Source organism: Dendrobates tinctorius, unplaced genomic scaffold (assembly GCF_039654945.1).
Source record: "Dendrobates tinctorius isolate UK_male_01 unplaced genomic scaffold, ASM3965494v1 ptg000024l, whole genome shotgun sequence".
NCBI lineage: Eukaryota > Metazoa > Chordata > Amphibia > Anura > Dendrobatidae > Dendrobates > Dendrobates tinctorius.
Genome location: NW_027361692.1, coordinates 22,146,445 through 22,218,533, shown reverse-complemented (window position 1 = coordinate 22,218,533; position 72,089 = coordinate 22,146,445). Strand labels below are relative to the sequence as shown.

Below are 72,089 nucleotides of genomic sequence, written 5' to 3'. Positions count from 1 at the left end.
GTGGTGGCAAGCCTTGTAAGGGAAAACTTGATCTGTATGTGACAGTGTCCAAACTCCACGTCCCCAAATTATGTCTTTTTATTTAAAGGTTTATTGTGAGTCAAAGCCCTTGCCCCACATTCTATTAGGCAACATACTGAATGAGGATGAGTCAGTAACTGTTGGGAGACTTTCAGGTGAGAGGGTGGGAATCTTTTTTCCTCTTTTCTTTAAATTCAAATCTATTAACCTAGGGCAGAAGAGGCAAATAATTTTCCCGTGGGGCCACATGAGAGACTCTGACTGTTGTGGAGGGCCGAACCAATAGGCTGAAATTAATTCTACTCAATATTAATATCAATATATTATCATTATTATATTATTGATAATTATATTAATATTAATTGTATCACTTAATATTGAGCAGAATTAAGTATGCTGACATCCCTCTATATATCCTTTGAACCCGAGCACAGCCCCTTTTGTATATCGTATGATCCCCCTAACAGCCTCTTATATGCGGCATGAGCCCCACAAGCCTCCCCCATATGCGACATGAGCCCCACACCTTCCATCCCCATATGCAGCACGAACTCCACATGATCCTCCCCCATATGCGGCATGCGCCCCACATCAGCCTCCCCCATATGCTGAATGAGCCATAAACAGCCTCCCCGTATGCAGCATGAGACCCACACAGCCTCCCTATACACAGCTTGAACCCCATAGCCTCCCGATATAAAGCATGAGCCCCACACAGTCTTCCTATATACAATGCACGAGCCCCACACAGCCTCCCTATATACACACTGCATGAGCCCCACACAGCCTCCCTATATACACTGCATGAGGCACCCATAGCCTCCCCAAGTGCAGCATGACGCCCCCATAGCCTCCCCATGTGCAGCATCAAGCCCCTATAGCCTCCCCCATGGGCAGCATGACGCTCCCATAGCCTCCCCAAGTGCAGCATAACGCCTCCATAGCCTTCCCATGTGCAGCATGATGCCATGACGCCCCCATAGCCTTCTCATGTGCAGCATGTCGCCCCATAGCCTCCCCACGTTCAGCATGTCACCCCCATAGCCAGCACCATATGCAGCATGTCACCCCCATATGCAGCACCATGTCATCCCCATATGCAGCACCACGTGCAGCATGTCTCCCCCATATGCAGTACCATGACCACCCAAAAACATCCCATACACATGAAGAAAGAACACCACATACTCACCTCAGTCCCATTCCCCGGGGTTCTGCTTCTCTCCCTGCCTCCGATGCGCTGACTCTCCTTGAAATGACATCATTGTGTCAGCTGTTTCAGATGCTGATTGGTGGATGCACTGGCCGGAGGCCCCTCCTCCACCAAAGAAATCAGCACAGATGGAGACAGCGGGCATGGTGCAGACCATGGGCCTCTGGTTTCCAACCCTACGACTGTCTCAGTTCGCGGGCCGGAATGAGACAGCCAAAAGGCCGGATGTGGCCTGTGGGCTGCCCTTTGCCTAGGTCTGACCTAAGGCAAAGATATAAATAATAAGTCATGACCTCACCCAGCATTCCTGACTTTCAACCATAAAAGACCAGTGAGTGGACAGCAAGTTTCCAGAGCTGAACTAACTGCCTCATACGCTATGTGGGCACATTTTTGAGACACAATACACATTACACCTACTGTATAGGAACTTTTAAGACATCCCACTGTAAATCCACAGTCATTAAAGGGGTTGTCCATTCTTTAACTACAAGTCTGCAGTAACTCTATTTGACGGCGGACTTGTGAATTCTCACGTTGCGCGCACTAATGGCTAATCAATGTCGGGAATGGCGGTTATGTGACTGCATCCGCAAGTATGTATGTGACATGCATACTCCTGGCCAAATTCCAACCAGACTGTTTTCGGCCTCAACATCTGAATCCAGCATAAGCAGAATGGTATCGTATGATGAACAAGGTCATGTCCAATGAGGATGAGATCGGCTGGCAGACGCAATTTATGGCCAACATCTCTCACACTTCAGAGAAATACTGCAAAGCATTTTTATTGTATGAGGTTTTCCTGGATTTCTATAAATTTAGTCAAGAATAATGCCACGTTCACACTACCAGTATTTGTTAAGTATTTTCTCTCAGTATTTGTAAGCCAAAACCAGGAGTGGGTGATAAATACAGAAGTGGTGACATGTTTCTATTATACTTTTCCTCTGATTGTTCATCTTCTGGTTTTGGCTTACAAATTCTGAGGTAAAACACAGATCAAATACTGAATGTGTGAATGTGGCCTGAAGATTGGGTTTAACATTTAAAAATAAATTGTGTTCCCCTCCTAACGCCTATACTGTACGTTTGAAAAGCGCAGGGCCTGCGTTAGAGGCAGGCAGACTATAGGCAGCTGCCTAGGGCCCCCACTCCCCTAGGGGCCACCAGCCAGTGGCATATGGCTAATAGCACACCACACAGCCGCTATAGGGCCCGTGAGTAAGAGGAAACCGTCGCAGCACCCCCCTCCCTGCATTCAACTTATCAGCATCATAGACGCCGATACAGTTGAAAGAAAGCAGTTATGGAGGAAAGATCATCAGCTGAACTCCTTCTCCCATTCCCCCTCTGCTTCTGACTCAGCGGGTGAGCGACGACGTCACTTCATTGTGCGCCACACTGTGCTATCAGTGGAGCCGATGAGATGCACTGCAGAAGCCAGAGAGGTGGGGGAACGGGAAGAGGTAAGTCTTGTGTGTGTCTGCATTATACGGTGTGTGTAATACTGCTGGAATGTGGGGCTGCATTATAGTGTGTGTGTGTATATATGCGTTATACTGTGTTATACCGAATTACACTGTGTGGGGGGATTGGGGGCGACATTATACTGTTTGTGTGTGTGAGATTGGGGGCTGCATTATACTGTTTGTGGAGAAGGGGATTGGTAGCTACATTATACTGTGTGTTTGTGAGGGAGGGGGTTGCATTATACTGTGTGGGGGGTTGGGGGCAGCATTATACTCTGTGGGGGGGTTGGGGGCAGCATTATACTGTGGCGAGGGGGCTGCATTATACTTTGTGTTTGGGGGGATGGGGGCTGCATTATACTGTGTGTTGGGGTGGAGGCTGTATTATACGGTTTGAGAGGGAGTTGGGGCTGCATTATATTGTGTGTGGAGGCTGCATTTATACTGTGTGTGGGGGGAGGGGGTTGCATTATACTATGTGTGTGAGGGAGGGGGTTGGGGCTGCATTATACTGTGTGGGGGGAATTGGAGAGTTACGTCAGCGGCATTTGCCGCCGCAATTCCAGCAGCGGCGGGGTCCGCCATCGCCCCCACTCACCAGCCCACACCTCGCCATGCTGCGCCCTCCTCCCGCAGGGTTCCGCCTGCCTCCTCATTGCTCCTGTCCTCCCGGCTCATTGCAGTCCTGCGCAGGCGCCTTAGGCCGCGGGCGTGCGCTCTGCAGGATTCTTAACCCAGCAGCGCCTGCCCAGAGGCTCTGGCCGCCCAATCTCCTGGCAGCACGAGGTATATCAGGCGTCTCCACCTTCTTGGAGATGCCTGATTATCGTGTGTTCCTCCAGCGTTAATCCTGGCCGAGTTGTAGGGGGTTTCCCTACAACTTCCATCCTGTACCCCTTGTTACGTCCAGTGCTTTGTTCTCTATCCCGTGCCTTGCCCTGTCCTGTGCTCCTGGTTCGTCCTGTGCCCCGTGCTCTGTCCTGTGTTCCTGGTCCGTCCTGTGCCCGGTGCTGTCCTGTGCTTCTGGTCTGTCCTGTGCCCCGTGCTCAGTCCTGTGCTCCTGGTCTGTCCTGTGCTCCTGGTATGTCCTGTGCCCCGTGCTCTGTCCTGTGTTCCTGGTTCGTCCTGTGTCCCGTGCCCTTGTCCTGCCCTGTGCTCCTGGTTACGTCCTGTGCACCTTGCTCCGTCCTGTGCCCCTGGTCCGTCTTGTGCTCTTCGCTCCGTCCTGTATCTAGTTTCCTGTATCCTGTTTCCCGTGCTCTGTCCTGTTTCCATAGCCCAGTACCTGTTCCCTGAGCCTTTTACTCCACCGGTTGTCCGATATACTGTACTCTGGGCTCCGTGTTATACTCCTTGTCCTGTCAGAAGCTCTCTCCGGTCCCTTGAGCCGCCCCTCTTGGATCCAGTTGTCGCGGTATCTGTCTTCCGAGGGTCTGCCCTTAACGGTCCCTGTATAGGGGTCGACTCCACCTGGCGCGCTCGCCCTCGGGAGCTCCAGTTCTGCGATCCAGAGGGTCCACTCTCGGACTTTGTCTCCCCTGGCCGTCACAACATAATCAGGCCATGGACCCTGCTGATGCCTCGGCGGCTACGCAGAAAGAATTGCTCTTTCTGTGGGAGAACCAGACTAGAATAATGTCCTTCATGAAATCCATGGACACCCGGCTTTCTGCTCTACAAACTGCCGACCCAGGGAACGTTCCTCTGCTAGCTGGGCTCCAGCAGGAGCTCGCACAGCAGCGTGATGCCCAGTCCCACATCCTGAGTTACATGGCGCCCGTGGATGATCGACTCCTTTCTCTTCAGTCCTCTACTGCCGCTTCGGCCCTGCCTCGGGACTCTGTATCTCACCCGCCGCCACACTAGGGAAAGCCTCCTAGGTATAGCGGCGACTCCAAATTATGTCTGGGGTTTTTGAATCACTGCCATTTACACTTTGAGCTCCTGCCCCAGCAATACCCCTCTGATCGAGCCAAAGTGGCATTTATTGTGCCCCACCTTGAGGGGGAGGCTTTAGCTTGGGTGAATCCCCTGTGGGAGAGGGATGATCCAGTGGTATCTAGCATACAGAATTTCCTGGATACTTTCCACAGGGTATTTGATGAGCCTGGACGCTTGGCCTCCACTACTGAGGCTCTTTTTAATCTCCGTCAGGGATCCCTCACTGTGGGACAGTACGCCATCCGCTTCCGGACACTGTCCTCTGAGATAGCGTGGAATGAGGCTTTGGTTGGGGCCTTTTGGAGGGGGCTCTCGGGCAAAATAAAAGATGAGCTTGCCGGCCGGGACACCCCTACCACCCTGGAGGATCTCATATCCCTGGCCACCCGTATAGATTTACGGTTTCAAGAACGCTCCTGTGAGTCAGTTAGGGAGAGGAGACCCTTTAGGTTATATCAAGCGCCCATTCCCCGCTCCCCCGCGCTTCCTAGTAATTCCGCTCCTGAGCCCATGCAGGTGGACCGAATAAAATTGTCTGAACAACGGCGGAGGGAGAGAATGACGCAGGGGTTATGCCTTTACTGCGGCTGAGCCAATCATTTCTTGCGCACTTGCCCAGAGAGACCAGGAAACGCCTCCACCTAGGCCAGGTAAGAGAGGCCTCCCTAGGTGACACTGATTCTTCTCTGCCCCTTACCATTTCGGCTCTAATTGTTCTAGGTCAGGAGCGTAATTCTGTGGAGGCGTATGTGGACTTGGTGCGGCTGGTAACTTCATCCAGCTCAAGGAAGTGGACCAGTTCCGGATTCCGGTGGTTACTCCTGAAAATCCGAGCACGATCGCCTCTGTGGATTGCAAACCGCTACCTGAACCCATCACCATGGTTACTGTCGAAGTGGAGTTACAAGTTGGAGCACTTCACCGGGAAAGAATCGCTTTTTACGTCCTGCCTAATTTGTCCCACGCCGTGCTCCTTGGCCTACCCTGGCTATGGTCACGAGCCAGTTCTGGACTGGCGCTCAGGGGAGATCCAACGCTGGGGACACTCCTGCTATGAACACTGTCTGTTGTCGGTGGCTCGTCCTAGACCACTACAAGCTCCTGCTGATCTTCCTGGGCTTCCCACGGCTTATCAATTGTACGCCGATGTCTTCAGCAAGAAGGAGGCAGAGACCTTGCCCCGCATCGGTCCTACGATTGCCCAATCGAGTTTATTCCGGGAGCTACCCCCCCAGAGGAAGGACTTATCCACTGTCTCCAGCAGAAACCTCGACCATGTCAGAGTACATCCGGGAGAACTTGGCCAGGGGTTTCATTCGGAAATTGTCTTCTCCTGCTGGTGCGGGGTTTTTCTTCGTCCAGAAGAAAGATGGATCCCTTCGGCCATGTATTGACTACCAAGGCTTCAACAGTATCACAGTCAAGAATAGGTATCCTCTTCCACTAATCCCTGAACTCTTTGACCGTTTGATGGGGCCCGGATCTTTACCAAGTTGGATCTACGGGGGGCCTATAACTTGAACCGAATCCGTGCCGAGTGGAAGACAGCCTTCAATACTCGGGATGGCCATTATGAATATTTGATCATGCCTTTTGGACTCTACAATGCCCAGGCGGTGTTCCAGGAGTTCGTTAATGAGATCTTCCGGGACCTGCAGTACTCATGTGTCGTCATATATTTAGATGACATCCTCGACTTTTCATCTGATTTATGCTCCCATAGGAAGAATGTTCGACTGGTCCTGCAACGCCTATGGGAAAATCGACTCTATGCTAAAACAGAAAAATGCCTGCTTGAGCAAACTTTGTTGCCCTTCTTAGGGTATATTATCACGGACTCCGGGGTGAAGATGGATCCCGTGAAATTATCTGCTGTACTCAAATGGCCACGTCCGGTCAGAGTAAAAGCCATCCAACGGTTCCTGGGCTTCACAAATTATTATAGGCAGTTCATCCCTCACTTCTCCTCGGTGACCAAGCCCATCTCTGCCCTGACCCGGAAAGGGACAAAAGCGAATGTTAGGCCTTCAGAGGCTGAAGACGCCTTTCTTGCCCTGAAACGGTCCTTTGCTACAGCCCCGATCTTACACCGGCCAATAGTTAGTAGGCCCTTCGTCCTAGAGGTGGATGCATCCTCCACCGGAGCAGGGGCGGTCCTTTCCCAACGGACGTCTTCAGGTCACTTGGTTCCTTGTGGGTTCTTTTCTAAATCATTTTCTCCCGCAGAATGCAACTATTCAACTGGAGATCGGGAATTACTGGCAATTAAGATGGCTCTGGAGAAGTGGCGGTATCTTCTGGAGGGGGCGGTCCATCCATTTATAATCTTTACGGACCACAAGAATTTGGCTTATCTTCAGTCAGCGCAAAGACTCAATTCCAGGCAAGCCAGGTGGTCGCTGTCTTTTTCCCGCTTTGACTTCAAACTTCATTTTCGGCCTGGGAACAGGAATACCAAAGCGGACGCCCTTTCCAAGTCTTTGCAATCGCCTGAGACAAAGGAGGTTCCTTCACATATCATCGAGCCTGCCAAAGTCATCACCGTGGCACCCGTGACTCTTTCCCCTATCCCACCAGGCAAAACCTTCGTCCCACAGAGTAAAAAATTGGAAGTGCTACGCTGGGGGCACTCCTCCAAAATTGCAGGACACGTCTGGGTCAAGAAAACCCTCAGCCTCCTCTCTCGCTACTACTGGTGGCCTTCCCAACGTCAAGATGTGACAGATTTTGTAGCCTCCTGTACGACCTGTGCTCAGAACAAGGTACCAAGGATTCTACCTTCCGGCCTGCTCCACCCTCTGCCTCCTCCTGAGGCCTCTTGGCGACAAATCGCTAAGGATTTTGTTACTGATTTACCTCGCTCTTCCGGGTGTACTACTATCCTAGTAGTGGTCGATCGCTTCTCCAAAATGACGCATTTTGTCCCGTTGCCCGGCTTATCTACGGCACCTGAGTTGGCCAAGGTCTTCATCCACCAGATCTTAAGACTGCATGGACTCCCTCAATGAATTGTGTCCGATCGAGGAGTCCAGTTTACCTCCCGATTCTGGAGAGCACTCAGTAAACTCATGGGTATATCTCTGGATTTCTCCTCCGCCTATCATCCTCAGACCAACGGGCAAGTGGAACGGATTAATCAAGTATTGACATCCTACCTGCGTCACTTTTACTTTTCTAACACCCATCAAGACAACTGGGTTTCCCTCCTTCTGTGGGCAGAGTTCGCCCATAACTATTATCCTAATGAATCCACCACCAAAACACCGTTCTTTGTGGTTTCTGGCCAGAATCCTGGTGTTCCGCTGTCTATCTCCACGTCTTCTGGTGTTCCCGCAGCAGATGCCCTCCCCTTGGAATTTTCTCAGGTCTCGAGGGAGATTAAGAGACATGCAGAGAAGAGACGGAGGGACCTTCCACCATACCATCCTGGCGACAAAGTCTGGCTTTCGACCAAGCATATCCGCCTGAAAATGCCTTCTTACAAGCTGGGTTCCCGGTACATCGGTCCCTTTGAGGCTCTTGGACGCATTAACAGCGTGGCTTATAAATTGAGGTTGCCGGCTTCACTCAGGGTCCCTAACGCCTTCCATGTCTCGCTCCTTAACCCCTTCACCCCCAAGGGTGGTTTGCACGTTCATGACCGGGCCAATTTTTACAATTCTGACCACTGTACCTTTATGAGGTCATAACTCTGGAACGCTTCCATGGATCCTGGTGATTCTGACACTGTTTTCTCGTGACATATTGTACTTCATGTTAGTGGTAAAATTTCATTCAAATAACTTGCGTTTATTTGTGAGAAAAATGGAAATTTGGCGAAAATTTTGAAAATTTCGCAATTTTCCAACTTTTAATTTTTATGCCCTTAAATCACAGAGATACAGCACACAAAAAACTTGATAACTAACATTTCCCACATGTTTACTTTACATCAGCACAATTTTGGAACCAAAATTTTTTTTTGTTAGGAAGTTATAAGGGTTAAAAGTTGACCAGCGATTTCTCATTTTTACAACACCATTTTATTTTTAGGACCATATCACATTTGAGGTCACTTTGAGGGGTATATATGATAGAAAATACCCAAAAGTGACACCATTCTAAAAACTGCACCCCTTAAGGTGCTCAAAACCACATTCAAGAAGTTTATTAACCCTTTAGGTGCGTCACAGGAATTTTTTTGAATATTTAAAAAAAATGAACATCTAACTTTGTTTCACAAAAAAAATACTTCAGGTTCAATTGTTTTTATTTTACAAAGGGTAACAGGAGAAATTGGACTGCAAAAGTTATTGTGCAATTTGTCCTGAGTACGTTGATACCTGATATGTGGGGGGGAACGACTGTTTCGGCGCATGGCAGAGCTCAGAATGTAAGGAGCGCCGTTTGACTTTTTCAATGCAAAATTGGCTGGAATTCAGATCGGACGCCATGTCACGTTTGGAGAGTCCCTGATGTACCTAAACAGTGGAAACCCCCTACAAGTGACCCCATTTTGGAAACTAGACCCCCCCAAGGAACTTATCTAGATATGTGGTGAGAACTTTGAACCCACAAGGGCTTTCCAGAAGTTTATAACGTACAGTGGTACAATTAAAAAATCATATTTTTTCCACAAAAATGATCTTTTCACCCCAATTTTTATTTTCCCAAGGGTAACAGGACCCTAAAAGTTATTGTGCAATTTGTCCTGAGTACGCTGATACCCCACATGTGGGGGTAAGCCACTATTTGGGCGCATGGCAGAGCTCGGAAGGGAAGCAGCGTCATTTGACGTTTTTGGCTGGAATTGAGATCGGACATCATGTCGCGATTGGAAAACCCCTAATGTACCAAAACAGTGGAAACCCCCCCACAAATGACACCATTTTGGAAACTAGACCCCCTAAGGAACTTATCTAGATGTGTGGTGAGAACTTTGAACCCCCAAGGGCTTCACAGAAGTTTATAACATACAGCCGTACAATTAAAAAATCATATTTTTTCCACAAAAATGATCTTTTCACCCTCAATTCTTATTTTTCCAAGGGTAACAGGACCCTAAAAGTTATTGTGCAATTTGTCCTGAGTACACTGATACCCCACATGTGGGAGTAAACCACTATTTGGGCGCATGGCAGAGCTCGGAAGGGAAGCAGCGCCATTTGACGTTTTTGGCTGGAATTGAGATCGGACACCATGTCGCGATTGGAAAACCCCTGATGTACCTAAACAGTGGAAACCCCCCACAAATGACACCATTTTGTAAACTAGACCCCCCAAGGAACTTATCTAGATGTGTGGTGAGCACTTTGAACCCCCCAGTGCTTCACAGAAGTTTATAACGCCCGGGCGTGAAAATAAAAAATTCGTATTTTTTCCACAAACATGATCTTTTAGTCACCATTTTTTTATTTTCCCAAGGGTACCAGGAGAAATTGGACCCCAAAAGTTGTTGTCCAATTTGTCCTGAGTATGCTGATACCCCATATGTGGGAGAAAACTACTGTATGGGCACACGTCGGGGCTCGGAAGGGAAGTAGTGACGTTTTGGAATGCAGACTTTGATGGAATGGTCTGCGGGTGTCATGTTGCCTTTGAAGAGCCCCTGATGTACCTAAACAGTGGAAACCCCCCACAAATGACCCCATTTTGAAAACTAGACCCCCTAAGGAACTTATCTAGATGTGAGGTGAGCACTTTGAACCCCCAAAGGCTTCACAGAAGTTTATAATGCCCGGGCATGAAAATAAAAAAATCGTATTTTTTCCACAATTATGATCAATTAGTTGCCAATTTTTTTATTTTCCCAAGGGTAACAGGAGAAATTGAACCCCAAAAGTTGTTGTCCAATTTGTCCTGAGTACGCTGACACCCCATATGTGGGAGAAAACTACTGTATGGACACATGTCAGGGCTCGGAAGGGAAGTAGTGACATTTTGGAATGCAGACTTTGATGGAATGGTCTGCGGGTGTCATGTTGCCTTTGGAGAGCCCCTAATGTACCTAAACAGTGGAAACCCCCACAAATGACCCCATTTTGGAAACGAGACACCCTAAGGAACTTATCTAGATGTGTGGTGAGCACTTTGAACCCCCAAGGGCTTCACAGAAGTTTATAATGCCCGGGCATGAAAATAAAAAAATCGTATTTTTTCCACAAACATGATCAATTAGTCCCCAATTTTTTTATTTTCCCAAGGGTAACAGGAGAAATTGGACCCCAAAAGTTGTTGTCCAATTTGTCATGAGTACGCTGACACCCCATATGTGGGAGAAAACTACTGTATGGACACACGTTGGGGCTCGGAAGGGAAGCAGTGACATTTTGGAATGCAGACTTTGATGGAATGGTCTGCGGGTGTTATGTGCGTTTGGAGAGCCCCTAATGTACCTAAACTATTGAAACTCCCCACAAGTGACCCCATTTTCGACACTAGGCCCCCCACGGAACTTTGAACCCCCAAGTGCTTCACAGAAGTTTATAACGCTTGGGCGTGAAAATAAAAAAATAATTTTTTTCCACAAAAATGATATTTTTGCCCCCAATTTTTTATTTCCCTAAGGGTAACAGGAGAAATTGGACCCCAAAAATTGTTTTGCAATTTGACCTGAGTAGGCTGATACCCTACATGTGGGGGTAAAACACTGTTTGGGCGCATGGCAGAGCTTGGAAGGGAAGGAGCACCATTTGACTTTTTCAACTCAGAATTGGCTGGAATTGAGATCAGACGCCATGTTGCATTTGGAGAGCCCCTGATGTGCCCAAACAGTGGAAACCCCCAATTCTAACTCCAACCCGAACCCCAACACACCCCTAACCCTAATCTCAGCCCTAACCCTAACCCTAGCCCTAACCCTACCTCTAGCCCTAACCCTAATGGAAAAATGGAAATACATTTTTTTTATTTTAATATTTTTCTCTAACTAAGGGGGTGATAACGGGGGGTTTGATTTACTATTTATGGCGGTTTTTATGTTTGGCGGCTGTCACACGCTAAAAGACGCTTTTTATTGTAAAAATAGTTTTTGCATCACCACATATTGAGAGCTCTAATTTTTCTGTATTTTGACCCACCGAGTCATGTGAGGTCTTATTTTTTGCGGGACGAGTTGACGTTTTTATTGGTACCATTTTCGGGCACGTGACATTTTTTGATCGCTTTTTATTCCGATTTTTGGGACGCAGAATGAACAAAAACCAGCGTTTCATGAATTTCTTTTGGGGGGGTGCGTTTACACCGTTCCGCGTGCGATAAAATTGATAAAGCGGTTTTATTCTTCAGGTCAGTACGCTTACAGAGATACCTTATTTAGGTCATTGTTTTATGTTTTGTCGGTTTTATGCAATGAAAACTATTTTATATAAAAAATAATTATTTTTGCATCGCTTTATTCTGCGAGCTATAACTTTATTTTTTTGCGGATAATGCTGTGTGGCGGCTCGTTTTTTGCGGGACAAGATGATGTTTTCAGCGGTACCATGGATATTTATATGCGTCTTTTTGATCGCGCGTTATTACACTTTTTGTTTGGCGGTATGATAATAAATCATTATTTTTTGCTTCGTTTTTTATTTTTATTTTTTAAGGGGTTCGCTAAAGGGGTTAACTAATGGGACAGTTTTATTGGGCGGGTCGTTACGGACGCGGCGATACCTAATATGTGTACTTTTATTGTTTTGTTTTTTTTTATTTCTAAAAAATGGATTTATTTGGGGGGAATATTTTTTTTTTTTTCTAATTTATTTGGCGATTTTTTTAATTTATTTTAACACTTTTTTTATTTTTTTTTTACTTTATTAAATAGTCCCAGGTGGGACATCACTGTCCTGTGACAGATCGCTGATCTGTCACATCACAGATCACTGTGACAGATCAGCAATCTGTCACAGGCACTGCAGAAGGCTTCCTCATGCCTGCGCTTTGCAGGCACTGAGGAAGCCAGCTTCCTGCAGGCCCCCGAAGGCCCCGTCGCCATCTTGAATTCGGGGGCCTGCAGGAAAGGAGCCCCCGGCAGCAGCGCTGCACATTGCGCTGCCGTGGGGGCTCAGGGAAGGCCCCCTCCCTGCCGATGCTTCTCTTTAACTCCCGGTACACCGCGATCGTGTTTGATCGCGGTGTACAAGGGGTTAACGTGTCGGGGGCGGTCCGTGACCGCCCCTGACACATTGTGCCGGGTATCAGCTGTGATAATCAGCTGACACCCGGCCGCGATCAGCGGCGTTCACCACGTGGGCGCCACTGATCGCGGTAGACGTACTATCCCGTCCATGGGCATAGGGTCCCGGGTCCCATGGACAGGATAGTACGTCTCATGTCAGGAAGGGGTTAAACCTGTCGTCCTTAATCGTTATCGCCTTGTACCACCTCCTTCTCCTCAGCCAGTAGGGGCCGATAACATCTTTGAAGTAAGAGATATTCTGGCCATGAAGAGAGTTCGGGAGCGAACCTTCTTCCTTATCGATCGGAAGGGATTTGGTCCTGAGAGGTCCTGGGAGCCTCGGGAGAATGTTAATGCTCCACTTATTTTAAGAAAATGTTTGACCAATCTCAGAAGGGGGAGACGTAAAGGGGGGTACTGTCACGTCAGCGGCGGTCGCCGCCATTCCCGCAGCGGCAGGGTCCGCCATCACCCCCACTCACGAGCCCACACCTCACCATGCTGCGCCCTCCTCCCACAGGGTTCCACCTGCCTCGTCCTTGCTCCCGTCCTCCCGCCTCGTTGAAGTCCCGTGCAGGCACCTAGTTTCCTGTATCCCGCGCTCTGTTCTGATTCCATCGCCCAGTACCTGTTCCCTGAGCCTCCTACTCCACCGGCTGTCCGATATACTGCACTCTGGGCTCCGTGTTATACTCCTTGTCCTGTCAGAAGCTCTCTCCGGTCCCTTGAGCCGCCCCTCTTGGTTCCATCTGTCGCGGTATCTGTCTTCCGAGGGTCTGCCCCTAATGGTCCCTGTATAGGGGTCAGCTCCACCTGGCGTGCTCGCCCTCGGGAGCTCCAGTTCCGTGATCCAGAGGGTCCACTCTCGGACGTTGCCTCCCCTGGCCGTCACAGCGAGCAGCATTATACTGTGTGGTGGGGGCTGCATATATTTTGTGGGGGGGTTTGGGGGCTGCATTATACTGTATGTATGGGGGTTGCATTATATTGTGTGTGGGGGCTGTATTCTATGAGGGGGCTACATTATACTTTATCAAGGACCATGTGGAGTGCAATATACTATGTGTACTATATGGGACCTGCATTATACTGTATTGATGACTATGGGGAATGCATTATACTATATGAAGGATTATGGGATGCATTATACAATGTGTGTACGAGGTGTATGGAGCCACGTGTGTACGAGGTGTATGGAGCGAAGCCGTGTGTGTACAAGGTGTACGGAGCAGAGCCGTGTGTGTACGAGGTGTACGGAGCAGAGCCGTGTGCGTGTACAACTATGGGATGCATACTATATGGAGGACTGTAGGGAGTGTATTATACTATATGGAGGGAGGACTATGGGGTGAATTATACTATATTGAGGCCTCTGGGGTGTGTACTATACTATATGGAGGACTATGGAGTGTATTATACTAAACAAGCAAAATGCTGCCTATACATTGAGTGACTGTATTGTTTATGCCAGAACAAAAATCATTGTTCACAGCAGCACATCGCCAGCATAAACTGTAGATGTGCTGCTGATAAAATGATACTTTAAACTGTAGATGTGCTGCTGATAACATGATACTGTATGGCATAGCTCCTAACCATCCCGATTCTAGTGGGATAGTCCCGTTTTTGACACCCCCCAGCTGGGACGCTATTTTTACCGCATTGCCCTGAGCCGCCACGCCTCCATGCACCGACGCCATCCTCACCCTCCCAGAGAGACCCACCGCAGCCTGCAATGAAGTGGCTGGGCTGTGTGTTTTGTGAGCACAGGACCTGTGAGAGGGGAGGAGTCAGGGGTCACATGATCAGGGACCTCCGTGTTTGTCTGCACTCTGCAGGACTGCTGTGCTGGTTGTCATGGTGCTGGATGAGGTAAAGTTTCTGTGTGGGGTCAGGAGGGGTTTACAGTGTGGATGCAGCAGAGCTCTGTGTGTACGAGGTGTGCGGAGCAGTGCTGTGTATGAGGTGTACGGAGCAGAGCTGCGTGTGTACAAGGTGTACGGAGCAGAGCTTCGTGTGTACACGGTGTATGGAGCAAACCCACGTGTGTACAAGGTGTACGGAGAAGAGCCGCGTGTGTATGAGGTTGCGGAGCTGAGCCACTTGTGTACGAGGTGTACAGAGAGGAGTCGTGTGTGTACGAGGTGTATGGAGCAGAGCCGTGTGTGTACGAGGTGTACGGAGCAGAGCTTCGTGTGTACAAGGTGTACAGAGAGAAGCCGTGTGTGTTCGGTGCGGAGCCGCGTGTGTACGAGATGTACAGAGCGGAGCCGCGTGTGTACGAGGTGTATGGAGCGGAGCCGAGGGTGTATGACGTATACAGAGTGGAGCCACGCGTGTACGAGGTGTACAGAGCGGAGCCGCGCGTGTACGAGGTGTACAGAGCGGAGCCGCATGTGTACGAGGTGCATGCAGCGGAGCCGCGTGTACGAGGTGTACGGAGCCACGTGTGTATGAGGTGTACGGAGCGAAGCTGTGTGTGTACAAGGTGTACGGAGCAGAGCCGTGTGTGTAAGAGGTGTACGGAGCAGAGCCGTGTGCATGTACGAGGTGTACGGAGCCACGTGTGTATGAGGTGTATGGAGCAGAGCCTCGCGTGTACAAGGTGTACGGAGCCACATGTGTATGAGGTGTACGGAGCGGAGCCATGTGTGTACGAGGTGTACGGAGCAGAGCCACGTGTGTACGGAGAGGAACCATGTGTATACGAGGTGTACAGAGAGGAACCGTGTGTATGAGGTGTACTGCGCGGAGCCGCATGTGTACGAGGTGTACGGAGCGGAGCCGCGTGTATGAGGTGTACGGCGTGGAGCTGCGTGTGTACGAGGTGTATGGAGCCACGTGTGTATGAGGTGTACGGAGCGGAGCCACGCGTGTATGAGGTGTACAGAGCAGATCCGCGCGTGTAAGAGGTGTACAGAGTGGAGCCGCGTGTGTACAGAGCGGAGCCACGTGTGTATGAGGTGTACAGAGCGGAGCCGCACGTGCACGAGGTGTACGGAGCGGAGCCGCATGTGTACGAGGTGCATGGAGCGGAGCCGCGTGTGTACGAGGTGTATGGAGCCACGTGTGTACGAGGTGTATGGAGCGAAGCCGTGTGTGTACAAGGTGTACGGAGCAGAGCCGTGTGTGTACGAGGTGTACGGAGCAGAGCCGTGTGCGTGTACAAGGTGTACGGAGTCACATGTGTATGAGGTGTATGGAGCAGAGCCTCGCGTGTACGAGGTGTACGGAGCCACATGTGTATGAGGTGTACGGAGCAGAGCCACGTGTGTACGGAGAGGAACCGTGTGTATACGAGGTGTACAGAGAGGAACCGTGTGTGTATGAGGTGTACGGAGCGGAGCCGCGTGTGTATGGAGCGGAGCCACGTGTACGAGGTATACGGAGCGGAGCCGCGTGTGTACGAGGTGTACGGAGCGGAGCCACGTGTGTATGAGGTGTACAGAGCAGATCCGCGCGTGTAAGAGGTGTACAGAGCGGAGCCACGTGTGTACGAGGTGTATGGAGCGGAGCCGCATGTGTACAGAGCGGAGCCACGCGTGTATGAGGTGTACAGAGCGGAGCCGCGTGTGTACGGAGCAGAGCCGCGTGTGTATGAGGTGTACGGAGCCACGTGTGTATGAGGTGTACAGAGCGGAGCCACGTGTGTATGAGGTGTATGGAGCGAAGCTGTGTGTGTACAAGGTGTACGGAACAGAGCCGTGTGTGTACAAGGTCTAGAGAGGAGCCGTGTGTACACGAGGTGTACGGAGCAGAGCCGTGTGCGTGTATGAGGTGTACAAAGCCACGTGTGTATGAGGTGTACGGAGCAGAGCCTGAGGTGTACGGAGCAGAGCCGTGTGTGTACGAGGTGTACAGAGCAGAGCCACGTGTGTACGAGGTGTACGAAGAGGAACCGTGTGTACGAGGTGTACAGAGAGGAACCGTGTGTGTATGAGGTGTACGGAGCGGAGCCACATGTGTACGGAGCAGAGCCGGGTGTGTACGAGGTGTACGGAGCGGAGCCGCGTGTGTACGAGGTGTACGGAGCCATGTGTGTATGAGGTGTATGGAGCAAAGCCGTGTGTGTATGAGGTGTACGGAGTGAAGCCGCGTGTGTACGAGGTGTACGGAGCTATGTGTGTATGAGGCGTACAGAGCGTAGCCACGTGTCTACAGGGCATACAGAGCGGAGCCGCGTGTGTTCTGGGCATACGGAGAAGAGTCGCGCGTGTACAAGGTGTGCGGAGCTGCGCGTGTATGAGGTGTATAGAGTGGAGCCGGGCGTGTACGAGGTGTACGGAACCACGTGTGTACGAGGTGTTCGAAGCGGAGCAATGTGTGTATGAGGTGTACGGAGCGGAGCCGCGCATGTACAAGGTGTACAGAGCGGAGCCGCGCATGTACGAGGTGTACGGAGCCACGTGTGTATGAGGTGTACGGAGCGGAGTCGCGTGTGTACTTAGTGTACGGAGCAGAGCCGCATGTGTATGGGATATGCGGAGCGGAGCCATGTGTACGGAGTGGAGCCATATGTGTACGGGATGTACGGAGTGGAGCCAAGTGTGTACGAGGCATACAAAGTGGGCTTTTCCCACGGACACAGGAGTACACGGCGGAGCCCCGAGGAGCACTTTAAAACGCGCACGACGGTCCACCGGAAGAGATGTGCTGGAAGCTGACCGGAAATTAGATAATTTCATGAGGAGATTGTGACGGAACCAGGAATGCTTCAGATCCATCACCATGTCCTCCTCCGACAGCGTGGACAGCAGGATCGCCTTGGAATCGGGGATGCAGGCCATGTGAGCAGATCATGATATGTCCTGCACCGGGACGCTCAGGTGGGCATTACAATGGGAGCCGGGCTGCTATAGTATCTTTATAGAATCTTTCTTTCTTTCTCTGTTCTTTCTCTCTGTTTCTTTCTCATTCTCTGTTATCTTTCCCTCTCTTTTTCTTTCTCTCTCTAGTTTTTCTTTTTTTACTTTCTCTCTGTTCTTTCTTTATATTTCTCTCTGTCCTTTCTTTCTGTCTCTTTTCTTTCTTTCCCCTCTTTCTTTGTTATTTCTCTTTCTTTGTTATTTCTGTTCTTTCTTTCGCTCTCCCTGTTCTTTTTTCTGTCCCATCTTTCTTTCTCTGTGTTCTTTCTTTCTCTCCCCTCTTTCTCTGTTCTTTCTTTCTCTATGTTCTCTCTGTTCTTTCTCCTCTAAATTTCTCTCTCTCTCTCTGTTCTTTTTTTCTGTCCCCTTTCTTTTTCTCTTTTCTTTCTGTTTTCTTTCTTTCACTCTGTTCTTTTTCTTTCTTTCCCCTCTTTCTCTCTGTTTTCTTTCTCTGTCCTTTCTTCTCTCGCTGTTCTTCCTCTCTCTGTTCTTTCTTTCTCTCTCGCTTTTTTCCCCTGCTGTTCGCGTAGCTTCCTCCTGCCTGGCTGGGGGCTGGGAGGAGCTGAGGATGAGACTTAGCAGTGAGCACAAGTGGGGAGTGACTGGCAAGGCTTTGACTTGCGACTGGGCTCCTCCCACATAAACACATAGCTGTACTGTGATTGGCTGCTCAGTCTAGTGAGTGCACACATGATCTGTGATAGATCACAATGTGCAGTCACACTGTCACTGTCTGATATAACAGTGGATGTCCGGCAGCTGCAGGATGAGCAGAGGCACTGAGGTCAGGCACTAACAGCCATCTTATCCCTCTCATTAGTTTCTGTAGTTCCTGCTGCTCAACAGTGGGAAAGTAATAATATAAATCTGAGGCAGAGGAACTCTGTGGACAGATCCGGGGTATATGTATAATATAACGCTCTAAGCATCACTCTGTCCGAAGCCTTTATAGACTGCACAAGTGTGGCGCACCTGCGCAGTCAGGCTCTAGACAGAGTGACGCACCCCCACGAGATCACGGTAGACGCACTCCCCCCAGGAGATCGCTGTATGCGTAAGCACTGAACGCATACCGCGATCTCCGGCACAACACCTTAGGCCTGCTTCATACATCCGTTTTTTCCCTTCAGTCAAAATCCGCCAAATTTTTTAAAAAACGGATCCGCCAAAAAAGGGGCGGATCCGTTTTTTCCCCCATAGACTTACATTATTGGCGGATCTTGACTGACGGTCGTCCGTCCCACCTGTTTTTTTACGGATCCGCCAAGATTTTAGCGGCTCCCGGGTGGATGAAACAGACCCTGCAACGTTTTTTTGCTCTGACGGTCTGCTAATTTCAGCATTAACCCATAAATGCCGCTCCGGGAGCCGATAAAATCTCTCTCTCATCGCGCTCCAACTCACCCGTCCCTCCCGCGATATTCCTCTCCCGATCGCGCTCCACCTCCCGCGATATCCCCATCCCGCTCCACCTCCCGCGATATCCCTCTCCCGATCGCGCTACTCCAGCTCCCACGATGTCCCTCTCACGGTTGCGCTCCACCTCACGCGATCTACATGCAATTCGCGACCACCGCGGTCGCTTTAAATTTGGCCGCATCGCTTCTCCCACGGATCCTTCATCCTACATGCTCCACTGACATCCGTCCGTCACGGATCAGCTGGTTTCAACCTTTGGCGGATTTCAACTGACCGCCGATGGAGGTATGAAACAGGCCTTACTGATTCGGTGTTGCCGCGGGGTCTTGCGTCTGGCGGTGATGACAGGAGAGGGCGGGTTGTTGGGCTGGAATCGGCACATGTGCAGTCTGCGCTTTCCGGCGCCATTTTGTGGAAGACACACTGCAGTGTGTCTTCAAGAAAATGGCGCCAGAGAGGAATGTGCAGGCGCCAATTCCGGCCCAACAACCTGCCCTCTCCTTACATCACGGCACAAAAGATTACCAAACGGGTATTCACCGTGAAGTCAGTACAGGGCGGGTTGTGGCACCATGCATAACTGGATAGGGGGGGTTAGAGGACCATGCATACCAGGATTGGGGGGTGAGGGGTAGCATGCATACCAGGATAGGGGGGTAAGAGGACCATGCATACCAGGATAGGGGGTGAGGAGACCATGCATAAAAGGATTAGGGGTGAGAAGACCATGCATACCAGTAAAGGGTGGTGAGGGGACCATGCATTCCAGGATAGGGGGGTGAGGGGACCATGCATACCAGGAAAGGGGGGTGAGGGGACCTTGCATACCACAAAAGCGAGGTGAGGGGACCATGCATACCAGGATAGGGGGTGAGAGGACCATGCATACCAGGATAGGGGGGTGAGAGGACCAGGCATACCAGGATAGGGGGGTGAGAGGACCAGGCATACCAGGATAGGGGGTGAGGAGACCATGCATACCTGGATTAGGGGTGAGAGGACCAGGCATACCAGGATTGGGAGGGTGAGGGGACCATATATACCAGAATAGGGATGAGAGGGCCATGCATACCATTATAGGGATGACGGGGCCATGCATACCAGGATTGGGAGATGAGGGGTACCATGCATACCAGGATAGGGGGGTGTACCATGCATACCAGAATTGGTAGGTAAGGGGTGCCATGTATACAAGGATTGGGGATGAGGGGTCTATACATCCTACTATAGGGATGAGGGGGGACCATGCATACCAGGATAGGGGGGTGAGAGGACCATGCATACCAGGATTGGGGGGTGAGGTGACCATGCATACCAGGATTGGGGGATGAGGGGTACCATGCATACCAGGATTGGTAGGTAAGGGGTGCCATGTATGGTGCAGATATCAGAGTTACTCTGTAAGAACCTGGAACATGTCTCCAAGGATTTACTTACTGTATAAGGGTATGTGCACGTTGCGGATTGCTGTGTGGAATTTTCTGTGCGGAATCTACACCTCTTGGCAGAATCCGCAGGTCTAAATCCGTGAGGTTTTTATGCAGATTTATTGTGGATTTCGCCTGCGTTTTTACACCTACGGATTCCTGTAATGGAATGGGTGTAAAAACGCTGCGGAATCCGCACAAAGTATTGACATGCTGCAGAAAATAAACTGCTGCGTTTCTGCTTGGATTTTTCCGCAGCATGTGTACAAGTGGTTTTTTTCCCCATAGAATAGCATTGTACTGTAAATCACTTGTGGATCCGCAGCAAATCCGCAACGTGTGCACATAGCCTTAGAATAATCAGTGCCGGCAGATGTCACAGCACTGACTAATGTAGAAACCACATGTACAAATATCAGATATTAGAGGATAACACAAATCAGCAATACGGACAGGAGTGAGGGTCTGATCCCAGGAGCCACAGTCTGAGGAAAGGGCTACAAAGCCTTCACTAGACCCCTGTACAGCTGTATAATGAGGCCCAGGCTTTATAGTGAAGAGACAGGAGGGTCTGATCCCAGGAGCTTACACTCTGAGAAAATGGCTAAAAAGCCTTCACTAGACCCCTGTACAGCTTCTTTGCAAGAAGAGCTGCTTTTTGAGCCAAAAAGAGTTCTTTTTAGTGAGCGGAGCCGAGGGAGCCAGATCACCAGAAAGAGCCGAACTGCCCATCACTAGCGCTAAATGGGTGCGGTTGGGCGTGGACATGAGTGTGACTAGTTGTGAAACGGGTGTGGTCAGGGCATGGCCTAAAATTTGCCACAGCGCGCTGCGTGTGCCACATCCTTTGTCCCTCTTTCCCGTCTTCAAAAGTTGGGAGATATGTGTATGGGGACAGATTGATCTGATAGTGATTGTTCTTTCCCCCTCAGACAGTGTAATGAGGCCAGGAAATAAGCGTGGAACGACTTCTATATTGTCAATCACACTCGTTTAGGCCGGTTTCACATTAGCGCTTTTTAAGCGCACGCACGGCCGGGGGTAGCTCCAAACTTTTCGGATTTTGGCGCGCACGGCGCACCGTCAAAAGTGCGCAGCGCAGGTCAAAGCGCAACTAGCGCACGGCCTGCGCACGATCTGCGCACCCTATGCTAAAGATAGGGTGCGCCGATCGCAGGCGCCGCTGTCCACTAGGAGGCGGCGCTACAAGCAAGGGGCGGGCACGCCGGGCAGAGAGCCGGCTCGGGGGCGGAGCTACCCCCGGCCGTGCGTGCGCTTAAAAAGCGCTAATGTGAAACCGGCCTTAGCGGCCTGAACACAGCGCACGTAAATACAACCGAAATGCTTCTGTGTGATGGAGGAATATGGGAGAATTTGGGGCCTCATTTTGCCTAACACCGGCCCTGGTCAGGTGACTGCAGCACCCACTTGTAGAGATTGCACGTAACCAGTGATTAGAGGCAGCGATCACAAGAACCCCTTGTTATCGGACCCCTGAATCTCGGTCCCCACAGAGAAGCCGCAGCCTGTGTGGTAACAAGCTTTGATGTCACCTCTGCGACCAATCAGCTCTTCTAACCTGCCATGGAGACATGCGAGCTGCAAGGTGATTGGCTGCTCCCGACAGCCGCACCAACACTGACTCCAGTCACACAGAAACGGCTTTCTGGCCGTTCTCGCCGGTCTGTCCCACAATCCTCCATTCCACCCCGGTTATGCTCCCCCCACCTTCTCACACGGCCGCCTCCGCAGCGCCCTTCCCCCAGCACACACGACGTGGGCTCTTTGATTCTCCAACCAGTTCTCGCCGGCTTTTAGCGGACTGACGTCAATGAGGCACGTCTCGCGCGGTACCGCCCCGCTCCTGGCAGCGAGGTGCGCGGTGATTGGTCGGGCGGGCGGCCACGTCACTACGGCTATATAATACTGGCTTTGTGACGCAGGCAGCCCGGCGTAAGTGTGAGTCGTGCGTGAGCCGCGTCCCATGCTGGTTACTGGGCACGGAGGAGAACGCAGCGAGAGGAGGTCCGGGCCGAGTCCAGCCCGTCACCGGAGCCCACACCACCGCGCCCTAGCTACGCGACCCAGCCGTCTGCTGTATGCTCCACCGGCGGCCGCCCCACGGCTCCACCCGCGATTCTTCCTAGGGACCGGCTGTATGATTAAGAGACAATCTTCAATGAGTAAGCATAGCCCTGTAAGTATCTGCTCCGTGCCCGCCATGTCTGCGCTCCTGCCGTCCTCCCTGTGCGGTCAGCGGAATCCGGATTGTAGGCGGCGTCGTCCGCTTCGGGTGCAGACCTGATGGCTGGAGGCAGCGGGGGACGTGTCCGGGCTTGTCTGCTGCTGCCATTGTCTGTCACTGCTGGGGAAGGCTGTGCTCCGGCGCTGGGGATCTCGGAACCTGTCACCAGGGCATTCCTACCCCATCTGGGAGCAGGAGAATGTAGAGGCAGAGACCCAGATTCCTGTGATGTGTCACGTACTGAGCTGCTTGCTGCTGTTTTGATAAAATTCTTATTTGCTGTGGATCTGCCAGTGCTTTGTGCTGGTTGGATTCACCCTACATTATACTGCTCCGATCGGGTGAGAACATGGTGAGATTCCCTCTAGAGAGAACCTGGAGCCTGCGTAGTAGGGACTGGCTGTGTCCACTGTTGGTATACTGACACTGTTAATGTTCTCAGCACTCATATCAGACTATGGCGTTCTGTCCCCGGCAGCCGCGACGGTGACCGCCACAAACCCAGTGACCATTGAGGCAATTATTCTGCAATGGGTACAGTAGTTCAGTGCAGGATGTGCTGTCAATGTTTTCATTATATTGCAAAGTTATAAAATGTCCTACACATGTCTGTTCTGTTCGTGATCTAAGGATCTTGCCTTATAGGTGAGATGAATCTGTGCTGCACTTTATGTACATGCTCAGTAGTGACCAGTGCTGTGGGGTTGTAGGTGAGATGAATCTGTGCTGCACTTTATGTACATGCTCAGTAGTGAGGTAGTGTTGTGGAGTTGTAGGTGAGATGAATCTGTGTTGCACTTTATGTACATACTCAGTAGTGACCAGTGCTGTGGAGTTGTAGGTGAGATGAATCTGTGTTGCACTTTATGTACATGCTCAGTAGTGAGGCAGTGCTGTGGGGTTGTAGGTGAGCTGAATCTGTGCTGCACTTTATGTACATGCTCAGTAGTGACCAGTGCTGTGGGGTTGTAGGTGAGATGAATCTGTGCTGCACTTTATGTACATGCTCAGTAGTGAGGTAGTGTTGTGGAGTTGTAGGTGAGATGAATCTGTGTTGCACTTTATGTACATACTCAGTAGTGACCAGTGCTGTGGAGTTGTAGGTGAGATGAATCTGTGTTGCACTTTATGTACATGCTCAGTAGTGAGGCAGTACTGTGGGGTTGTAGGTGAGATGAATCTGTGCTGCACTTTATGTACATGCTCAGTAGTGACCAGTGCTGTGGGGTTGTAGGTGAGATGAATCTGTGCTGCACTTTATGTACATGCTCAGTAGTGAGGCAGTGCTGTGGGGTTGTAGGTGAGATGAATCTATGCTGCACTTTATGTACATGCTCAGTAATGGGGCAGCGCTGTGGGGTTGTAGGTGAGATGAATCTGTGCTGCACTTTATGTACTTGCTCAGTAGTGAGGCAGTGCTGGGGAGTTGTAGGTGAGATGAATCTGTGCTGCTCTTTATGCACATGCTCAGTAGTGAGGCAGTGCTGTGGGGTTGTAGGTGAGATGAATCTGTGCTGCACTTTATGTGTATGCTCAGTAGTGAGGCAGTGTTGTGGAGTTGTAGGTGAGATGAATCTGTGTTGCACTTTATGTACATACTCAGTAGTGACCAGTGCTGTGGGGTTGTAGGTGAGATGAATCTGTGCTGCACTTTATGTACATGCTCAGTAGTGACCAGTGCTGTGGGGTTGTAGGTGAGCTGAATCTGTGCTGCACTTTATGCACATGCTCAGTAGTGAGGCAGTGCTGTGGGGTTGTAGGTGAGATGAATCTGTGCTGCACTTTATGTACATGCTCAGTAGTGAGGCAGTGCTGTGGGGTTGTAGGTGAGATGAATCTATGCTGCACTTTATGTACATGCTCAGTAATGGGGCAGCGCTGTGGGGTTGTAGGTGAGATGAATCTGTGCTGCACTTTATGTACTTGCTCAGTAGTGAGGCAGTGCTGGGGAGTTGTAGGTGAGATGAATCTGTGCTGCTCTTTATGCACATGCTCAGTAGTGAGGCAGTGCTGTGGGGTTGTAGGTGAGATGAATCTGTGCTGCACTTTATGTACATGCTCAGTAGTGAGGCAGTGCTGTGGGGTTGTAGGTGAGATGAATCTGTGCTGCTCTTTATGTACATACTCAGTAGTGACCAGTGCTGTGGAGTTGTAGGTGAGATGAATCTGTGTTGCACTTTATGTACATGCTCAGTAGTGAGGCAGTGCTGTGGGGTTGTAGGTGAGCTGAATCTGTGCTGCACTTTATGCACATGCTCAGTAGTGAGGCAGTGCTGTGGGGTTGTAGGTGAGATGAATCTGTGCTGCACTTTATGTACATGCTCAGTAGTGAGGCAGTGCTGTGGGGTTGTAGGTGAGATGAATCTATGCTGCACTTTATGTACATGCTCAGTAATGGGGCAGCGCTGTGGGGTTGTAGGTGAGATGAATCTGTGCTGCACTTTATGTACTTGCTCAGTAGTGAGGCAGTGCTGGGGAGTTGTAGGTGAGATGAATCTGTGCTGCTCTTTATGCACATGCTCAGTAGTGAGGCAGTGCTGTGGGGTTGTAGGTGAGATGAATCTGTGCTGCACTTTATGTACATGCTCAGTAGTGAGGCAGTGCTGTGGGGTTGTAGGTGAGATGAATCTGTGCTGCTCTTTATGTACATGCTCAGTAGTGAGGCAGTGCTGTGGAGTTGTAGGTGAGATGAATCTGTGTTGCACTTTATGTACATGCTCAGTAGTGAGGCAGTGCTGTGGGGTTGTAGGTGAGATGAATCTATGCTGCACTTTATGTACATGCTCTGTAGTGACCAGTGCTGTGGAGTTGTAGGTGAGATGAATCTGTGCTGCACTTTATGTACATGCTCAGTAGTGAGGCAGTGCTGTGGGGTTGTAGGTGAGATGAATCTATGCTGCACTTTATGTACATACTCAGTAGTGAGGCAGCGCTGTGGGGTTGTAGGTGAGATGAATCTGTGCTGCACTTTATGTACATGCTCAGTAGTGAGGCAGTGCTGTGGAGTTGTAGGTGAGATGAATCTGTGCTGCACGTTATGTACATGCTCAGTAGTGAGGTGGAGTTGTAGGTGAGATGAATCTGTGTTGCACTTTATGTACATGCTCAGTAGTGAGGCAGTGCTGTGGGGTTGTAGGTGAGATGAATCTGTGCTGCACTTTATGCACATGCTCAGTAGTGAGGCAGTGCTGTGGGGTTGTAGGTGAGATGAATCTGTGCTGCACTTTATGTACATGCTCAGTAGTGAGGCAGTGCTGTGGGGTTGTAGGTGAGATGAATCTATGCTGCACTTTATGTACATGCTCAGTAATGGGGCAGCGCTGTGGGGTTGTAGGTGAGATGAATCTGTGCTGCACTTTATGTACTTGCTCAGTAGTGAGGCAGTGCTGTGGAGTTGTAGGTGAGATGAATCTGTGCTGCACTTTATGTACATGCTCAGTAGTGAGGCAGTGCTGTGGGGTTGTAGGTGAGATGAATCTATGCTGCACTTTATGTACATGCTCAGTAATGGGGCAGCGCTGTGGGGTTGTAGGTGAGATGAATCTGTGCTGCACTTTATGTACTTGCTCAGTAGTGAGGCAGTGCTGTGGAGTTGTAGGTGAGATGAATCTGTGCTGCACTTTATGTACATGCTCAGTAGTGAGGCAGTGCTGTGGGGTTGTAGGTGAGATGAATCTGTGCTGCTCTTTATGTACATGCTCAGTAGTGAGGCAGTGCTGTGGAGTTGTAGGTGAGATGAATCTGTGTTGCACTTTATGTACATGCTCAGTAGTGAGGCAGTGCTGTGGGGTTGTAGGTGAGATGAATCTATGCTGCACTTTATGTACATGCTCTGTAGTGACCAGTGCTGTGGAGTTGTAGGTGAGATGAATCTGTGCTGCACTTTATGTACATGCTCAGTAGTGAGGCAGTGCTGTGGGGTTGTAGGTGAGATGAATCTATGCTGCACTTTATGTACATACTCAGTAGTGAGGCAGCGCTGTGGGGTTGTAGGTGAGATGAATCTGTGCTGCACTTTATGTACATGCTCAGTAGTGAGGCAGTGCTGTGGAGTTGTAGGTGAGATGAATCTGTGCTGCACGTTATGTACATGCTCAGTAGTGAGGTGGAGTTGTAGGTGAGATGAATCTGTGTTGCACTTTATGTACATGCTCAGTAGTGAGGCAGTGCTGTGGGGTTGTAGGTGAGATGAATCTATGCTGCACTTTATGTACATGCTCTGTAGTGACCAGTGCTGTGGAGTTGTAGGTGAGATGAATCTGTGTTGCACTTTATGTACATGCTCAGTAGTGAGGCAGTGCTGTGGGGTTGTAGGTGAGATGAATCTATGCTGCACTTTATGTACATACTCAGTAGTGAGGCAGCGCTGTGGGGTTGTAGGTGAGATGAATCTGTGCTGCACTTTATGTACATGCTCAGTAGTGAGGCAGTGCTGTGGAGTTGTAGGTGAGATGAATCTGTGTTGCACTTTATGTACATGCTCAGTAGTGAGGCAGTGCTGTGGGGTTGTAGGTGAGATGAATCTGTGCTGCACTTTATGTACATGCTCAGTAGTGACCAGTGCTGTGGAGTCTGAGCATGTGTTATGAAATGTCCTATAAATGTCTGTTCTGTTCGTGATCTAAGGATCTCGCCTTATAGGTGAGATGAATCTGTGCTGCACTTTATGTACATGCTCAGTAGTGAGGCAGTGCTGTGGAGTTGTAGGTGAGATGAATCTGTGCTGCACTTTATGTACATGCTCAGTAGTGAGGCAGTGCTGTGGGGTTGTAGGTGAGATGAATCTGTGCTGCACTTTATGTACATGCTCAGTAGTGAGGCAGTGCTGTGGAGTTGTAGGTGAGATGAATCTGTGCTGCACTTTATGTACATGCTCAGTAGTGAGGCAGTGCTGTGGGGTTGTAGGTGAGATGAATCTGTGCTGCACTTTATGTACATGCTCAATAGTGACCAGTGCTGTGGAGTCTGAGCATGTGTTATGAAATGTCCTATAAATGTCTGTTCGTGATCTAAGGATCTCGCCTTATAGATGAGATGAATCTGTGCTGCACTTTATGTACATGCTCAGTAGTGAGGCAGTGCTGTGGAGTTGTAGGTGAGATGAATCTGTGCTGCTCTTTATGCACATGCTCAGTAGTGACCAGTGCTGTGGAGTCTGAGCATGTGTTATGAAATGTCCTATAAATGTCTGTTCTGTTCGTGATCTAAGGATCTCGCCTTATAGATGAGATGAATCTGTGCTGCACTTTATGTACATGCTCAGTAGTGAGGCAGTGCTGTGGAGTTGTAGGTGAGATGAATCTGTGCTGCACTTTATGCACATGCTCAGTAGTGAGGCAGTTCTGTGGAGTTGTAGGTGAGATGAATCTGTGCTGCACTTTATGCACATGCTCAGTAGTGAGGCAGTGCTGTGGAGTTGTAGGTGAGATGAATCTGTGCTGCACTTTATGTACATGCTCAGTAGTGAGGCAGTGCTGGGGAGTTGTAGGTGAGATGAATCTGTGCTGCACTTTATGTACATGCTCAGTAGTGAGGCAGTGCTGTGGGGTTGTAGGTGAGATGAATCTGTGCTGCACGTTATGTACATGCTCAGTAGTGAGGCAGTGCTGTGGAGTTGTAGGTGAGATGAATCTGTGTTGCACTTTATGTACATGCTCAGTAGTGAGGCAGTGCTGTGGGGTTGTAGGTGAGATGAATCTGTGCTGCACTTTATGTACATGCTCAGTAATGAGGCAGTGCTGGGGAGTTGTAGGTGAGATGAATCTGTGCTGCTCTTTATGCACATGCTCAGTAGTGAGGCAGTGCTGTGGGGTTGTAGGTGAGATGAATATGTGCTGCACTTTATGTACATGCTCAGTAGTGAGGCAGTGCTGTGGAGTTGTAGGTGAGATGAATCTGTGCTGCACGTTATGTACATGCTCAGTAGTGAGGCAGTGCTGTGGAGTTGTGGGTGAGATGAATCTGTGTTGCACTTTATGTACATGCTCAGTAGTGAGGCAGTGCTGTGGGGTTGTAGGTGAGATGAATCTATGCTGCACTTTATGTACATGCTCTGTAGTGACCAGTGCTGTGGAGTTGTAGGTGAGATGAATCTGTGCTGCACTTTATGTACATGCTCAGTAGTGAGGCAGTGCTGTGGAGTTGTAGGTGAGATGAATCTATGCTGCACTTTATGTACATGCTCAGTAGTGAGGTAGTGCTGTGGAGTTATATGTGAGATGAATCTCTACTACACTTTATGTACATGCTCAGTAGTGAGGCAGTGCTGTGGAGTTGTAGGTTAGATGAATCTGTGCTGCACTTTATGTACATGCTCAGTAGTGAGGCAGTGCTGTGGAGTTGTAGGTGAGATGAATCTGTGCTGCTCTTTATGCACATGCTCAGTAGTGAGGCAGTGCTGTGGGGTTGTAGGTGAGATGAATCTGTGCTGCACTTTATGTACATGCTCAGTAGTGACCAGTGCTGTGGAGTCTGAGCATGTGTTATGAAATGTCCTATAAATGTCTGTTCTGTTCGTGATCTAAGGATCTCGCCTTATAGATGAGATGAATCTGTGCTGCACTTTATGTACATGCTCAGTAGTGAGGCAGTGCTGTGGGGTTGTAGGTGAGATGAATCTCTACTACACTTTATGCACATGCTCAGTAGTGAGGCAGTTCTGTGGAGTTGTAGGTGAGATGAATCTGTGCTGCACTTTATGCACATGCTCAGTAGTGAGGCAGTGCTGTGGAGTTGTAGGTGAGATGAATCTGTGCTGCACTTTATGTACATGCTCAGTAGTGAGGCAGTGCTGTGGAGTTGTAGGTGAGATGAATCTGTGCTGCACTTTATGTACATGCTCAGTAGTGAGGCAGTGCTGTGGAGTTGTAGGTTAGATGAATCTGTGCTGCACTTTATGCACATGCTCAGTGAGGCAGTGCTGGGGAGTTGTAGATGAGATGAATCTGTGCTGCACTTTATGCACATGCTCAGTAGTGACCAGTGTTCTCACAGGTTTGGCTTACCAACCCCATAGCTTTGTTCACTACATACTTAGAGGAATTCGAGAGGTATAGTTTCCAAAATTGGGACACTTGTTGGGGTTTCTGCGGCTTTGGAATCTTGTCTGCTCTTCCAGTGCAATGGTGTCCACAATCTATTCCAGACAATTTTGTGCACAAAGTCAAATGGCGCTCCTTCTCCCTTTCACGAACCCTGTTGTATGCCCAAACAGTAGTTTTCCCCCCATATGGGGTATCCCTGTACTCAGTAGAAATTGCACAACAAACTGTGGTCCATTTTATCCTTTTAATTTTGTGAAAATTCAAAGAAAACTGTTTAATTTTCTTCGTCCCTTTTTTTTTTTTATATATATATTTTTTTTTATAAAAATTCCGTTAAGCACCTGCAGGTTCAAGGTGCTCACCACACCTCTAGATGGAATCCTTGAGGGGTGTACTTTCCAAAATGAGGTCACCCGAGGTAGGTTTGCATATCAGGTGCTTTTCAAACGCGACATGACGACCGCATACCATTCCATCAAAATCTGCATTTCAAAATGTCATTCCTTTCCTTCTGAGCCCTGCCGTGCGCCCAAACAGTAGTTTTCTATCACGTATGGTGTTTCTGCATACTTGAAAGAAACTGAACAACAAATGTTATGGTCAACTTTCTCCTGTTGACCCTGTGGAAATGAAACCTTTTAGGCTAAAACAATGTTTTGATGAGAAAATGTAAAAGTTTTCATTTTTTTTTTTCCCTTCCCCATTTTATTTAATTCCTGTGATGTACCTAAAGTGTTAATAAACTTGAATGTGGTTTTGGACACCTTAATGGGGTGTAGTTTTTTAAAAAAAGACACTTCTGGATGTTTTGTCATATAGCCCCTCAATATTCTGTCCCTAAAAAGATCTTTTGGTAAAAAAAAAATAATAATCGGCTACATTTTTAACCCTTTTAACTTCCTAACCCCCCAAAATTGTTTAAAAAATGTATATGTTAAATGTTAGTTATTAATCATTTTGTGTGGTTTATCGATCTGATTTAAGGGCATAAAAATTCAGTTTGCAAATTTCAAAATTTTTCAATATTTTCATTACGCAAATTCTCTTCAGAGAGGAAGAGGACTAGAACTCTAGTGCCACCTATTGGTGGTAGCAATCCTAAAAGTCTGTCGACCATTTAACGAGCCTTGTTACATGACTTAGGATAAAAGCCAAGCCAGAATCTCAATTTGCAGACACTGTTTCTGGGTACTTCCCCTTGTCACTGCAAAGTGTGAGATCTGGTTTGGCTGTGAGAGGCGTCTGACCGATATCCAAGAAGTATCATTTCTCCTTGCGGAGAATGACATGCTAAGCATGTCGAGATGAGGAGACTTAAAGCTGCAATGCTCCTCTGGGAAATGATAATTATACAAATTGTCTCTTCAGAGAGGTAGAGGACTAGAACTCTAGTGCCACCTATTGGAAGTAGCAATCTTATCCCCTTCCTGACATCAGACGTACTATCCCGTCCATGGGACCCGGGCCCCTATGCCCATGGACGGGATAGTACGTCTACTGCGATCAGCGGGCGCCCACGTGGTGAGCGCTGCTGATCGCGGCTGGGTGTCAGCTGATTATCACAGCTGACACCCGACACGTTATCCCCTTGCACACCGCGATCAAACATGATCGCAGTGTACCGGGGGTTAAAGGGAAGCATCGGCAGGGAGGGGGCTCCCTCCGTGCTTCCCTGAGCCCCCCACGGCAGCGCAATGTGCAGCGCTGCTGCCGGGGGCTCCTTTCCTGCAGGCCCCCGAATCCAAGATGGCGATGGGGGCCTTCGGGGGCCTGCAGGAAGCTGGCTTCCTCAGTGCCTGCAAAGCGCAGGCATGAGGAAGCCTTGTGCACTGCCTGTGACAGATCAGCGATGTCCCACCTGGGACTATTTAATAAGGTAAAAAAAAATAAAAAAAAGTGTTAAAATTTTAAAAAAATCGCCAAATAAATTACAAAAAAAAAATATTCCCCCAAATAAATCCATTTTGTAGAAATAAAAAAAAAACAATAAAAGTACACATATTAGGTATCGCCGCGTCCGTAACGACCCGCCCTATAAAACTGTCCCATTAGTTAACCCCTTAAATAAAAATCAAAAACGAAGCAAAAATGATTTATTATCATACCGCCAAACAAAAAGTGTAATAACGCGCGATCAAAAAGACGCATATAAATATCCATGGTACCACTGAAAACGTCATCTTGTCCCGCAAAAAAACGAGCCGCCACACAGCATCAGCGAAAAAATAAAAGTTATAGCTTGCAGAATAAAGCGATGCAAAAATAATAATTTTTTATATAAAATAGTTTTCATTGCGTAAAACCGACAAAACATAAAAAAAGACCTAAATGAGGTATCGCTGTAACCGTACTGACCCGAAGAATAAAACCGCTTTATCAATTTTACCGCACGCGGAACGGTGTAAACGCACCCCCCCAAAAGAAATTCATGAAACGCTGGTTTTTGTTCATTCTGCGTCCCAAAAATCGGAATAAAAAGCGATCAAAAAATGTCACGTGCCCGAAAATGGTACCAATAAAAACGTCAACTCGTCCTGCAAAAAATAAGACCTCACATGACTCAGTGGGTCAAAATACGGAAAAATTATAGCTCTCAATATGTGGTGATGCAAAAACTATTTTTACGATAAAAAGCGTCTCTTAGCGTGCGACAGCCGCCAAACATAAAAACCGCCATAAATAGTAAATCAAACCCCCCGTTATCACTCCCTTAGGGAAAAATAATAAAATAAAAAAAATGTAGGGTTAGGGCTAGGGTTAGGGCTAGGGGTGTGTTGGGGCTCAGGTTGGAGTTAGAATTGGGGGTTTCCACTGTTTGGGCACATCAGGGGCTCTCCAAATGCAACATGGTGTCTGATTTCAATTCCAGCCAATTCTGAGTTGAAAAAGTCAAATGGTGCTCCTTCCCTTCCAAGCTCTGACATGCGCCCAAACAGTGTTTTACCCCCACATGTAGGGTATCGGCCTACTCAGGACAAATTGCAAAACAATTTTTGGGTCCAATTTCTCCTGTTACCCTTAGAAAAATAAAAAATTGGGGGCAAAAATATCATTTTTGTGGAAAAAATGATTTTTTTATTTTCACGTCCAAGCGTTATAAACTTCTGTGAAGCACTTGGGGGTTCAAAGTGCTCACCACACATCTAGATAAGTTCCGTCGGGGGTCTAGTGTCCAAAATGGGGTCACTTGTGGGGAGTTTCAATAGTTTAGGTACATCAGGGGCTCTCCAAACACACATGACACCCGCAGACCATTCCATCAAAGTCTGCATTCCAAAACGTCACTGCTTCCCTTCCGAGCCCCGACGTGTCTCCATACAGTAGTTTTCTCCCACATATGGGGTGTCAGCGTACTCATGACAAATTGGACAACAACTTTTGGGGTCCAACTTCTCCTGTTACCCTTGGGAAAATGAAAAAATTGGGGACTAATTGACCATGTTTGTGGAAAAAATACGATTTTTTTTATTTTCATGCCCGGGCATTATAAACTTCTGTGAAGCCCTTGGGGGTTCAAAGTGCTCACCTCACATCTAGATAAGTTCCTTAGGGAGTCTAGTTTTCAAAATGGTGTCATTTGTGGGGGGTTTCCACTGTTTAGGTACATCCGGGGTTTTCCAATCGCGACATGGTGTCCGATCTCAATTCCAGCCAAAAACGTCAAATGGCGCTGCTTCCCTTCCGAGCTCTGCCATGTGCCCAAATAGTGGTTTACCCCCACATGTGGGGTATCAGCGTACTCAGGACAAATTGCACAATAACTTTTAGGGTCCTGTTACCCTTGGAAAAATAAGAATTGAGGGTGAAACTATCATTTATGTGGAAAAAATGATTTTTTAATTGTACGGCTTTATGTTATAAACTTCTGTGAAGCCCTTGGGGGTTCAAAGTTCTCACCACACATCTAGATAAGTTCCTTAGGGGGTCTAGTTTCCAAAATGGTGTCATTTGTGGGGGGTTTCCACTGTTTTGGTACATCAGGGGCAGGGTGGATTTGATTTAAATCTAACTGATTTAAATCACGATTTAAATCACTAGTCAGTAAGGCTTGATTTAAATCAGTGATTTAAATCAAAGTTTCTACCTAAACTAGTTCTTGCTACTTTAACATGCAAGTAGATGAAGATTTTTAGAATCACTTTTTATATTACTTTTTTCTCCCCAGTTTAATGGGTTAATCATTCATATTTGGACACCACTGTTCTGTTGTACTTAGAAAGGAGAAAAATAATCCTGACCTTAACAATTTAAATAGATTTATTCAACTGAAACAATAACAACATTACAGCATAAGTTATTTGCTTAAACAAACATCCATGTTTGTTAACTAATTTGGCTAAACAATATAATATATATATATATATGAAACTTAGACTGTCAGCCCAGCCGACACATGAAAAACTTAAATACTACTGTCCCTGCTGTCCTCTGTAGCTCACTTGTCGTCGTCATCTTCATCATCATCATCATCTTCTTCTTCTTTGTTCCTATTCATAATCTGGAAAAGAAAAACAAGCTTTCCTGCTTTATTGGGTCCCAACCGATTTCTCAATTTAGAATGAATGAGTCCAAAGGAAGAGAATATTCTTTCAACGCCTGCAGAAGAAGCTACTGCTGTTAAAAGTGAAATTACTTGAACAGTCTCTAAATCCAAGCGCTTAAGTGACTTCCACCAGTTTACTGGTGTGACCTTCCTTAAAATATCTTCAGCAAACATATATTTCTTGAATGGTTCCCGCTTGGCTCTGAAGTTTATTATAGTTGGCATTAAAGATGGATGATTGCTGGATACCCATGTCATAGCTAACTCTTCTTCCTCAGCACTTAGGTTTTGACCCTGATATTGGATATTGACAATATTTGCCAAAAAATGAGCTGGAGTCAGTGCTTGTCCCATTCGTTTGTTTACTGCTTGTAATTTAATTCTGTCCATGTGTAGTTCTGTTTTTAAGAGTTCACTCAGTTCCTTCCAAATTTCAACAGCATCTGCAATAAAACAGCTATTTTTCTGTATTTTGTTTAAAGCTTGAGATGGGTTTCAGGAAGCTCAGCATATGTTCAACATTTCTCTTAAGCCCAATGTTGAGGATTTTGGCCGTGACAGTGCCATCTATTTTATCTCGATTTTCTTCACAAAGTGTCATCAGAATAGGCCAGTTTTTGATATACTGCTCAAAACAGTCCACCACAGAGTTCCATCTAACATCTTGTGGGAGCATTAGCTTGGTTCCACCCATCCTTTTCAGAGCTGCTGCAGCAAAATGATTATTTTGGAAGTATTTAGCAATTTCAAAAACACTAGCCTTTATTTCTGGAACACTTACGGTAAGTCTTTGGCTAAGAGGTGCAGCAAATGAGCACTGGAACCATATGTTATTAGCAGCTTTGTATTCCCTCCCTGCTCTTCTAAATCTCTTCTCATCTTGGATACGTTTGCAGCATTGTCAGTGACCAAACTGTGTACTAGACATTTGAATTTTTGTTCACATGTCGTTATAGCTTTTACTGCCAATTCTTGTAAGTATTCTGCTGTGTGTGCATTTCCTGACGTATCAGTTGTTTGTGCAAGGAAGACTTTACCTTCTTCTGTTATACAAGCACATACAATAGGATCATTGTGGACATTACTCCACCCATCAATACTTAGGTTAACAATTTTACCCTCCAGAGCTGTTGCACATTGCTCCATTTCTCTGTCATACACTTGATCCAGCAGTTTCCCTGCAACATCAGCTCTGCTGGGTGGACTGTATCCTGGTCTCAGTGACTGAACCATATTAATGAAATGTGGGTTCTCAGTCAGATGGAAAGAAGAGTTCGTTGCATAAATAAACTGGGCAATTTTTTCATCAATCAACTCTTTTTCTAATCTGCTAGTTCTTATCACAAACCTATCTATGGTGGTTCCAGGAGGGATGATGATGATGATGATCGGATCCGTTTTTCTGCCGGATCCGTCTAGCAGGTTATATCTGTTCCTGGGGGCTGGCCAATTGGATCTGAGCATGCGCAGACTTAAAAAAACTGGATCCGGCGCCCATAGACTTTCATTGTAGCAAAAAGCTGGAAGCGCCGGATCCGGCGCTTCCGGCTTTTTCGCCGGAGACAAAAAACGTTACAGTAGCCGTTTTTTCCAGACGCCGGAATGAGACAAGTTGCCGGATCCGGCAAAAAAACGGATGAAACGCAATGCCATCTGGCGCTAATGCAAGTCAATGGGGAAAAACTGGATCCGGCATTGCATTTTGCCGGATCCGGTTTTACAAAAAAAAGCCGGATCGCGCCTGATGGCAAAAAACTGATGTGTGAAAGAGGCCTTACATGCAGTAATAATAAGAAATATAATTTTTCTCACACATGACAGTTCAGTCTTTAGAAATAGGATTCAATAAAAATGTTTACCAACCTGAAGATCCTGCCTGTTCAGAAGTGTTTCTTTGGTCATCTTCATCACCGCACTTCTCATCATGTTGCCTCATTCGTGCCACCAGGCCTTGCATCTCTTTGTTGCATCGTTTGCATTTTCCACGCATGCCTGCCTTACCGATAGGCGAAGGAGCTTCATTAAAATATTCCCAAACTGGGTCTCTTTTACGGCCTGCTGCCATTATAAGGAAAGAATGTAATAAACCTCAGATTGTACACACAAACAGATCCAGACTTGTCTGTGGCTATGCTGCAGTATTGTGCTCAAAGTTTCACTTTCATTTTCTTGTCTGCTTGCCCTTCCTCCTCCTCACACTTAGATTCACATTCTTCTTGTGTTGTGCAGATCTATTCCACTCCAAACAATCAAACATATTGTCTAACTTCCTGGACTTGGCACTGAAAGGGTTGATTCTGTATTCATAGGTTTGTAGAACAATAGGATTAAGGTCTTTTTCTCAACTCTGTTCATGTTGTAACATTTTTGCCGTGAAGAAGAGGCTGGGACCTCTGCGGAGTCAAATTCAGTTTTGAGAACTGCGTAAGTAAAGCGAGCGTCTGTGATAATATAGGAGAGAAACTTCCCACTAATCCTACAGAAACCTCTGGAAGAGCATGGCATTGTGAATGTTACACATATACAGCCTTTATTCTACTGAGTTAAACAACTCAGCTTTATCTCATGATGGAAGAACCTTTGGATGGTAAAATATTTTCCTCAAAAAGCAGTTTATTGAAAAAAATCCGATTTAAATTAAAAAAATCCATTTTTTTTTATTTTTTTTTAAAAAAAACATTGATTTTTACCCACCCTGATCAGGGGTTTTCCAATCGCGACATGATGTCCGATCTCAATTCCAGCCAAAAATGTCAAATGGTGCTGCTTCCCTTCCGAGCTCTGCCATGCGCCCAAATAGTGGTTTACCCCCACATGTGGGGTTTCAGCGTACTCAGGACAAATTGCACAATAACTAACTTTTAGGGTCCTTTTACCCTTGGGAAAATAAAAATTGGGGTGAAAAGATCATTTTTGTGAAAAAAATATCGTTTTTTAATTGTACCGCTGTACTTTATAAACTTCTGTAAAGCCCTTGTGGGTTCAAAGTTCTCACCACATATCTAGATAAGTTCCTTGGGGTGTCTAGTTTTCAAAATGGGGTCACTTGTAGGGGGTTTCCACTGTTTAGGTACATCAGGGACTCTCCAAACGTGACATGGCGTCCGATCTGAATTTCAGACAATTTTGCTTTGAAAAAGTCAAACGGTGCTCCTTCCATTCTGAGCTCTGCCATGCGCCGAAACAGTCGTCCCCCCCCCCCCACATATCAGGTATCGGCGTACTCAGGACAAATTGCACAATAACTTTTGCAGTCCAATTTCTCCTGTTACCCTTGGTAAAATAAAAAAAATTGAACCTGAAGTACTTTTTTTGTGGAAAAAAGTTAGATGTTCATTTTTTTTTTTTTTTTAAATATTCAAAAAAAATTCCTGTGACGCACCTAAAGGGTTAATACACTTCTTGAATGTGGTTTTGAGCACCTTAAGGGGTGCAGTTTTTAGAATGGTGTCACTTTTGGGTATTTTCTATCATATGGACCCCTCAAAGGGGCTTCAAATGTGATGTGGTCTGTAAAAATAAATTGGTGGTGTAAAAATGAGAAATCGCTGGTCAACTTTTAACCCTTATAACTTCCTAACAAAAAAAAATTTTGGTTCCAAAATTGTGCTGATGTAAAGTAAACATGTGGAAAATGTTATTTATCAAGTTTTTTGGGTGCCATATCTCTGTGATTTAAGGGCATAAAAATTCAAAGTTGGAAAATTGCGAAATTTTCGCCAAATTTCCGTTTTTCTCACAAATAAACGCAAGTTATTTGAAATTTTACCACTAACATGAAGTACAATGTCACGAGAAAACAATGTCAGAATCACCGGGATCCATGGAAGCGTTCCAGAGTTATGACCTCATAAAGGTACATTGGTCAGAATTGTAAAAATTGGCCCGGTCATGAACGTGGAAACCACCCTTGGGGGTGAAGGGGTTAAAACTGACGAGGGGCAGTACCCCGAAACAGTGTCTGCAAATTGAGATTCTGGCTTGGCTTTTATCCTGTGTCATGTAACAAGGCCCGTCAAAGGGTCGACATTGACTTTTAGGATTGCTACTTCGAATAGCTGGCACTAGAGTTCTAGTCCTCTTCCTCTCTGAAGAGACAATTTGCATAATTAGCATATTTCCCAGAGGAGCATTGCGGCTTTAAGTCTCCTCATCTCGACATGCTTAGCATGTCATTCTCTGCAAGGAGAAATGATACTTCTTGGATATCAATATTTTCAAAAATGCAAATCATATCAATCAAAATTTACCACTACTATAAAGAGAAACATGTCACGAAAGAATAATTTGACAATCGCTGGGATATGTTGAAGCATTCCAGAACTGTAAACTCCTAAAGTTACGCTGGTCAGAATCAAAGGCATAGCTAGGGTTTGGGGGTGGTTGAAGCTACTGAGTGGGCATTTAACCAGATAACCTTGATTAAAACTGGGTGACGCACCCTAATAGTGGATGAGAACCTCAGTAGATGACAGCGATGTTGCTGAAAATAATCTCTCTATAAAGACCAACATTGATATTACTGCCATATGGTCAGTGGTAAATACCAGTCCTACAGAACATATAAGAGATTACAGCAGTGTTACAAATAATGACTTGCCACTGACTTTCTTTCTGATGGAATCTTTTCCATCTGGCCCAGACCGACATGACTCCTCTAGCCAGGACTCTGCTGCAGAGAATACAACACACGTTTCACTTCTCATATTTTCAGCACTGTCCCCAACAAGACTAGTCCAACCTGCACAAACTCCGTGCCCCAGTACTGAGCTGCTGCCGAATGTGTCCTTATTACTGCACCTATTGTGTGGTTCTGTGTGCCCTCTAAACTCTAACGCAACCCTCTATAATAGAAAAAATTGGAGTCCGGCTCAACAAGACTGGATTTTTCTTTTCTCTTTTTCAAAAGAAAATAGTGTATACAAAAGAGAATTTTCATTGTCAACATGACCCAGGCTACGCGTTTCAACTGCACTAAGCAGTCTTGCTCATGAGTCGTGAGTAAGACTGCTTAGTGCAGTTGAAACGCGTCAACTGGGTCATGTAGACCATGAAAATTTTCTTTTGTACGCACTGTTTCTCTAGTCACCTTCCACGACAGCTACATCGGAGGATGTCTACCCCGCCCTAATAGGGAACAGGAAGAGGTTAAATATCCCTCCCCTTCCTGCAACCACCAGTGTTTTTCTGTCCCCTATGGGGCATGAAGAGGTCTACGATGGTGCCGGCGATCGGGAGCACCCCACGCCCAGTATCAGCTGGGATACCTGTCAGATGCCGGGCAGCCGAGGTCGGGGGCCTTGCTCTCCTCCGATGACTGCTCCCGTCTCCGCCTGCATGGTGGGACTCGGGACTCTGCCGCCTCTCCTGCGCCTCCTTTGGGGGTAAAGCGAGGCGGTGATGTGCACGCCGGGGTCCTCCAGATAGCTCCCCGGCTTCCTCCTCCTCCGTGCTGCCGGTTCCCGGGGGTTCACGCTGGCCGGGGGTGGCGTTCCTCCACTTCGGGCATCACTGGGCTTTCCACTGGGGCGTGCGTCGCTTCCGGTCTGTCCCTATGTGTTCCACGGTGGAGCGCACGCATGCGCCGGGGGGCGTGTTACTCCTGGGACCGGCGGTTACATTCTGGGGCGTCCTCATGTGGTTCCCCCCCATTGGGCCAAAGGGAGGAGGAGGTGCACAAACAACACTGGACCCTCGATCTTTCAAGGTCCGGGTGAGATCACCAGGTAAGACCTGTCTGACACTGACTGTAGATGGCATGGACGGTGACAAGCCCTCTCTGCGTCTGCAGAGCCCAGCATACCCCCCTCCTACTGTAAGTAGCAGGCGTCGGCCCTGGCTATCCAGCATTATTTACTAAAATGGCATAGCATACCTCTTTCTAATATGGGGAGAAAAGGTCTCCGACCCTATGAAAACCAGCCACAAGGGTAAAATGTGTGCTGCCAGACTCCCTCGACATACCTCGAAAACTCTGCCCGTCCTGTACAGAGAGGTCCTTCGCGCTGAGCAGCCCTCTCTCCTGGATAGCATCAAATCCCTCATAATACAGGAGGTTCACTCCTCCATGGCTCCCTTCTCCCAGACCGCCTCCATCTAGGAGGAGGAAGAAAGCTCTGATAGAATCAGACTCAGACGATATTCAGTCCTCGGATTCAGAGGACGCTTGGGAGATTCAGGGTTCCTCTTCCACATCCACCCATAAAACCAGAGAACAAGAAATATCACTTGGTACCGGGAATGTGGGTGAGCTAATCAGTATGGTTAAGAGCACCATAGGGGTGGAGGAGGAAGAAGTTAAATACACGGTACAGGACGAGATGTTGGGCTGAAGCCCAAAGGAGGTGTCCTGTACACGAGAACGTACAGAATCTGGTCCTCCATAATAGGAGGCCTCCATATATAAAAATGAGGGCTCCTCCCAGCTCAAAGATCCAATGGATTGAGGGGAAAAAAAATTATATATACAGTGGGGCAAAAAAGTATTTAGTCAGTCAGCAATAGTGCAAGTTCCACCACTTAAAGATGAGGCATCTGTAATTTACATCATAGGTAGACCTCAACTATGGGAGACAAACTGAGAAAAAAAAATCCAGAAAATCACATTGTCTGGTTTTTTTTTTTCATTTTATTTGCATATTATGGTGGAAAATAAGTATTTGGTCAGCAACAAAATTTCATCTCAATACTTTGTGCTATATCCTTTGTTGGCAATGACAGAGGTATGCTTTACAGTAGGTATGGTGTTTGATGGATGCAACTCAGTATTCTTTTTCCTCCAAACACGACAAGTTGTGTTTCTACCAAACAGTTCCAGTTTGGTTTCATCAGACCATAGGACATTCTCCCAAAACTCCTCTGGATCATCCAAATGCTCTCTAGCAAACTTCAGACGGGCCCGGACATGTACAGGCTTAAGCAGTGGGACACGTCTGGCACTGCAGGATCTGAGTCCATGGTGGCGTAGTGTGTTACTTATGGTAGGCCTTGTTACATTGGTCCCAGCTCTCTGCAGTTCATTCACTAGGTCCCCCCCGCGTGGTTCTGGGATTTTTGCTCACCGTTCTTGTGATCATTCTGACCCCACGGGGTGGGATTTTGCGTGGAGCACCAGATCGAGGGAGATTATCAGTGGTCTTGTATGTCTTCCATTTTCTAATTATTGCTCCCACAGTTGATTTCTTCACTCCAAGCTGGTTGGCTATTGCAGATTCAGTCTTCCCAGCCTGGTGCAGGGCTACAATTTTGTTTCTGGTGTCCTTTGACAGCTCTTTGGTCTTCACCATAGTGGAGTTTGGAGTCAGACTGTTTGAGGGTGTGCACAGGTGTCTTTTTATACTGATAACAAGTTTAAACAGGTGCCATTACTACAGGTAATGAGTGGAGGAAAGAGGAGACTCTTAAAGAAGAAGTTACAGGTCTGTGAGAGCCAGAAATCTTGATTGCTTGTTTCTGACCAAATACTTATTTTCCACCATAATATGCAAATAAAATGAAAAAAACAGACAATGTGATTTTCTGGATTTTTTTTTCTGTTTGTCTCCCATAGTTGAGGTCTACCTATGATGTAAATTACAGACGCCTCTCATCTTTTTAAGTGGTGGAACTTGCACTATTGCTGACTGACTAAATACTTTTTTGCCCCACTGTGTGTGTGTGTGTGTGTGTATATGTGTATATATATATGTATGTCCCTTGCTGGAATGTTACCCATTGTTTGGAGTTCCTCACATATTTTTTATATGATTTGATGGATAAATAAAGAAGATTTTATAATTCTGGTGAACTTTCATCTTTTTGCTGGATCCCAATTCTTTATATATATATATATATATATATATATATATATATATATATATATATATATATATATATATATATATATATATATATATATAAAAAATATATATATATGTATATATATTGTATATTTTTATTAGTTTTTGTTTTTTTTTTGTTTTTTTTTGTTTTTTTTTTTTGGAGCTTATCAAGGAAGTCCTGGGACACCTACAAATCTGCTAGAAAGCCAGTATGGCTTTCACATGCCCTGTCTCTGTGATTACGCACAGACTCCGGACACCTTAGGGGGAAAGATACCGGACGCCCTACCCGTACTGCAGAAAGCAACGAGGTTCCTAGCCGATGCTTCCGCTGGCAGTCGCTAACAACTTAGGACCAGGAAGACCAGCCTGTAATTCGCAGGTCTCGGGTAATTCTTTAATGCACCGGCTCTTCTAGGCTGAGTGGCTGCTCTCACCAGGTCTGGGTAGCTGCAAAAGCTGCCGTCCTTTCTAACTCCTATAGAGGAGTGCCCTGGTTAAAATCCTAGGGGAGGCAACTTATCTCCAAATGGTGCGCCATCCCCTTCCAGGGCCACTATGGGTTCAAGTCTGTCCTGGACACCGCTTCGGACAAAAGCATCTCTTCCGAAACATAGAAATCCTAGGAGGCGGATTTTTCGTCCCTCCTGTGACCAAACCTGTGTCAACAGCTAATCTAAGCTGAATTTGCATGCCCTCATCAGATCACAGCCGCTAAGCAGCTTGAGGCTGGGCCAGTACCGGCATGAGACTGGCTGAGATTCCCTGGTCCTGTTGACATACTCAGGAAGAGTATAGGGAGACAAGAGCAGGAACATCCTTGTCCCTAACCATCAATAGACCCCAGATAAGCAATGACGCCCGGTTGGGGGTCATCTCTCGCTTTTTTTTTTTTTTTTTTTTTTTTTTTTTTTTTTTCCCGCTGACAGTCCATCTCCACAAATCAGTGGGTCCATCGTACCATATGAGATGGACTAAAAAAAAAAAAAAATTGGTTTGAGTGTCCTTCCCCGTAATGCTTATGGATAACCTCCCTACAGCCTCCACTCCTTCAGGGCTCCTTACCAAAGATCTGCTCCGGTAGAACGTGAGGGTGCCAAAGCGGGAGAAGGACACAGGCCATTATGCACGTCCCTTCCTGGTGAGGAAGCCATCAGAGAAGAACCGAATCATCATAAACCTGAAGCCATTAAACGAATCTGTCTGGTACAGGCAATTCAAAATGGAGTCAATCAGGGGCAGTCCCGCTCATCGGACTGAGCTCGGTAATGGCAACGGTAGAGCTGAAGGGTGCATATTACCATGTGCCAATCCATCCGACCACGTATCGCTCTAAGATCATGGCGGAAGCAGTGATTTTCATCCGGCGCCAGGGGATAGGCATTATCCCATATCTGGACGACTTCCTCTTCTCTATACCATCTATCTCAGGTCAGAAGATGGACGTAGGAAAGACCCGGGGATATTAAGATCCCTGGGTTGGATACCGAACCTGGTCTATCCCTCCACGAGAGGGAAGCTTCTGGGAGTTCTCTGACTCAAAGGGAAAGACATCCTTCCTACCTATGGTTTGTCAGGTCGACCTTGTCCACCAAGGACCTGGTTCAGGACCAGCAGGCACTGACCTTCAGAGTCAGGATCTCAGACCACATGCACCCAGGCGGTTTCTTGGGCTCAGGCCCACAAAGCCATGTGCTTTTACATTCCAGGATCCGCCTGGCCTACGCTGCTACAAATTCCATTGTCCTGAAGGATTCCCCCTCCCTGGTCAGGTTAAACCGGCCCTGAGGTGGTGGTTGAACTACCGAAGTCTTCAGAAGGGAGTCAGCCGTATTCAGCTTCCCCTGAAAACACTCTGCTCAGATGCCAGCCAACGAGGCAGGGGCGCAGTAGTAGAGAAATCCTATTTTCAGGGGCGATGGCTGCCGAGCATCAGCACTAGTTCCTCAAGTCTGAGAGAACTGAAGGCGGTAGGAAAAGCGCTAAAAGACGTCGTCATCGCTAATCCAGAATCGCCACATCTGCACCTACTCGGACAACATGACCACAGTGGCCTATCTCCAGCCAAGGGGGTACAAAGTACGCCGGCATGAAAGCAATAGCAGCAAGGATCTTCTCCTGGTCAGTGCATCTGAAAGGATCAGACAACACCCAGGCAGATTTCCTCCGTCGAGAAGACGTTCATCCGGAGGAGTGGCGCCTGGACCATGCGGTATTCGTGTCCCTAGCCTCAAGATGGGGTGGAGGTGGACCTAGCTGCCAACAGGCAAAATGCGAAGACAGGGGTATTCGTCTCCCTCAACCACATGGATGGAGTGCAAGGAATAGGTGCCCTTCACCCAAAGGTGGGATTCCAACCTCGCATATACCTGCCCACCCACACCGATGCGGGCAAAAAACATCTCAGGAAATCCAGACGGACCGAGTTCCCACAATACTAATCGCCCCGCAGTGGCCCAGAAGAAGTGGTACAGTGCCTTACCTGCCATGGCCCAGGAAGGTCCTGGCTTCTGCCCCAAAAAGGGCGACCTCCTTCACCAAGCTCCTCTGCTACACCCAGACGTAGGCAAAGGGAACCTGGCAGCATGGTTATTGAGGCCGAATTCCTAAGAGCCAAATAGCTCTCGGATAGGGTAATCCAAACCCTTCAGGAAAGCCAAAAACCAAGGCCATCTATGCCAAGGTATGGGAAAGGTTTATACCCTGGTGCTCTCCAGGCACCCCTGATCCCTTCCATCGCAGTGCAGCGCAGACCCTAGATGTTTAAAAAAGGTCTGGAACAGAGCCTTATCCCCAGCACTAAAGGTATAAATATCAGCTCTTAGCACCTTTTGATCTTGACCTGGCCAGCCACTGCTGGATCCTACGGTTTATGGCTTCGGCAGCCGGGATTCGTCCTATACTCCGCAGTCAGGGGCCTCCTTGGGATCTTAACACCGTGCTCAAACCAAAGATCCATTTGAGCCTCTAGGTTCCTTGACCATGGAAACCTAACCCTTTAACTGTCCTCTTAGTCGCAATTACTGAGGCTAGACGTATGGGAGAATTGCAGGCCCTGTCAATTCAAGAAGCTTACCTTGCAATCATTACAGATATTATCTTGAGATTAGATCATGCCTGTCTTCTCAATTTCATAGGAATCAGGACATTGTACTGTCCTCATTCGGCCCAAGCTCTTCCAATCCTAAGGAAGAGACCTTCCACACTCTCGACATTTGCAGAGTGGTCCTGTCTACTGACAATAGAGTGAAGCCTAGCGGATTCACCAGAATCTATTCATCCAGTTCTCAGGACGAAATAAGGCAAGGAGGAGTCAAAGAACACGATCGCGAATTGGATCACACAATCTATCTGCCTGACTTGCGCATCACAGAAGCTGGCTCCACCCACCTCACTGAGGCACATTCTACCCATGCGATAGCAATATCATGAGCAAAAAAAAGGGAATGCTTCGTCAGAGCGGATATGCAGAACCACCCCTATTCGTCCATCCACACGTTCACCAGGCGTTGCAGGCTAAATTTTAATGGGGATTTAACATTTGGCAGATGAGTGCTGCAGGCCGTGATTTCCCATCTCTCCCCCCCCCCCCCCCCCCTAAAGAAATTGGCTGTTGGTATTACTCCGATGTAGCTGTCGTGGAAGGTGACTGGAGAAAATAGAATTAGACTTAACCGGTAATTCGATTTCTAGGAACCTTCCACGACAGCACTAATTTCCCTCCCTATCTGATATTCTTATTGGATGATTCCTGCACTTTGGTGGTAACTATTCATACTGGTGTCCAGGAAAACACTGGTGGTTGCAGGAAGGGGAGGGACATTTAACCTCTTCCTGTTCCTGTCCCCTATAAGGGCGGGGTAGACATCCTCCGATGTAGCTGTCGTGGAAGGTTCCTAGAAACCGAATTACCGGTAAGTCTAATTCTATTTTTCTTTAGAAAAAGAAAAGAAAAATCCAGTCTTGTTGAGCCGGACTCCAATTTTTTTTCTATTCTTGATGGGAGGCCAGGGCAACATAGAGTAACTGGGTGAGCTGGAATCAAGATACCGTATTTTTCGCTTTATAAGACGCGCCGGATTATAAGACGCACCACAAATTTTGAGGAGAAAAATAGGAAAAAATGTTTTTTTTTTAATGGTGGTGCCTCTTATAATCCAGGTGTCTTATTGCTTACTGGGGTTGGTGGCTGCGGTGACGTGGGGTCCCAGGGTCGCTGCTGGAGGAGGCAGGAGTGGGGTGATACTGCAGGCCGCAGGAAGGGATGAGATGGTGCTCCGATGTGCATTTTGCTGCCGGGGGGGCTTGTGCTGCTGCCAGGGGGGGGTCTGCCCACATTTACCGGGTGTTCGTCGGCGCTGTGGGTGTCTCCGGGTGCCCAGCCGTGTCTCCACTTGCCCAGCGGTGTCTCAGGTTCCAATCCTGGGGCTCTGGCGACATTTTGCGACAGGCCAGAGCCCCGGGGTTCCCTCTGTTTTGGGCTCCGGCAATATGGCGGCGGCCGCCGCCGGGGGGCAGCGCATGCGCTGATGGTGACCTCGGGACTGAGATCTCGAGAGATGAGATCTGTCCCGAGATCACCATCAGCGCATGCTCTGCCCCTGCGGCGGCTGCCATATTGCCGGAGCCCAAAACAGAGGGAACAGAGGGAGCCCCGGGGCTCTGGCCTGTCGCAAAATGTCGCCAGAGCCCTGGGATCGGAACCGGAGACACGGCTGCACCCGGAGACACCCACAGCGCCGACTGACAGCCGGACACCCCTGCGGCCTACACCCAGTAATGTATATCCTCTTTGTAAGACGCACCCCCATTTTCCCCCCAAGTTTGGGGGAAAAAAGTGCGTCTTACAAAGCGGAAAATACGGTAGTAATGCCGGGTGCAAGTGCTCTAGAAAACAGTGCCCACATTTTGTTTCTTAAAAAGAAATATTGCCCTGTGTGCCCCTTTGACAGTCACAGTAACCCAAGTTCCCCTATAACAATAAGTGCCCACTTTAAATTTAATAATCTCCCAAGTCTCCCCCTGTACAGCTCCCCTATACACAGTATGATGCTCTTATACAAAGTATAATGCCCCCTCACTGTATATATACTGACCCCTTAACATCCCCCAAACTATTGGCTCCAACACTGTATGATCCCCTGGCTATAATCTCCACAATATATGATCCCCTAGATAGCCTCCATATAGCATAATACACCAGATAGTCCTCAATATAGTATAATGTACTCCCCATAGGCAGCCTCTGTATTATAATGTACCCCCCATTAAAAAAAAAAAAATACCGCTCCCTCTCTCATCAATGCGGTGAGCTGTATTGGCTAGATGCCGATAGTTGACCCTGTGATGTGCAGGGGCCCACTGCTAGCACCAGGCCCACCCCCACCTGCCAGGCTCCCCATAGCGGCCAGGTGGCAGAGCACGGAGATTGGTTCTCCCTGCACTGCCGCAGAATGTAACTGTATGGGCTCTGTGCTGATACAGTTACAGTAGCGTAGCTCTGGGTGGGCCCCCTCAGAGTGAGAGGCCCTGGGTCCCTCCAGAGTTAATCATTTTTGTAATATAAGGTTATGTGCACACGTTGCGGATCCACTGCAGATGTCCTAGTGATTTACAGTAGTTATTCTATGGGAAATGGAAAACCGCTGTGCACATGATGTGGAAAAATCCACGCGGAAACGCAGCGGTTTATTTTCTGCAGTATGTCAATTGTTTGTGTGGATTCCGCAGTGTTTTTACACCCATTCCATTATAGGAATCCGCAGGTGTAAAAACGCAGGCCAAATCCGCAGGGAAAACGTGCAGATTTTGCCAAAAGTTGCAGATTCAACGCGGAAAATTCCGCACCGCAATCCGCAGCGTGTGCACATACTCTTAAAGCCTTTCTCTGAATCTGCTCCTTTGACCCATTCCCTGCAAGGTGACCGCAGACTGCAATGTTGGTATTCCTGTGATTAGGAATATACCCTGCAGTACTGTGGTATTTCACAATACAGTGCAAGCAAAACTATTGCACTTTATTTTTAGTCCCCGTAAGGGACTTTAAGCCGAAGAAAAACTTTAAAATACACTTTCACCCGCTAGTATGTGCACATGTTGTGGTTTCATCGTCACTTTTTTTTTTTTTTTTTCCTACGCAGTTTTGTCAACCTGAAGGCTTTCCTAGCACCAGCTAAGTGAGATTCCTCATGCACATGTTGCGTTTTTTTTTTCCGCAGATTAAAGCCTGCAGCGCGTCTATTCTTGCAGTGTTTTTGCTGCAGATTTCACCCATATAAATCAGTGGGGGAAACATCTGCAACAAACATGGGCATATTTTATGCTTCACTCACTCTTTTCTTGATTTGCAGCAGAATTTTCCAAAATATTGGAGTAGTTCTATGGCTGTATAGGTAATTTTTTTTTTTTTTTTTTTTGTGTAATGATTCGCTTAAAGAAATCTAGCATAGATGCCTTTTATAAATAAGATTAGAAGAGCACTAGGAAGAAGCAGAATAAGCGCATTGACCCATCCGGAATAAACGGCCTGTTATAGGGGGAACAGGCTGCTCTACAGCCAGTCCACTAATTCCATATGTAACATGCTGACTTATTCCCTTTAACACTAGTCCAGCAGAGTTAATGTACAGCTGCACAAGCTCTTGGGAGTTCTTAAAACTATATTGTGTTGGTCTTTATAAGACTGCCATCAGTTTGATCAAACTTGATGTGCTAATGTGTTAAAGGGAACCTGTCGACAGCATTATGCACAGTAACCTACAGTGTCAGGTCAGCTCTTTTATGGCTTAAAATATCTTGGTTGATTGCAAGCCATCTTGTGGCTGTTCAACCCCTTCACGACCGCTGATACGCCTTTTAAAGGCTAGTTTCACACTAGCGTTCTTGGGCGCAGGGCTGCCGCTAATCCCCAGCCGCGCCCCTCCGATCAGTTCCTCCTCTGATCGCATGAGGCTGCATGCAATCAGCGTATCCTATATTTAGCGGTGGATACGCTGATCGTGTGCTGACAGTGCGCTAGTCTGATTTTGCTGGTGCTTCGCCCTTTGGCGCTGCGCCCAGCGCACAAAAAACGCGCTGTTGCATTTTTGTGCTCTGGGTGCAGCGCCAGCAAAATCAGACCAGCGCACGATCAGCATATCCAACGCTAAACATAGGATGCAGCCTCATGCGATCAGAGGAGGAACTGACCGGAGGGGGTGTGGGCGGGGCTTCGCTGCGGCCCTGCGCTGCGCCCAAGAACGCTACTGTGAAACTATCCAAAGGCGGCTGTTAAGGGTACTTATTCCTCTGCACCGCTTTTTAACAGCACTGAGAAATAAGGTTATGCCCCCACCCACTCCCCCAGCATTGGAAAATTTCCAGGGTCTCGGCTACCGGATGTAGCTGAGACCCCAGAGAGCATGATTCGGGTCAGGTTTTGCCAACCCCAGTGTTGCGATCACCGTTCACAGAATAACTGCAACTGCAAAAAAGTCAGATTTCCTATTTATTTCTCTCTTCTGATATGATCTAGCCCATCAGAGGAGAGAGAAATGGAGTCCCCCGGTCTTCGGCATCTTCTGGGGGAAAACATGGGGAGTGCATTACGCCTGCTGAGCTCTGCCGGCCGGCAACAATAGATTTCTCCTATTGGTTCATTTTGATCATCGCTGTGATAGACCCTATCACAGTGATCAAAATAAAAAATGGTAAATCAAGCCCCCCTATATCACCCCCATAGTTGGGTAAAAATAATAAAATTAAAAACGCACCTTTTTCCATTTTTGTTGGGATTTTTGCGTTCAAAAAGTCAGTGCTCCCTCCCTCCTGTGCCCTGCCATGCACCCAGACAGTGGCTTTTCCCCACATTTGGGGTATCGACCTACTCAGGAGAATTTGAACAACAAATTTTGTGGTCCATTTTCTCCTGATACCCTTGTGAAAATAAAAAAAAAAAAAAGCTTGGTTCCAAAGTAAATTTTTTGTGAAAAAAGTAAAATGTTCATTTTTTTTTTTTTTTTTCCTTCCACATTGCATTAGTTCTAGTGAAGCACCTGAAGGGTTAATAAACTTCTTGATTGTGGTTTTGAGGATCTTAAAGGGTGCAATTTTTAGAATAGTGTCACTTTTGGGTATTCTGTCACATTGACTCCCCAAACTCGCTTAACTGTGAGGTGGTCCCTAACCAAATGGCTTTGTAAATTTAGTTGTAAAAATGAGATCACTAGTCAACTTTTAACCCTTATAACTTCCTAACACAAAAAACTAAGTTTCCAAATTTGTGCTGATGTAAAGTATTTTGTGTGACACCACTTTCTGATTTAAGGGCACAATTAAGTTTGAAATTTGCTAATTTTTTGCCAAATTTTCTTTTTTTTTTTTTTTTATAAATAAATGCAAGTCAGATCACAGAAATTTGACCACTAGCATATGCAGTACAGTGTCACGAAAAAACAGGCTCAGAATCACCAGGAACCGTTGATGTGTTCCAGAGCTATAACCTCATAAAGTGACAGTGGTCAGAATTGTAAAAAATTGGCCTAGTCATTAAATACCAAATTGGCTCTGTCACTAAGGGGTTAATCTTTATTTTCAGTTTTGAGTTGGGCTATATGCACACGTTGCAGATCTGCAGAGTTTTGGACGCACAGAATTGTATCAAATCCGCAGTGTAGTGCACAACCAATGTTAATGGGAAATCCAGAATTGGTGTCCACATGCTGCGGAAAAATCTGCTTGGATTCACTTTTTTTTTTTCTTTCCCCACAGCATGTCAATTCTTTTTACGGATCTGCAGCGTTTCTGCACCCATTGATTTCCTTTGTCAGTCATTATCTGATGATGGTACAGTACATCATCTGGCTACTGTGTTGAATAGTTAAAAAGTACACATACTCTCCAAACAGCTGATCACCTGCAAAAAAATAAAATAAACCAACAGTATACTCCCTGTTCTGATGTAATCCATTTAATAACGATTGTCCCACGACAATCTCCCATGTAGCGCTGTCATACTGTGAGATGTGACTGCTCTACAGGGCTCCAGTGATGGTGACTGGAGGTGATCCTCCCACAGTGGATCACTCCGCCGCCTTGAGGTCACTGGAGTTCGTCCTATCACATGCAGCACCCCTGCATGAGAAAATTCTCAAAGCAGTAGTGCCGTAAAGTGAGAGTTCGAACGCTGATTAACTACACTGTGGGAGTATTATCTCCGGTCAGTGTGTCATCGGAGGCCCCGTGGAGTAGTCACATCTCCTGATGTGACAGCTCTACACGGGAGATTGTCGTGGGACACTCGTTATTAAATGGACTACATCGGAACAGGGAGTATTTGTGTGTTTTTATTTTTTTTTTTTTTTTTTTTGCAGGATAACTAGGGCATCGCAGGAATTGGGTGTATAATAAATATGGCAAACTGTGTTGTGTATTTCATTAAATTACTTAAGTCTGCCTGTCTTTAGTTAAAATGTAACAACTATAGTATTAGTAACGGATAGGTGTCTTATTGACACCTCTCCATTACTAAGCTGTGGGCTTGATGTCACCTTACAATACAAAGGTGACATCAACCCCACAACTACTACCCCACTTGCCGCCACTACTGGGCAAGTGGGAAGAGAGGCTAAGTGCTGGAATTGGTGCAACTTAAAGATGTGCCATTTCTGGGGTGGCTGAGAGCTGGTGTTTTTAGCCTGGGGAGGGAGAGCAATGTCCATGGCCCCTTCCTAGGCTATTAATCAGCCTGCAGTTGTCTGTATAGCCTTTTCTGGTTAATTATAGGGGGACCCCACGTCATTTTTTTTTTTTGGGGGGGGGGGGGGCGCTCCCTTATTTTAATAGCCAGTAAAAGCTAAATGTATAGCTGTGAGCTGACATTAATAACCTGGGAAAATCCATGGGTATTACCTTCTTCCCAGGCTGTAAACATCTGCCCCCAGTCTCTGGCTTTCCCTGTTCTGGTTTTGGAAAGTGCACAGGAGCCCATGCAATCATTTTTTCCTTTTAAAACAGAATGCGTTTAATGCCGGGGTCACGCTTGCGAGAAACTTGCATGAGTCTCGTACCTCAATACCCGGTACTGTTGCTGGCACTCGGAACCAGAGTGTGCGGCTGCATGTATTTCGGATAACTGGAGCCCTCCTGATCAGCTGTCTGGTGCCGCAGCTGCATGTGTCGTGACTGTCACACAGCCGTGACACATGCAGCTGCGGCACTGAACATCATCGGGAGTGCTCCAGTTATCCAGGTTACTGATGCAGCTAGTCGGTAACTACTGTAACTCTTCTGATAAGCACTTATCCGAAGCTATTCGATCAACCCTAGTTGGCGCTCATAGCAAGTGACTATTTCTGCCACACACAGGAGATTTGATTATTGCATTTGTGTAGTAGAGGCAAACAAAGTACTGCCGCTTCTAGTCTCCCATGGAGACAATTGAAGTATGCCAAAAGTGAAAAAAAAAAACTTGTTAAAATCTCCCCCCCCCTTTCATCCCATTAATATGTCAGACAAACATTTGGTATCGCCGTGTTCAGAATTGCCTGACCTATAATGTAACGAGAAAAAAATTAAAGCGCCAGTGACTTTGATTTATAAAAAAAAAAAAAAAAAAAAAAAAAAGTTACACTGCAATAATGGGCGATCAAAACATTGCATCTACACCAAACTTGTATGAATAAAAACGTCGGCTCAGCGTGCAAAAAATAAAAACACCTGTATTCCTTTCTTGTGTCATTCCAGTAGTGTCAGCAATGGATCTTGGGGATTGAAGTACATTATCACACGATCCCTGCAGCCAAGAAATGCTGACTTCACTACCTGCTCTCGAATACGTCACATACAACCGGTGGAAGGGAGATCTGCGGCTCTCACTACCTCTTAATGTATGTGGTATGTCCAAAGATGGGGGAGAGAAGCCAGCATCAATTGGCCACATGGATTTCTTGTCATAACCAATGTTGTGCAAACCCCGAGAGAGGCAGTGGCAACACTACTAGAATGGCACAGGAGGGGAGTACAAGTTGTAGTGGTAACCCCTGTCCTGGAAGAGCTAATTTGGGGTGAGATATAAGGATCGGCCAGTGTGGCACCAATTAATATCAATGAATCAGACACAGCCAGTATGTTGGTGTACACAGTTTGTCTGCAATCCGATGCCAAGCCACAAATTTTATTACATGCGCAGGAAGAAAACGGGATGGCTTGGTGCATTTGTCTAAAAGATATTCAAGTTTAAAGACAAAGGCCCATAAATCATGGAAGCTGCCAAGGTCTTCAGCAATTTTAAGATGACTCCCTGTGCATTTATGAATAACACTTATAAAGCTAATGAGTTAAGTTGGATGTATAAACTGCTTTAAAGATCTAAACAAGCTATAAAGTAACCACAAGTTTAATTTTAAGAGGGGCAAATGGGGATTTGGCAGGGGTTGTGTTGAGTAGTGGACAACCCCTTTTAACGTGTGCACAATAACCTAATGGTCCTAAATTATTGTGTTTCTGAGAATATGAAGTAAAAGCGAACTGGCCGTCCTTGATGCAGGAGAGGCTTGGGCAGGGAGAAGACAAGAGCTATGTGGTGGACTATTCTTCCTGCACTTTCTTGTGCTCTTTTCCCAATTTAGCACATTTTTCAATGTGTAGGATGTTTGTCTTCTCCTGAAATTCACTCCATTTCAGAGGAAAAGATTGTGCTTGTATTTAATCCTGACAGCCAGGATTTCTCCTGATGGCTGAAGATTTGGTGACTTCTAACTTGGTAATCGGTACTGTCAACAGCAGTACACATGTCGTCTGCAGTTTGTCGTACCGTTCCGCTGTGACGTTAGACATTTGCCAATAAAATCTGCAGTAATCCCAAGTTAATACTGTACTGCATTACTGGAAATGGGGTTAATTTTATATTAAAGTGAATCTGACAGCTGAGGCATACTGACAATCCATGGGCAGCATGTATCAGACACTGGCTGTATGATCCTAAGCAAATATGTTTGACTCTGAAATGTTGCGACTTTTGATGAAAACCGTTTAATAGCAGAGGCTGGGTTTGTGCTGCAGCCGTCTGATACACACTGCCCAATCCACAGGCACCATGTATCAACTGTCTGAGTCACAATGTGAAAATAACCCTGGTAATCTGCCAGCAACTTTGAAATATTTTGAATAAATGCAGAGGACTTTGTAGGGAACGTTTTTAATAGCTGATTTTGATGTCACGCCACCCTTCTATATGCCTCTCGGAATCGGTGCCAATTTGTTCATGTTATTGCTTATAAAATAAACTAACAGTTCTTCAATCTTGTGGGAGCTGCTGTCATTAACTTTTTTCTTTCTTTCATAGCAGTTCTGTGGTGTTCTTGGTCACACATTTATGGAGTTTCTGAAGGGCAGTGGAGACTACTGCCAGGCACAGCATGACCTCTATGCAGACAAGTGAACTGTAAAAGAAATCCATTACTACTCCACACAGAAACCCCCCTAAGAGCCGTCAACCTGGAAAAGTGTTGGATTGAATTTGGCAGTGCACCTTAAGTAAGGGGCTGATACCTGGATGGGGTAAACTTCCGTGCACTGCATGTCTTTCGTCTCTCAGTATTACCGGATTGAAGAGTTGCTCTCGTAAGGAGGCTCATTTCATTCATTGCTTCCATCCAAACAAGTACTGAGAAGTTTGTGGAGTAAAGCTGACTTCAGTTTCTAAACATTATTTCCTTTTGTGATTAACTTTTAAGTTTACGATCGTTTCTTTCCTGTATAAGTTTTTTGTTTCTAAAATTGAAAACAAAATGGCCAGAATGAACCGCCCTGCTCCAGTGGAGATAACCTACAAAAACATGAGATTTCTCATCACCCACAACCCCACCAATGCAACCTTAAATAAATTCATAGAGGTAAGTTGTCCCATTGAAGAGCTATTGTCTCTTAAAATAGATCTAGACTGTTGATATAAAACATTTTACAGCTGCAGACCAATGTGGCTGCTAGCCAAATCAAAGCAAAAAAAATGGTGTCCATTTGACTACTAGCAGACATGAACTATTATGACAGAAGCCGTTTTTGACTCTGGTGATTATGAACATAGGCTCCAAAGTGAAGGCAGGCAATCAAGAGGAGAGATGGGGATAGCGCTCTTACTTACACTGCTGATCTTAAAGGGAACCTGTTGGCAGTTTTGGCCAATATAAATTATAGCCACCGGCTTTCAGAGCTGATATACAGCATTCTATAATGCTGTATATCTGACCCCCAACCTGACCTTTTAAGAGAAGGAAAAATAACTTGCCTGCAGAGTGGTTACGGTCCGATGGGTGTTGCTCTTCTTGGTCCGGCGCCTCCCATCTTGCGATGCCGTCCTCCTTCTAGTTTCATCCACAGTCTCACCGGCATCTCGCTCCTGTGCAGGCGTACTTCTCTGCCCTGTTGAGAGCAGAGGAAAGTACTGTAGTTGATGGGTACTGGGGCTCTGACTTTTTCTGGCCCCAGCGCACTGCAGTACTTTTCCAAAACTGCTCACTTTATTTCCAGTAGAGGCGAATGTCGAGAACTGCACCCTTGTTTCCAATCTTTGCCATTTTTGTTTTAGTGACTGTTCAGGGTCTCTACACCCAAGCCCACTCTGGTGAAAATTTCTAACAATTTAAGATGGGGGGGGGGGGGGTGTAAGGGGATGAACGATTTATTCTAAAAGCTGTACAAAGGACACAAGGCAACAATCCCCATCTGTGAAGTGTGCATTAAACTCTTCATATGTAAATACTGAACAGGGTTCTTTACAGTTGGGTAGTCTTTTTAGGATACACTTTTGTATTACATTTTTTTTCTAACTTTTTATTTAAATTTTGGTTACCAGGAACTTAAAAAATATGGTGTTACTACAGTTGTAAGAGTGTGTGAAGCCACCTATGACTCTGCCCTCGTGGAGAAAGAAGGAATTCAAGTTTTAGTACGTATAATTGTCTAAAATGTTAAATCTTTTGACTTGAGTGTGAGAATCTAGTCTAGACTAGCGCCACACAACCACCACTGTTATCCAGAATGAAAGGGTGTCTAGGAGCCGATCACTGTTTAGTGGTAGCCTGTATTCTGATATTAGATACTACATTATAAGCAGGTTACTTAAATGGCTCTTGGCCTAGACTGCTTTGTCATATTTCTGGCTGTGGTCTGTTCTGTAGAGCTGTCATTCTAAAAGTTGGTGGTCATCCTAAAGGGCTTACTAGCATGTGGCTTTCTCGAAGACTGCTTGTAAACAGAATAATATTTTGCTTTATAGCATCTTAAACTGACTTTTTTTGTTTTATTTCAATGAACAGGACTGGCCTTTTGACGATGGTGCTCCACCTTCTAGTCAGATTGTAGATGACTGGTTAAATCTTTTGAAGGCTAAATTCCGTGAAGAACCTGGCTGTTGTATTGCAGTTCATTGTGTTGCTGGGCTAGGAAGGTATGTTGCAAAATGTAGTCATATAAAACAAACACCTTTTTAAATTGGTGAAGACTTTGTGCTATACAAACCTTGACATAGCTCTGCTAAATTAGCTGGCAATCTTGGGATTAATCCTCAATTCATGCAGGAGATGGTGGTGCACTGAGAAACACCAGTGTCTTGTGTAAAACCCACAGCCAAATCTTAATATCTTGCATTGTTAGGCCTTATCTGAAATCTTCTGCTATTAATCAGTTACTTATTTTCAAAACCATTTTAAAGTGCAGAGGCTGGACAGACATCTGACTCGGATGATTTAGCGAATCCTGCTTTGAGCAGGGGGTTGGACCAGATGGCCCAGGAGGTCCCTTCCAACTCTACGTTTCTATGATTCTATGAAAATGCCACGTTAATAATTCACTGGGGAACGCAATTTTTTAGGAGTTAGGTCAGACAACTGTTCTTAATTAATTTTTGGATGCTGAATCCAGAAATGATCTGTTTTTCTCTATCACGTCAAGTTTTTGAACTATAGGATTTTTGACTTCTCAAAAATATGTAAACTACTGTACCTAAAAAGTTTTTTTTTTTAAATAGAACAAATATGAACAAAAAATGAAATAAGAAATGGGCATGACAAATATGTGTAACACTATCATGTTTTTTTACAAAGGAGATATATATATGCAAGCAAGTATTTAAGGTAAAAATGTACATTTATAGCTTTTTCTGGAGTGTTTATCATGAGGACAATCACGTTTGATGCTCCAGCAATAGTCAGCCATCATATGTACATCCCATCTACCCTGGTAACGGTCTTCCATAACCTTCAAATCTTGGTGAAATCGTTCACCTTGCTCATCGCTAACAGCACCAAGATTTTCCGGAAAGATGGCAGTGCAGAAAATGTAGTTTAATACTCATGTTGCAACCAAGTGCTTTGTAGCTCTCCAATAGTTTCTGAACAATTTCTTTGTAATTACTTGCACGTGTATTTCCAAGAAAGTTCTTGACGACGTCTTTGAATGATAACCAAGCATTCTTCTCAAGATCTGACATAGTCCCGGTGAAATGTTCATCTTTGATGAGCTGTCGAATTTGTGGACCATGAAACACACCAGCCTTGAGTTTTTCAATGGACAGTCCAGGAAGTGCCAACATGATGTACTTAAAACAGTCGCCGTCAGTTGGCAATGCTTTTACAAATTGCTTCATGAGACCTAGTTTTATGTGCAGAGGTGGGAATAGTATATTCTTCCTGTCAACAAGTGGCTGATGTAGAATGTTAGGATCTCCAGGTTTAAGACCAGATCTTGGAGGCCAATTCGACTCAACCCAATGCTTTTCTCGAGCTCTGCTATCCCACATACAGAGAAAGCAGGGATACTTTGTGTACCCACGTTGCTGACCAAGAAGGAAGCAAACCATTTTAAGGTCAACACAGATGATCCAATTGTGTCATATTTCAATAACTCAATAACTCTTTACATCTCCATGTTCTTCACGAAGAGAGACAGAATGCCCAATAGGGACTGCACCAAATAAATTGCCATTGTGTAGAAGGACACACTTAAGACTCCGCTTTGAGCTATCAATAAACAGTCGCCATTCATTTGGATTGTACATTGAAAGCCCTAATTCTTGTAGTAAACCAGGAATATTATGACAAAACCGCTGTCACACCGAAAGTACTGCAAAAATGTACTTTCTCTAGTACGAAAGTATGATGCCTTCGCTCCTTGTTCAAGTAACTGTTTCTCATTCAGCCTTGATGCTAGTAATTCTGAAGCTTTTTTTGATAAGCCCAATTCACGTGCTAAATCATTTAACTCGTGCTGATCAAATCCCTTACGAACTGAATCCTTGTGACTTTCAAATTCTGCATTATTGCTGTCACTGTGTTCGTCAACATCACTCAGAACTTCTAGAGATGGTAGCTGTTCGAAAACTGGCACTGGAATTTCAGCTGAATGAGGCATTGGTCTGATAGCTGACGGTAGATTTGGATATTCTATTTTACTTTTATTTTTCCTGTTAAATCCTGATGTTTTCACTAAACAGAAGTAACAGTCTGTGGAATGACTTTTTTGCTCTCTCCACACCATGGGGATACCAAATGCCAACTTTTCACGTGTTCCTTTGGTCCACATCCGTATACTCTCGACACACTGCTTGCACACTATGTGAGGGGCCCATGGCTTATCTTGATCACCGAGTTTTACTTTAAAATATGCAAAATATACTTGTTTGACAAATGCACTGATGTTTGCCCTTTGAACTGGAATGGTGAAAACACCACAAATATAGCAGAAAGGAGTCAGGGTTGTTTAGGCATTTACGACGAGAGGAAGAAGGAGCAGACATGATCTGAAACAAAGGAAATATGTACATAAGTAAATAAACACTGAGATGGAAAGTTACAAGCTTTGAAAACTAACAAAGAAAAAAATCATAAAAGATATATAAATTACAACTAAGCGCCCAATGTAAAGAGAAAAGCTATCACAAATCCTATTTATTCCTACTATGATACATTTTTTGTGTAAAGATATTGATAATTATGACGTATTGGGAGCTGTACACGCCTCTCACCACACTCTCAGTTGTGACTACTCTTACAAGTTGCCACGTAGCTCTATATGAGTCGAATTGTACTCAGATAACAAGTCTTATTACAGAAATCAGTGCAATTGTGCTTCTATGGCAGGTAAGTTGAGGAGGAAAAACTTGACGTGATAGAAAAAAACTGACTACATTTTTGGAATCAGCATGCCAATTTTAGTATAAATCAGCTCAAAAACCTAACTCAACAGAATTTTTTTCAAATTGTTCCCCAGTGTAATGGACCAGCAGTAACATAGCACAACTTATTGTCTTATGTCTTCCCTTCCAGAGCTCCAGTACTTGTTGCTCTTGCGTTAATTGAATGTGGGATGAAATATGAAGATGCTGTTCAGTTTATAAGGCAGTAAGTATGCAACAAACACTGCAAATATCCACACAATTTAAGGCTTTAACAGATGTTGGGTTTGACAGGTAAAAATAATGTCACCAGATTTCATACATTAATAAATCTTGGACATGTGAGGTGTATCTACTTTCGGTTGTATGATCTTTTCTTAAAGTTATCATTGCTTATATTTAGCTTCCTGCTCTAGCTGGCTTCATGTATAATCTGATTAACATTAACAGCCATTCTGGTAGACCTGAAGCAGCCATTGTATTTACTTCAATAAACTAGTATTATATTTTTAATGCGTCAAGGATAACAACTAGGGAAGTTTCAGATCCCACTACTGTTTCCACTTAAGTCACAGATGACACTGGGGAGATCATGCAGATTCACAATTTGTCAAGGATAACAGGTAGAGGTGTTGCAAAGATCTCACCATTGCCAAGGGAACCAACTCCGCTGCCACCAATCATCAGGACAATTATGCAGTTGACTGACTAGGGCTGGCCAAGGCTGCTTCCACTACTAGACCAGTTATTGGGGGAATTTTCAGCTCCACAATAACAAAGGAACTACTGCTAACTGCCACAACCAATCATTTTATACAGACTGGCTGGACACCTGTTACAGGTAGCATATAGCTTCAGAGGTGGGATTTACAGAGCTACTACACTTTGTATATTTAATCCAGAAAGGTAGGCAGTGTATATAAATATGTACAGAGACAAAAAAAGGGTATCATAGAATACAGTATATGCAGCCCCATAAAATAAAAGGCATGACAAAAAATTACTAAACCTGATATCATGGAAATGACAGAGCTTGGTGAAGGGAGGTACAAATTGGGGAAAATAGACAGAACCACCGTAAGTTGTACCTTCAACAACTGACAAATGACCCAACGTCTAATTTTTACTAGGTCAAAATTGTACCTATTTGCCTCCACTTGGTGAGCTTATATAGGGGCTGACTGTTGGATGTGCTGGGTCTTTCAGAATTTTGATATTCAGCCCCCAACTTACAGGTTCTTTGCCACGCCCCTGGCGGTCCTAGGTGGTAGATATTTTCATGTTTCTCATCACAATTTTATTGTTTATATCAAGATGAAACTTGGCCTGGATAGTATCAAGCTGGCCATTAAGTTGGAGGGGTTCAGTCGGCCTTATGGTGTTGAGTGAATGCGTCTTGTCCCATCGCTACAATGCCAATAATAGATCTGCCATAAATATCTGATCGATGTAGACCCCAATATTGCTGACCGCTGGCTCCAAAACGTCTAGGAAAGTTTATTTGATCAGAGGAAGATCTTTAGTTTCAAGGCGTACTTCCCGTGTTCAACATGAGGGTGAGCTATCCCCCTCTCCAGTGAGGTCTTATGGATTTTTAATTGGTCTTGGACCATATTGTTTGAATTGAAGAGTCTAATGACATTACCTTTGAGCAGGAATTCCTATTATGCTATTCTTCACGCTAATGGCTTCTAATTTGCCTTCCTGATGGAGATTTATAAAGCTGACCTGGAGACCATGTCATGCAGCTTGAATGTGGCCTACCATTTACTTCTACCTTGGCAGTAAAAAAATTCAAAACACACCAAATGAAAATGTACTCCCATGTTTTTAAAGAGCTTTTTTTTTTTTTTTTCTTTTTCAGGAAGCGTCGTGGAGCATTCAATAGCAAGCAGCTGCTTTACTTGGAGAAGTATCGTCCTAAAATGAGGTTACGCTTTAAAGACCCCAATGGCCATCGTAACAACTGTTGCATTCAATAGAAGCTTCAGAAGAAAAATGACAAATGTCAATCTGAATAGGATCCAATGCTAACACCTGGTTAATGTTTTATAGGTCAAGTGATTCTTTTGAAAAATGTCACAGCCCTTCCAGTTTTGGAACTGCTGATGTCACGTAGATAAATAATGTAATTGAGCTTGAATTATTTGCTTATTTGTTGTGCACTATTTTTAAAGTCCTTTGTTACTATTTACCTGCCTAATCATGCAGTAAAAAAACCTAATGGTTCTGGTTCCCCACCCCCTACTCTTATCAATGAAACAAGTGACCACATAATGCCAAAGCACTCAGCAAATTTTCTATTTACTAGTGCGTTACTTGTCAGCAGTAGTGCACTTTCCATTGCTTTTTTTTTTTTTTTTTTTTTTTTTTTTTTTTTTTTTTTTTTTTTTTTTTTTTTTTTTTGTTGCTGCTCGCTGTATGTTTACATCCTCTCCCACACGTTGCCGTGATATCAGGGCTTGCACAAGTCTATAGTCTAAGTTTTTATTTTCCCTTGTTAACATTGCCAATCATGCATTGAGTAGGCATTTTGCCATATCATCTCGACCTCTTCTGTTCTGCAAAAGCACACCGACCATATTGTAGAAGTGTCCAGACAAAGCCTTACTGTTTGAATAACTGTCTGCACCGCTTGGTGCATTTTACATGGAGGACCTTAGTGTATTTTCTTTTTTTTTTTTCTTTTTTTTTTTTTTTTCTTTAAAATGTTGCCTTTCGTCTTGTGCAGGAAGTGTAGAATATGCCTTTTTTTCTTCTGTAACTTTTTAAAAACATGTAGATGCTTTAATGTAGCTAGATTCTTAAGGTTTCTGAGAGGTCCTTTCTTTAACTGTACGGTTTGGCAATTTTTCAACAGTTGCTTTGTGACTTTATTTTCCTTCCTGAGTCTGCTTTTACAAAGGCAGATCTCAATGTCTGTGTTTTTTTTTTTGTTTTTTTGTATGCCTTTTTTGAGCGGTGTAACTTAATATTTGGATACTTGATTATTTTGTTTTATTATGTAATTAATAAAAAGGTGATCTGTATCAATGTTAGCTCAACCATATATTTATACTGTCTTGGGAATGTGAGGTGTTAGTACTGTGGGAGAATAAGTTACCAGTGTTTCACCAGCTTGTAAAATGTAGTATGAAAGCATAAACCTCTAATAAAGAAGGATGCAAAGTCTGATGCGTCATTGGGCTTGTTCTATGCATGGACTACATTATGTTTGGCAAAGCTTTTTGAATGATGCTGTGAATATAATATAGCTGTCTCCAATGCTGTAATATTGCAGAATTTTGAAACTTTCCTTTATGGTCAAGAAAAGCAAAAAAGAGTAGCTAGTATTTCATCTGCTGGCCTCGAAGAAAAAGCTGCTAACTTATGATGCAGCACAGTTACAAAATGAGAACTTTTATCTTCAGGAATGCAGTGTTTGCTTGACAGGTTGGACCATTGGCATAGTCACACCGCTGATTCGGACTGTGCTGGATGTAGCCAACTTTGGGACAGCACTTGCAATCTCTAAAGCAAAAAGATTAAACCAGTGTTTTCCCGTCTCCCATGACGGCAAACATGAGAGAGGGGATCCGCCCAGTCAGGACAGGAACCCTACTGAGGATAAAAGGGGCGGTACCTCTCCCTCGCTTCAGTTGGGTTTCCTGTCCTGACAGGGACCCGTGTACTGAAGATCACGTGCCAGCGTGGAAGAATAGGCAGGGTCCTGGGCGTCGGTAAAGGGAAGTGCCGTCCGCGGGTCCCCCGGGGGTTCCGCGTCCGAGTGGGCGCAGAAGCAGCACGGCCTGGGGTCCTGGGGCTCTACCGTGGCTGCCGCGCCGCCCTCTGCCACATCCTGGAGGAGAAAGCAGTGTCAGGAGCGTCCGTTTCCGAGTCGCGCCCCTCTGACGTCACATGCAGGGCACGCTGGGAAGGGGAGTGCCCGCGTGACATCGGGAGGCGGCGCCAGGATCCAAGATGGTGGCGCTCATGGGGAATCGCCGGCCGGCAAGATAAGATCCCGGCGGGGGGGGAGGGGCTGTGGGGGTAACCGGAGGAGGCGGAGGGTGCAGTGGATCTCCCTTACATAAGGGGGATGACCACAGAAGACGCACTCATGCCCAAGGCTTCATGATGGAAGTGGGGCGAGATGAGCAGCAGCGACAGCAGCAGCAAGAGGATGTCTCCTGGAGGATGAGTGGTCGACGTCTATCTGAATAATGTAACGTATGAATAATGCTTGTTTCTGATTAATGCATATGTATTTATAGTTTTATACTGTTTGATCTTATCACTTATTAAGTAAATCAATTTAGTAAATTCAATTCTTGTGAGCATTTTCTTATTCATCACAATCCATTGGAACCCTTACAATACAAATTGGTGTCAGAAGTGGGATTGTTTTGAATCTGGACAGACATCTGACTGGGATGATTCAGCGAATCCTGCTTTGAGCATGAGGTTGGACCAGATGGCCCAGGAGGTCCCTTCCAACTCTACGATTCTATGATAAGAGCTCTCGCCAGATGCCAGGCCGGGCCGCCAGCATACCAGGAGCAGCCGCTTGAGTGGTGGGAGCAGCAGTCGTAAACGCGACCGGCATGGCTCTGAGACATCCAGAAGAAACGTCACGAGTGCATCTGAGGAGCCTCCGAGATCGGTACCCCTGATTGACAGCGGTGGTGAGTGATCTGCGTGAATGTCACCCTTATGGTAACGGGGTTCCTTTTTTCTCTGATCACTAGGGGTCAAGGAAGGCCAGCAGCAAAACCAAAAATAGAGAATGCGCCCTATGCAAACACCCGCTGGCAGATCAGTGGCAGAAAGACCTCTGCGCTGACTGTATAAATAAAACTATACAGGAGGAAGCCCATGATTTGGTAACCAGCCTTAAGGCGTTAATACACCATGAGGTGAAAGGTTCCCTAAAGGCAGCCCTTAAAAAGGATAAGAGGTTATAGAAGGGATTCTGATTCAGAGGCCTCGCCAGGGCAGAAGGGGTGGGAAAGATCCTTGTCCCCCCCTCCACCTCCTCTTCCTCTATTCAGTCCTCAGAATCCTTCTCGGACAGGGATATAGGCGGCCGTCCATGTTACCCAACAGAGGATGTGGAAAAGCTGGTCAAAGCTATTAGGGCTACAATGGGCCTTAAGGAGGAAAAGACTCCTAAATCATTGGAGGATATGATGATTGGCGGATTGGAGGAAAGGAAAAAACGCACCTTCCCTGTAAATGATAAAATAAAGGCCCTAATTGACAGGGAATGGGAAAAAAACCTGAGAGATCAGGGGGCTTGCCTTCTACATCAAAAAGAAGGTACCCTTTTGAACAAAAGGATTCAGAGACCTGGGAAAAAGTCCCAAAAATTGATGCCAAATCCTCAAAAAAGGTATCTCTACCATTAGAGGACTCGGGCATGTTGAAAGACCCGCTTGATAAAAAAGCAGAAGGTTTCCTAAAACATATCTGGGAAGCTTCGGCAGGTGGATTAAAGCCAGCGAAAGCTGGTACCTGTACCGCTCGTGCCCTCATGGTCTGGCTACAACAAATAGAAGACCAGATCAGGGATAGAGTTCCTAGGGACGAAATTCTGTCTAATCTGACACTGGTACACGGAGCAGCGGCTTTCCTAGCGGATTCCTCTGCAGATTCCGCAAGATTGACAGCTAGAGCAACAAGCCTGTGAAATGAAGCAAGACAAGCCCTGTGGCTTAAAGGGTGTCCTGGAGATTTACCATCAAAACATAGGTTATGTTCCTTTCCATGCGATGGCCAATTCCTCTTTGGGAAAAAAACTAGAAGAGATTTTGGAACATGCGGGGGATAGGAAGAAAAGCTTTCCCCGATTTCCGGGAGAACCTAAAAAGCAGCCCTTTCGGAGGAGGAGATTTAACGGGTCGTCCCCCGGGAGATAGAAAAAGCTGGGACTTTAAAGCAAGAGGAGGATCGGGCTATATGTTTATAGGTCCCTCTACTTCCTCCAAAAAATCTCCCCAATGACATCGGGCTGGAGGTAGGGGGAAGGCTTTCTCTCTCCCTTTCCGCCTGGGCAAATATCTCCCCCAGTACATGGGTCCTAAACATAATAAGGGACGGTTTAAAAACAAAATTCATCCGTCCGCCCAGGCATACCTTCATAATGACACCCAGAAGGAAAGCCCAAGAGCAACAGCTGGCCCTGGAGATGGAAGTCTTGGGACTAGTGAAAAAACAAGTCCTACATGAAGTCCCAGTGCAAGAAGAAGGAAGGGGGTTCTACTCCCGCCCCCCCCCCCTTCTCTTAATACAAAAAACAGACGGCTCTTGGAGAACCATTGTCAACCTGAGGAGACTCAATCAGTGGTTAGACAATTGCTCCTTCAAAATTGAGTCAATCAACATGGCCACAAAGATCCTGTTCCAGCATTGCCTCGTGGCAGTGATAGACTTAAAAGATGCCTACTATCACATCCCAATTCATCGGGCGTATCAAAAATATTTGAGAGTAGCGCTCTGTCCAGGGGCAGGTGAAACACTACCAATACGCAGCCCTTCCGTTTGGTGAATACTCTGGGGGCTATAGACAAGCCAAAGTGTTGGCCGAAGTTATGCCTTTTCTTCGTTCCAGGGACATAGTGATCGTCCCATACCTAGATGACTTTCTTGTAATTGAGGTCGGCGTCCCACTGCGCACATCAAGTGAAGGAAGTGATGGCAATTCTAGTAGGACTAGGATGGATAGTAAACATCCCCAAGTCAAGGATAACCCCAGTAAAAGAGCAATTCTTCCTAGGGTTGATATTGGACTCCGAGCAACAACGCTGCCTCCTACCAGAGAGCAAAGTGACCAAGATAAGAGGCCTAGCTCGCACAGCAATACAAAGACCAAATATGACACTGAGGAATGCAATGTCCCTTTTAGGCTCGTTGACATCATGCATACCTGCAGTAGTATGGGCGCAGTACCACTTAAGGCAACTATAGTGGGAAGTTCTGTCAGCACAAACAATTAAAAGGACATTTAGAAGGCAAACTATTTATCTCAGTGGCTGTAAGAGATTCCCTGCTCTGGTGGACTGTAGAAAAGAATCTAACAGCTGGTGTCCCGTGGCAAAACCCAGTCGAGGACATCATTACAACAGAGGCGAGTGCCACAGTATGGGGAGCACACCTGAGATCCCACTCAATACAGGGGACCTGGTCCTCGCTAGAAAAGGATCACAGTTCAAATGTAAAAACTATGGGCAGTGGAAAAAGCCGTGAAACATTTCCTTCCTTTACTTTGGGGCCGCCACACCCGAGTCATGACGGACAATCAGGCAGTAGTAGCCTACATCAATCACCAGGGGGAAGGATATCTTGGAGCCTCATGCAAATATCTGATCTACTCTTCCAGCTAGCAGAACAACATCTGTTATCCATCACAGCACTGCACATAAAGGGGGTAGAAAATATACAGGCTGACTTCCTGAGTCGCAGGCACCTAAGATAAGGGGAATGGTCCCTAAACCCCCTAGTCTTCCAACAAATAGTTCAGGCCTGGGGCAAACCAGAAATAGACCTGTTCGCTACCGCACACAACCGCAAGGTCAGGAAGTTCTGCTCACTAAATCCAAGGGAAAACCACTTCGCAGTAGATGCCCTACAAATACCCTGGAAGTTCATCCTGGCCTATGCATTTCCCCCGATAACAATGATCCCAGTAGTGGTCAGGAAAATCAGGGAGGATCGAGCGAGAATAATTCTTATAGCTCTGTTTTGGAAGAGGAGGCCTTGGTTCTCCCTTCTGAGACTCATGTTGGTGACAGATCCATGGATATTACTGGAGATTCCAGACCTGCTTTCCCAGGGACTAGTGGTCCACTCTCACGTGAAAGGCTTCCATCTAGCAGCCTGGAATTTGAGAGGGTGCTACTGAGTCACCAGGGATTCTCTCCAGGGTTAGTCTCCACCCTGTTGAAAAGTAGGAAACCTATAACATCCCAAATCTACGGTAGAACGTGGAAAAAGTTCCTAGACTTCCTGGGGGAAACCCTTGGGGGATGTAGCGCCAGTGGGACCTATCCTAGAATTCTTAGTTGGGGCTGCAACTGGGGTTAGCCACTAACACTCAAAGTCCAAGTCTCCGCTTTGGGGGCCCTATATAACTGCAACTTAGTAGCCTATAGGTAGGTGTACCGATTCATAAAGTCCTGTGGCAGGTCAAGGCTGGTCATTATCCCAAAGATACCACCCTGGGACCTCAACCTAGTCTTAGAGGCCTTTGAACCACTACTAGAGCTGTCACCAAAGCTACTTACACATAAAACTGTCTTGCTGGTAGCCTTAACATCAGCCTGAAGAGTGAGCGACCTACAAGCTCTATCTAGATGTCCTCCATATACACAGATCTTGGATGACTGAGTGGTTCTAAGACCAGACCCGGCCTATCTCCCCAAGGTAGTCCAAAAGTTTCATAGGACTCAGGAAATCTCCTTGCCATCTTTCTGTAATAATCCTAGAAACCCTGGGGAGCAAAAGTTCCATACATTAGATGTAAGAAGAACCATAGTACAATATGTCAGTAACTAGTCAGTGGAGGAAAGATCAGTCCCTTTTTGTAGCCTTTCAGGGTAGTAGAAAAGGGCACAGGGTAGCTAAGAGTACCATTGCCAGATGGATCAGGGAGGCCATTATGTTATCCTACTCCGCAAGTGGCGCTCCGGTTCCAGAAGGCATCAAGGCTCACTCCAACAGAGCCGTGGCTACCTCCTGGGCAGAGAAGGCTGAGGTATCGATTGAGCAGACTTGTAAAGCCGCTACTTGGTCCTCACCTTCAACCTTTATTAAGCACTACCGACTTGATCTATCTTCCTCTACTGACCTAACCTTAGGTAGAAGAGTGCTTCAAGCGGTGGTCCCTCCCTAAGGTGTCTTATTCTACAAAAGTCTCTCATGTGTGCCGTCATGGGAGACGGGAAAACACCAAGGTTACTTACCGGTAGCCGTTTTTTCCGGAGCCCATGACGGCACCTGTATATCCCCCCCCCATCACTCCTATAAGAAGAATACAATGTCTGCAGGGGACGCATCAGATTATCTAAACTGACAATTAAGGCTTTCAAGAGACTCCAAAAGGATTTTGGGGATATGTCAAAAATAAGGCAAACATGCTATAGGATTTTTACAGGATGAAAATGATCAGTAGGGATGCTAAGAAAGCCAAACCTTGAAATTCCTATTTTGCATCTGTTTTCTCTCAGAAAGGAAATGTAACATCAACTGATCTTCATTGTCCTATTAAAGGAATAGAAGAATCCCACTGTCCATAAACAGAAAAATGGTGAGGGAATACTTAACTAACATAAACTGATTCAAGTCTCCAGGTCCAGATGAATTACACCCCAGAGTACTGAAGGAGATAGAAGAAAGTTTTTAACCACTCTCCATAATCTTTGAAAATTCTTGGAGAACAGGAGAAGTCCTAGAAGACTGGAGAAGAGCAAATGTTCCTGTCTTCAAAAAGGGTAAGAAGGTGGACCCAGGCAACTATAGGCCAGTGAGTCTGACTTCTATACCAGAAAAGATCTTTGAACAAATTATTAAACAACATGTATGTCAGTACCTGCATAAGACTGAAGTGATTAACCAGAGTCAGCATTGGTTTCTAACTAATAAGTCATGTCAGACTAACCAAATTTCCTTCTATGACAGAATTCCTGACTGGGTGGATCAAGGAAATGTGGTAGCTATAATATACTTTGACAAATGCTTTGCTAATGTCACGATATCTCATACTATTCTTATTGAAAAAAGACTAAGTATGGAATGGACAAGGCAACGGTTAGGTGGATTCATAGCTGGCTTGGTGATCAGACCCAAAGAGTGGTTGTAAATGGCTGCACATCCAGTTGAAAGAATGTGTCTCAAGTGGGGTACCACAGGGCTCTGTCCTGGGTCCTGTATTGTTCAACATCTTAATCAATGATTTAGATGAAGGAATTGAGGGTAAACTGATTAAATTTGCTGATGACACAAAGCTAGGAGGGATAGCTAATACTAGAGAAGATTCAAAAAGATATAAATAAACTGGAGCAGTGGGCAGCAACTAACAGAATGGTTTTTAACAGGGAAAAGTGCAAAGTACTACATCTGGGCTATAAAAATGAAAAAAGCATATACAGAATAGGGCTAAGCAACAGTACATGTGAAAGAATTGGGTATACTAATAGATCATAAACTGAACATGAGTCAACAGTGTGATGCAGCAGTAAAAAAGAGAAATGTAATTCTGGGATGTATTAACAAGCATAGAGTCTAGATCACATGAAGTCATTATTGCCCTCTACTTTTCTTTGGTCAGACCTCATCTGGCATACTGTGTCCAGTTTTGGGCACCACATTTTAAAAGATATCAACAAACTGGAGCAAGTTCAGAGAAGAGCGACCAGAATGGTGACCGGTCTGCAAACCATGTCCTATGAGGAACTGGTAAAGGATTTGGGTATGTTTAGCTGGCAAAAAAGACAGAGGAGACTTAATAGCAGTCTACAAATATCTCAAGGGCTGTCACATTGTAGAAGGATCATCTTTATTCTCATTTGCACAAGGAAAGACTAGAAGAAATGGGATATAACTGAATGAGCGGAGACACAGATTAGGCTAGTTTCACACTTGCTTTTTTTTTGCAGCGCGTTTTTCCCGCAAAAAAACGCATTGAAAAACGCATACAACTGCTGCGTTTTTTTCAAGCATTTTTATGAGCATGCATGAAAAAAACGCAGCGTTTTTATGCGTTTGTATGCGTTTTTAGTGCGTTTTTACCGCGTTTGCGTTTTTTTCCAACAATAGGTGGCCCCTCACACTAACCCAAACCATGACTTTACTAACCCTGACCCTAACCCTTAACCAAACCATACTTAACCCTAACCCTGACCCTAACCCTTAACCAAACCATACTTAACCCTAACACAAACCCTAACCCTGACCCTAACCCTTAACCAAACCATACTTAACCCTGACCCTAACCCTTACCCTAACCCTTAACCAAACCATACTTAACCTTAACCCTAACCATGACCCTAACCCTGACCCCGACCCTTAACCAAACCATACTTAACCCTAACCCTGACCCTAACACTGACCCTAACCCTAAACCCCCTTAACTAACCCTAACTTTACCCAAACCCCTAAATTCCATTGTCTAAACTAATGGTAAAAAAAAAACGCATGTGCAAAAAAACGCATACATAAGCATGCCAATGCGCACATATGCGCACCCATAGGCTATAATGGCCATTTTTAGCGCAAAACGTGCGCATACGTGCGCATGCGCTTTTTTGCAGGACCAAAAAATGCAACATGCTGCGTCTGTAAAATACAAACGCATACCCCAAAAAAACGCAGCGCATGAAAATCGCATACGTGCGCATGCCAGCGCGCAGGTATGCGCACCCATGTTAAATATAGGGGAAAAAACGCATGCGCACGTATGCGTTTTTTTCCAGCGCAAAAAAACGCAAATGTGAAACCAGCCTTAGGCTAGTTTCACACTTGCTTTTTTTTGCAGCGCGTTTTTCCCGCAAAAAAACGCATTGAAAAAACGCATACAAAAGCATACAACTGCTGCGTTTTTTTCAAGCATTTTTATGAGCATGCATGAAAAAAACGCAGCGTTTGTATGCGTTTTTACCGCGTTTGCGGTTTTTTCCAACAATAGGTGGCCCCTCACACTAACCCAAACCATGACTTTACTAACCCTGACCCTAACCCTTAACCAAACCATACTTAACCTTAACCCTGACCCTAACCCTTAACCAAACCATACTTAACCCTAACACAAACCCTAAACCCTAACTAACCCTGACCCTAACCCTAACCCTTAACCAAACCATACTTAACCCTGACCCTTACCCTAACCCTTAACCAAACCATACTTAACCCTAACCATGACCCTAACCCTGACCCCGACCCTTAACCAAACCATACTTAACCCTAACCCTGACCCTAACCCTAAACCCCCTTAACTAACCCTAACTTTACCCAAACCCCTAAATTCCATTGTCTAAACTAATGGTAAAAAAAAAACGCATGTGCAAAAAAACGCATTCATAAGCATGCCAATGCGCACCCATAGGCTATAATGGCCATTTTTAGCGCAAAACGTGCGCATACGTGCGCATGCGCTTTTTTGCAGGACCAAAAAATGCAACATGCTGCGTCTGTAAAATACAAACGCATACCCCAAAAAAACACAGCGCATGAAAATCGCATACGTGCGCATGCCAGCGCGCAGGTATGCGCACCCATGTTAAATATAGGGGAAAAAACGCATGCGCACGTATGCGTTTTTTTCCAGCGCAAAAAAACGCAAATGTGAAACCAGCCTTAGATATTAGAAAAAACTTTTTGACAGGGTGATCAATGAGGGGAACAGGCTGCCATGAGAGGTGGTGAGTTCTTCAATAGAAGTCTTCAAACAGAGGCTGGACAGACATCTGTCTGGAATGATTTATTGAAGCCTGCTTTGAGCAGAAGGTTGGACCATATGACCCAAGAGGTCCCATCCAACGCTACCATTCTACGATATGTCTTTGTACATATTACTTTGCAAGTTTCCTCTTCAGAGAGGAAGGGGACTAAAACTCTAATGCCACCTATTGGAAAGGGAAATCCTATGTCCAATATGAACCCTTTTAATAAGTTTTGCCATGACTCATGTATTTTATCCTGTATGTTTATTCCTAACTTAAATATACACAGCTCAGCCTGTGTCCAGTGCAAGGTCCCAAGGGTACTTAACATGTTAACGTAGTTGGTGCACAAACTGGCCAATTCATCTGAGCCAA

The 72,089-nt window shown here is 46.1% G+C and overlaps 1 protein-coding gene across 2 annotated transcripts; it reads left to right on the top strand.

Moving 5' to 3' along the window:
* The first annotated feature begins 22,433 nt into the window (after positions 1-22,433).
* Positions 22,434-62,472, top strand: PTP4A1 (protein tyrosine phosphatase 4A1). 2 transcript variants are annotated; one of them, XM_073569401.1, is made up of 5 exons: positions 22,434-22,698; positions 55,984-56,076; positions 56,447-56,577; positions 59,453-59,527; positions 61,166-62,472. In XM_073569401.1, exons 1-5 carry the CDS (start codon positions 22,486-22,488, stop codon positions 61,281-61,283), a joined length of 630 nt encoding a protein of 209 aa, XP_073425502.1. In that variant the 5' UTR covers positions 22,434-22,485; the 3' UTR covers positions 61,284-62,472. The 2 variants fall into 2 exon arrangements, with proteins under 2 accessions (XP_073425502.1, XP_073425501.1); XM_073569400.1 differs by lacking the exon at positions 22,434-22,698 and adding an exon at positions 54,566-55,024.
* Positions 62,473-72,089: the final 9,617 nt, after the last annotated feature.

Excerpts from the sequence above, each read along its gene's own strand:
- PTP4A1 (XM_073569401.1), top strand. The coding sequence starts at position 22,486 with ATGCTGGTTACTGGGCACGGAGGAGAACGCAGCGAGAGGAGGTCCGGG. Across the intron at positions 22,699-55,983 it reads CAATGAGTAAGCATAGCCCT|GAACTTAAAAAATATGGTGT; the intron begins GTAAGTATCTGC and ends TTTGGTTACCAG. Across the intron at positions 59,528-61,165 it reads GCTGTTCAGTTTATAAGGCA|GAAGCGTCGTGGAGCATTCA; the intron begins GTAAGTATGCAA and ends TTTCTTTTTCAG.